Raw genomic sequence first — 72089 nt, 5'->3', positions numbered from 1 at the left:
AGATCTTGCTTTTGGATTCTATCCAGTGGTCAAAGTGGTCTACATCGAGTCTAAGGTTCTTCCTGGACCAGTACTTCCCTTGATTAGAGGATTTAGCTCTTGCTAAATCAAAATTGAAGGTGGAGAAATGCTTATTTCCCCATCTTGTGGTTTAACTATTTGGCTTTGCTTGAAGATGATTTTTGACCTTGATCTTCTTAAATCTCGGGTCTCAGCGAATCATTTGGTTTGCTCCAGCATATGGATTTTGTGGTATGGACACTTCTTGTCATCCTTTCTGGCTATCGACAATGACTACGGCGACTTGATCTTGATCATGGTTGATAGATTGATGGAACTAATGGACGAGAGCTTGGTCTCTTATGAGTAGTATCAGCTTTTCTAACCATCATCACGAACTTACTGTAGGTATTAACAAGTCACTTTGTCGGGGCAGTAGTCACAAGGTTTATGTTTCCTTGTGCTTTGGAAGTATAAGTCTTTGGAAATATCGCATCTTGATCTCAAAGGTATGAGCTCCCAAGAATAAATTGGCAGATATCCAAAGGAACTATTTTATAAGTTACCTCACTAATATATCTATCAGTGATGGCGAACTTGAAAGTATATTGTTTGGTGATCTTCAACTTCACATCCTTTTGAATCCAATTGAGAGGGTAATATGTGCTTGGTCTGCAACCTCAGCTTCTGAACCAGATTTTCATAGACGAGGTTTTTTTGGCTTTTGAGATCTAAAATAGTCTCAATGATATTTTGCTTCACTTGGATCTTCAAGCCATAAGAATTCCTCTCGTGCCTCTAAATATGTCTTAGTTGCTGTCTTCAATTTTCTTGCCATCAAGCTCAATTTGGAGTTTGCTTACTCAAATTCGGACAGTTCCTCAACCTCGATAGCATTAAGGACTATCTTTCGTTTCTTCTCGGAATCCTTGTCTTTTGGCTTCTTTCACTTCGGCTTTAATTCAGGTTGAAGTTTCCAACATTTCTTGATGTGTTTGTAAAGATTGCAGTGATTATAATAAAGTTTTTGAGTCACGTTGGCGTGCTTCTTGCCCTTCTTGTTTTCTCTAGATTGATTTTTTTCCTTGATCTCCATGGCCTTCACGCTAGCTTTGCTAGTGTCTTCAACTTTGAAGACTTTCAGCTTGTTTCGGATACTCTTTTGGAAACCTTCCATGTACTTCATGAAAATTGTATGATCGCTGATGAAGATTCCAAAGGAGATTGCTTACTTACGGAACTTGATGGTATAGTTTTGGATGGATTGATCATACTTCTACCATAGGTGCTGCCACTTGATCCATCGATCCTCATGGCTGATTGGATAAAATCGTTTCTTGATTAGGCTCTTGAATTTTCTCCATTTCAAATGAGAAATCTCGTTATTTCTTATGTACGAATTCCATCACATGAGAGTATGACTAGAAAGCTTGATGTGAGTAAAGCTATTTTCTGGATGTTAGAGTATCCCTAGATAGTAAAATAGGTCTCTAACTAGTCTAGTCAGTTATCTAATCTTTTTGCATCAATAGTCCTATCGTATACGGGGATCTTGATTCGAGCTTCAACTTTAAATGGTTGAAGAGATAGATTTTTTTTTAATACCTCTAAGGTGCTCATCCTCATAGGATAGAGGATCTTCATCTCCAAATATAAGAGATAGCTTCACAATAGGAGTTGTTAGTGCTTGTGCTTGCGTTGAAGGTACCGCCAATCTGGAGACGACCTTAGTGAGTTGGACAATCTTCTCCTCCAGTTGTGTTAGATTTTCGTTTATCTCATCATTTATCGAGAAAGAACTAGTAGCCATACTTGCCTTTGTTCTTTGATGTACTTGAAGCATGGATTCTTGCTCCTATTTGCTTGTATTGTTCACGTGTCTAGACTGTAAACTAAAGCCCCCTGCAGATATAGAGGATTAATACTCTAATACCAACTTGATCTGATCGTGGAGAAAGAAGATTTCCTTCAATTAGCTCAACTTGAATCTCTCAAAAGAAAATTGGAAGATGGAAGAATTGCGAAAATAGGGAATAATTCCCATTTTCTTTCATTGATTGATTCTCTACACACTACATAAACTCAGGTGCATAGCTCCTATTTATAATAGTGAGGTGCACTCTTATACAATTTAGGTCAAATTCTTCTTCTTATCTTCTAGAAGGACGTCCACCATTAAACACTTTGAGTTAGACTCTTCTTCCTAGTTTAAATAGATTAGATCTCTAAAAAATATGATAAATATTAAAAATTATGAAACAAATATTAAAATTCTATGGGAGAGATCTCGATTTCTATATCAACTTTGTCTTCTATTGCTCTATTTATATTCTTTGTAGATTGAAAGATAACCCTTCAAAATATTTTTTGAAAAAGAAAGTTTCGATTTGACCAACCATTTTGAGATCAAAATAATGGAATTTTGACCCGATTTAGCCCCCTCTAAGGGTTGGTCCAAAATTGTAGATCTCAAAAAGATATCCAATTTCAAAAAAAAAAAAGGATCATATTAATCGGATATCGTATGATTAAGTTATAGTTTTTTGATGTTTGGCACGTGATTTGGCTTCTTGATATGGTGGATATTGCTTATGGATCATATCTAGCTCTTACTCGTAGTGGCTAAAGTGGTCCATATTGAGTCTGAGAATCTTCGTAGATCACTCACCCTTTTGTACTACAATTTCTCTTCCACTACAATCACTTGTCTTCCTTCTCTTGTACTTTCACATTGTTATTACTAAAATTATCTGAATATTTATTATATGGACAGTTTTCATTCTTTCTGAACATATTTACATATCATTGAATGCTAAAATTAGGTTAATTGAAAGTATGGTTCATATTTTTGCTCCTACATTGAAAATTGAATATGTATCTGATTTTTTTTTTAAAGTAAATCATAAATATCCATTCTTTTGTCCTTTGTGCTTATGAAGGTTGATGCAAAACACTGTAATTTTTGTGTCATTTTTATTTTATCAATTATAGCCAACCATCTTATGTTAGATGTATTTATTCCCTTGCCTTAGTTGGGACCACCTGTGCATCTCATATACATCACATATGCCTAAGACTGGTTCTCATCTGAGTAATGAGACAGATAAAGGGGGAGGGAGCACATGCACACAATGAGAAGGAGAGATGATTCTCGGAGTACTCATGATATCTTTCAAGATGGTCAAATCCTTACATTGAGACTACAATGCTTAATCACACATAATTGGATCCTGTACACAACACATTAAAATTTTCCATATTAGTGGATTTCTGGCTAGGTTTTAGGTTTTGTAGCTAGACCTGCCACATTGATGCTATTTTTTCTTGTTTCATTGGTTTTTCTACTCTTCATTGGTTTTATTGCGTGATTTTTTTTCCGAGTTCTTTATGTGGCCATTAGTTTTTCTTTTAATCTGGTATAATCTTGTTGTCTAATGTAGTTACTCTTTTACAATCAAGGATCCACGATCTATCTTCAGTCTTAGATGTATGCTTGTTGGGATGATATAAATTTGCATGGCTGTTTTCTTTGGTTATATTAATGAAAGCCATGAGTTTTGTTATTCTATTCACAGGAAATATGAAGAGATTTGTGCTCCTCGTGTTGAAGAACTCTGTTTTATTACAGACAACACGTACACTAAGGCAGAGGTATGCTTTTACCTTTTCGTTTTTAATCTTAACAGCGTGTTGCAAAATTCAGTACTGTTAGTCGGAAAACAATTTCCTCAATGAGAGTCATAACACATCATGTGAATATTGGTGGCTTCTGACTTACAGGTGCTCAAAATGGAGAGTCAAGTATTGAACTATTTAGGCTTTCAACTATCTGTGCCCACCATAAAAACATTTCTCAGGTTTTTAGATCTATCAGATTAAACAATTTCATAACTCATCTCTAAGGGTTTATGTAATTCCACTTTATGAGAGGCAGTATGAGAATATCTTAAAATTTAAGGTTCTAATGCCTACTCTTTTATCACTATGTTTATTTGCAGGAGATTCCTTCGAGCAGCACAAGCAACATATAAGGTAAGGTAGATTTTGAGAAAGGATGTGTTTGTACTCCACCCACTAGGTGATAAATCTGCAGGCTTGGTAATTTCCATTTGTTCTGATCTGCAGGTTCCAAGTCTGGCATTGGGATACTTGGCTAATTATCTGGCAGAGCTGACACTGATTGAATATAGCTTCCTGAAATATTTTCCTTCAGCCATAGCTGCATCTGCAGTGTTTCTTGCTAGATGGACGCTGGATCAGTCTGACCATCCATGGGTCTGCAAACAATTTCTTCACTTTTCCTTCCATCTAATTAAGTTTCGTTGATTGTGATTTCCATTTTATTCTTCTCTGCAGAATCCTACTCTGGAACATTACACCTTGTATAAGGCTTCAGATCTTAAAGCAACAGTTCTTGCATTGCAAAAGTTACAGATGAACTCCAAAAACTGCCCCCTGAATGCTATTCATGAGAAGTATAGTCTGCAGAAGGTATTCAGTGTTCTAAAATGTTGTCAAACTATTGTATAGTTACACATGATTTTATTTACCCCTGTATATGTACAGTATTTATACATATATATAAAGCTGGACTTGGCTTGAGTAGATCTTCACTCGGGTTCAGTTAAGTCTAGATTCGACAATGGGAATCCCACATTGATGATCTGAGCTGTCAAATATAATATGCTATTTACAGGCTGTTTGCACACTAAATCATGTGATTTAGAGACTCCTAGCTTATACATCAAATAATCAAAAAAACATATATAATTTAATGTTATTTAGGTTGTCTAATTTTTTGACCCCTTGATACATATGCCAGGGATCACTAAATTACATGATTTTTAGTATATAAGCAGTTTAGCAATAGCTTGGATCATTGATGTGGGATTCCCATTGTCCAATTTGGATCAGAGCAGATCTGGGTAGAGATCCGCTCAAGCATAGCCAAATCTAGCATCATACACAGGTGCACACACATATGCATAGACACATGCTCACCTAGATTACAAGTATCTTAAAGTATGTCCACTATAGATTAATTGGCAATGGAGCAAATCTTTGCAGCATTTTTGATTTGTAGTATTCCTAGAAAATTGATATGGTGCCAAATATCTTAAAGGTTTGATGATAGGTCTGGCACATCAAGTTATCCTCCATGGATCCTTATCCCTAGACCCTGCAGTGTTGGGAACCTCGTGCATTGGGACATTCTTTCTTGGTATTATAGAAGTGGAGAAAAATGTCGCGACACTTAACAAGAATTGTTCAAAATCCTTTCAGTGTAGTTTTAGCATGTCAATTTTACTCTTGGGATCTGATTCATAGTTAGCTCATGCTTTCTGTCTTATGATCAATTTTTAAGCCTTAGTATATCTGTAGTTAAACAGTACCATGAATCTTCAATTATTTCCATTATATAGGCAATTAGTAACTGCTGAGCAATGTCTTTGATAGTTCGAAGGTGTAGCTGCTCTGATGTCCCCAACACTGCAGCAATCAATCTTTTGTTGATAATTTGTGATCTATGCCTCGATCTTCAGTGGGCTGCCATTGGAGAGTGATCGCACTGAAGTTTCATTCCTCTGTTTTCTGATTCTTAGCAAAGACTGTGGATCTGCTTGTTATCTATTTGTCTCTCTTTTCATCTTTGTTTATGGTGGTGGGTGGTGCCTACTTTTTCATTTTAAATATCCCGGCTCTGGTATTTCCAAGCCAGCCCGTGTAACGTAAAGTTTATAAGAGGGATGGGAGTGGCTGAAATATGCCAAAAAAAATGTTTACTTCATTTCATGATTTTATTTTCTCATGTAAAAAAAACAGCTTGTGCATGGATTCATGCTTGTTTGTCTGTCTGTAAGAGGAAATTGTAACTTTCTGAAAGATGAATTTAAACAGTTTGAAAGTGCAATAATCTTCACTTTGTCACTGTTTTCTTATTGTTTTTACAATGGTGCTCTGAAGAAAAAGTATGGTTGGAGTCCTGTGGGAAAAACGGCTATCATGTTGCATGGAATGTAGTTGGGATTGCATGGCTTCTCAGAATTTCTCCAAGAGTAGATCTAGTAAAACCTCTTTTTAATTATGCAGAACTCAAATAATGGCAGGTTTTGATATGCGAACTTGATACTTGTGCGCTAACCTATGGCTGTTCCGTTACGCTTTGCCTTCATCAATCCCGCAAGGGCTGTTGACAATCCCCCATCCTCATAAATCCATATTCCTCGTGATTCCTTATGGTCTGCACGTAAACCATATTCACTGCTGGAACCATTTCCAATGGAAGCCTTTCCTTCTATTCTTTAATGACCTGGGATTAAGATAGTTTTGAGTCCGTTATCAACATTTTATAAGATTGAGAAAAAATCAATTAGTTATCCAAAGTATCGGGAGTAAAATTTTTGGCATCATCCAAGATCTATCTGGATTCTTTCAAAATCCTATTTTGACCCCTTGAATCTTTCAGTTAGCAGATAATATCTAGGGTGATGTCGACGTTAAGGGAAACATTGAGGCCCTATTTGGATGCGAGAAGGTTTTATTGATCACACAATACATTCTTGGCAGGATTTCTTAGGCAAAAAAAAAAGAAAAAGAGAAGGTCCTTGTGGGGTTTTGATGGGTTCTGAATTCGTAATCATAATGAAAGGGACAGTGCTCAACAAGGATCGGCTTTTCTAGTTACAATTAATCCCTAGTTCTTGGAGATACTTAGAAAATGGATTAGTTGCCTCCAAAAGATAACAATGAATTATCTGGAGGTAGCTCTGATCCCTTTTAATGGCACTTCTTTGATTGGGTGACTTCAACCGGCTGTCAGACGCATCTTCCATTGATATCTTCCTCTCCTCCTGTTGGACTCAACTTCCTCCCCTTCTCTTCCTCTTTTTCTCCCTCCATGGCCTATATTAGCTTTTGGTACTATGGATGAGCAGATCTAGTCTTTGACCATCGACGAAACTTCCCTTCTCCCCCCATTTCTCTTCGCGATGGTAGCTGTCACAGGGTCGATTCTTGGGCCAAATTTTTTACAAGAATCTCAGCCTTATGCTATACTGTCGCCCTCTTCAGTCAGCCTTCTCACAATTCCCACCCCAAAAATTGTAGCAACAAGCCAAAGGCAATTATTCAAGACAGAGAGAAATTTTATATATCTCTTTTATTGTAATTCTCGTAGAGTCTGGACACGAGATTCACCCAAAATTTCTGAATCTCACTAAGATACACTCTCAAGGCTTACTGCCGACGGCCATTATATATAAAGATTATACAGAGATGGTGGATAACTCTTCCAACCACTGGGAACTTCCAAAAACCGCTGCCAACCACTGCCAACTGCTCCAGAAAGTTTGGACAACTCCTCCAAAGAGTTTGGAACTGCTGGAAACTATCTAATATTGGGACTCGAGTCCTGCCTCCTAAGTCTCACGTCCCATGGCTCTTCTGGCCATGCAACCAGCGGCACGCACTCGTGCATCCCACTGCATGTCGGGTTGCACATCCAACTGTGTGCACCCGTGCATCTTGCAGTGTGTACTTGGTGTCTTGTTGTACTCTTGGCCACACGTCCTTTTATGAGCCTGGCTGCATGCCCTGCAGTACACATCCATGTGTCCTGTGTATTCGGCCAAGTGTCTGTGCGCCTTGCACGTCCTGTGCACCTGCGTACCCTACGGCCAATGCACCCATGGCCTTGTGCCTATGGCCTGTGCGCCCCACGGCCTGCATACTCTGCAGCTTTGTGCCTGCAGCCTGTATGTCACGCAGTCTTGTGTCTGTGGTCTATGTGCCCTACAGCCCCATGGTCTTGTGCGCCTAGCATGGTCTGTGCCCAATCTATGGCCTGTGTGCCTCGCATGCCCTACGGCCTATGCACCTACGCATGCTCTATGCCCTAGCCTGTGCACCCTGTGCGCCCCATGGCCTGCACAGCCGTGCGCCCCATGGCCTGCGTGCCCGCGTGTCCCACAGCTTGGGTTCTTTGACCTCACTTGAGTACGCTTTGTCTGAGTCTAGCATGTGCACTTATTAGGCTGGGTATGCATTTACTCGTGCTCACTTTTTCATGCGCCTTTGTCAATGTCCACACATATTTTATCTCGTCTGGCCATCCGCACATCGGACCAATTGATGGTGCCTTGCTGTGGTGGAGTCCCAGTTATGCTCTTGCTCGTTCGAGGTTGGCATGGCAAAGGCACGAGCCCATGCCAACTCATGTAAGCCACTAGCGACAGTCTAACAAACCACACCCATTCGAAGAGCCTGATGTCCTCGAAGGAAGATGTGACAGATATTCTTGGATCTTCTCTTCAAACTGTCACAATGCTGTTTCCTCCTCCCAACTAGCCTCACCATCTGATTCTCTTTTTCTTTGAACCAGATATTCAATGTCATCCTCCATCTTTGGCCATAAGAATATACAGCACAAGAGAGTTATCATACAGTCTCTTCTTGGATGACCAGCCCATTAAAAGTCATGAGATGGCCTCATTAACTACCTCCTTTGTCCCGCACCCTTAGGGACATAAAGTTTGTTGCCTTTGGCTATTAGCAGACCATCTTCGATCCAATATCTTTGAGCTACAACATCTGGATAGCATCCCGAACTCCATCGGTGAAGTCTACTTTAACAGTGGAAATAGTAGTAACCATCTTCCAGATACCTTTTTGACTTAAGACATCAATAAGAATGATGTGCCCTACGACAAAGCAAAGCTTCTCCTCATTTTTGATTACCAAGCCGAATAGATGTGGCAATATAGTCACTTTGATAGCAACAAAGAAGTCGTTGCCAAGGATTATATTGAAGTCGCCCAATGAAACCACCATCACATTCATCTTGCCGTCCCACCCACTGATGGCTACTTGGACGCCAAAGGTCACACTACAAGAAAAGAGAATTTTTACGATGAATTTATTTGCGACGGATTGTATTTTTGTCACAAATAAGACTATTTATGACGAAAAATTATTTTCTCGCTAATAATTAAATATTTATGATATTTTTTCAAAGTAAATAAATTATATTAACGATAAAGAAATTCATCATAAATATAAATTATTTACGATAATTATTTTTATTATAAATAATAAAATATTTATTTTAATTTTAAATTTTTAAATATTAATGATGAAAATAGTTTCATCGTAAATAATATAAGTGTTTGCGACGAAAACCCACTTTTCATCGTAAATATTTGTTATTTACGATCAAAAGTTTTCATCACTAATATTTGAAGAAAAAATAAAAAAATTTAAAAATTTAAAAATTATAGATTATTTGCAACGAAAATTTTTCATCGTAAATATTGATTATTGTCGATGAAAAATAATTATCCATCATAAATACATGCTTATTTATGATGAATATTTTTTATCACTAATATTTAAAAAAATAAAAAATTTTAAAAATTTTAAAATTATAGAGTATTTACGATAAAAAATTTACGTTGTAAATACCAGAGTATTGGCAATGAAAATAAATTTTTCATCATAAATATAAATTATTGATGATAAAAATTTTTGTCGTTAATATTTAAAAAAATTAAAAAATAAAAACTTATAGATTATTTATGATGAAAATATTACATCGTAAGTAATCGAGTATTTACGATGAGATACTGATTTTCATCATAAAATATGAGATGATTTACGATGAAATTTTTTATCGCTAATACGTGAAATTTTTTTTAAAAATTTAAAAACCATAGATTATTAGTGATAAATTTTTTTTATTGTAAATAATTATGTATTTAGGATGAATATCAACTTTCCATCACCAATACTCTAATATTTATGGTGAAAAACTTTCATCACTAATATTTAAAAAAATAAAAAATTTAAAAATTATAGATTATTTATGATAAAAATATTATGTTATAAATTATCAAGTATTTGAGATGGAATACTAATTTTCATCACAAAATACGAGATGATTTATGATAAAAATTTTTCATCGCTAATACGTTAAAAAAATAAAAAATATTAAAAATTTAAAAACTACATATTATTAGCGATAAAAATTTTTCATCATAAATAATTATGTATTTATGATGAATATGAACTTTCTGTTGTCAATGCTCTAATATTTATGACAAAAAGTTTTCATTACTAATATTTAAAAAAATTTTAAAAATTTAAAAATTATAGATTAGTTACGATAAAAATATTATATCATAAATAATATATATTTATGATGAAAATTTACTTTTCATCATAAACACTCATCTATTTACAATGAAAATTTTTATCGCTAATATATTAAAAAAATAAAAAATTTTAAAAATTTTAGATTATTAGCGATGAAAATTTTTTTCCTTTGAAAATAGTCAATTATTTAAGATAAAAATATTTTTATCATCAATATTTTTAAAAAAAATTAAAAAATATAAAAATTATTTACGATAATACTTTTCGTCTTTAAATTTTTTTGAATCTATCTCATTGCTCAATTTTGCATAGGTTATTGGTTCTATGGGCTGACCAGAGGTTATAAAGTACCAAGACCTTGTATCTATCCAAGAACATAGAAAGGAGATGATACTGGATCTTTATATGTTGAAACAAGATCCACAAAAAGATTATCCATAGATTCTCGAATGAATACCAAACTAGTTCTCCTAAATTTTTTTAAATAAAAGCTCTTCTAAATTTTTTAGTAGTTGTATAAGTCATTTGCATGATGATGTAATTACGTCATACATAATAGGTGTAATGTTCATCAAGTTCAAAATTTATAATATTGATTGATCATGTACAAATAGCAAGATATCTTTTATGATAAATCATATTAATTATGGTGTCTCTATCTAAGTTACTCTAATAAAGAAAGAAAAAATGGAGCATAATTAATATCATAAAAATAATAATATTTATCATAATTTTTTATAATAAATTAATATTTTTTAAAATATTTAATTATCCATAAATTATTCTAAGTTTAATTAGAAGGCATGAAAAGTAATTTTGAGCATTTGGTTATCTCAAAGGACCAAAGTCAGTTCTCAACCTGAAGATCCAGATTCAAAAATACTTATAATGACTTGGATTGATAAGAACTGAAATGAGTTCTACTAAAGTAATCAAATACTCTTAACTCAAATTATAGTTGATACTACTAAAGCATACTTTTCATAGTATTAAATGGAACAAGTTTCAGTAACAAAAAAAATGAAACTAATAGAATATGACTGTATAGAGTGGATATGTGTTGCATAACTTAGTGAAAAAAAGCTTGAAACTTGGATTTAATATAAAAATAAATATGTAAAAATAAATTAATATCTTTTCTAGTTTATTCTTGCTCGAGGAAGAAAGAAAATTATATCCCATGAAATCACATATTTTTTTCAAATTACAAAAATAATACCCTTTGTGCATATGCCTAACTATAATAAATATTATTTATCATTACCATTTATTTTAAAAAGTTTTAAGAATAGATATTGGAGAAAACTTGATTGAGATCCAATATATTTATTAACTAATTTTGAGCCCCTACAATGTGTACGGGTTCTAGATCATATAATGGATTATTTTTTAAATATATATATATAAATAGTAAAATAATATCCATTCAATTTTTTTTCATAAAAATAATTAGCGACAAAAATTATTTTTTATTGCTAATAAGATAATTAATGATGAAATATTTTATTTTCGTCATAATTTTTTTGAAAAATTGGGGTAATTTTTTTTCATCAAGAATTATTAGCGATGAAAATCTTTTTCCATCGCTAATAACCTAATTAATGATGCAAAGTTTTTTATCGCAAATAAATATTTTTTGATGGAAAAACTTTTTAGTGAAAAAATGGGATAATTTTTTTTGGCAAAATTATTAGCGATGAAATTTATTTTCTGTCATTAATAGTGTTATTAATGATGAAATATTTTTTTCATCGTAAATAATTTTTTTGGTGTGAAATTTTTTTTATCAGAGAATTTTTTCTGAATTATTAGTAATGAAAATTGATTATTAGCAATAAAAATTTTTATCGCTAATAGTTTATGTCCCATCACGTCCCATCATGCGAAACCCTTCTTCTTCCCCCTCCCGTTTCACGCGAAATCATTTTTCTCCCCTCCCCCTCTCTACTCTTCCCCCTCTCCCCTTCATCGCTTCCTACCACCGCATTCACCGCCGTCTGCATCTGTCAGCCATCCGCCGTCGCCGTCTGCGATCCCGTCCATTGCCATCTATCGTCGGAGGTAACAATTTTTTTTCTTTTTTTTTGGTATTTTCTCAGGTCATCGGGGGCCAGTGGGGATGGGTCCGGAGATGGGTCAGCAGGGATGTGCTGGCGGCAACTGAGACCAGGCCGACGGGGATGGGGTCTGGGGCCGGAGATGGGGGTCAGGGAGGATTGGGGGTGGGCCAGGGAGGGGTTGGCCGGCGGCTCTATCTCCATCGCCAGGGAGGGTGTCGGCCGACGGAGATGGGGCCGGGGAGGGGGCGGGGGGAGGGAGGAAGGGAAGAGAGAAAGGAGGGGGAAAGAAAAAAAGAAAAGAAAAAAAGAAAAAAAAGGAGAAAAAAGAAAAAAAGAAAATAAATAGAAGATAGTGTTGGGGAGGGAGCGGCCGATGGTCGAAGGAGACAGGGCTGCTGGTGGCTGGGGGAGATGGGGCTGGGGAGGGTGTCGGCCGATGGAGATGGGGTCGGGGAGGGGGCGGCCGGGGGTGACGGGATTGGTGAGGGGGCCTACCGGTAGTCAAAGGAGATGGGGCCGGGGACAGGGCCACTGGCGGTCGGGGGAGACGGGGCCGGGGAGGGTGTCGGTCGATGGAGACTGGGTCGGAAAGAGGGCGACCGGCGAATGGGGGAGACGGGGCCGAGGAGGGGGCTTGCCGACGGTCGAAGGAGACGGGGTCAGGGATAGGGCCACTGGTGGTCGGGGAGATGGGGCCGGAGAGGGGGCGGTCAGGGGAGATAGGGTCGAGGAGGGTGTCGGTCGGCAGAGATGGGGCCAGGGAGGGGGCGGTCGAGGGAGACAGGATCGGAGAGGGTGTCAGCCAACGGAGACAGGGTCGAGAAAATTATTTGATTATTTATTTGATTAATTATTTGATTAATTATTTGATTAATTATATTTATTGCATAAATTTTTTAGTGTTACTGCTAAAATTTTTTAATTATTTGATTAATTATTTTTTATTCCACTACCACAATGCACATTACTGTTACTTATTATAATTTAATTATTTTATGTGCTATTTTATATATTTTTATTTATTATAACTAAATATAAAAAATATTTTTATTTTAAAAAAAATTATTAAAATTTTTGATGAAAAAATTTCAATACAGAGTTATTTTTTTTTTGATAAATTAAAAATCTATCTTTGAATGTATGTTTAGAGATGGTAGTTAAATTACATTGAGCCATAGATTCTCATTCAAGAGTCGATCTTCATCGAAATTGACTCTTAGATGTCCTGTATTCGAGCTTTTTGAAAAAATAATAATCTTATTATTGTTAATAGTTGATATTTTATTTTATTATGTGGTATTTAGTAGTTATCTATCCAGTATTCTTTGGATATATAGCGGATAAGTTGAGTAGGCACTATATTCACATTGTATACTTGGAGAACCATGGAGAGATGCTGTCAAAATTTTTATAATAATAAGATAGAATATTTACTAATAATAATAATAAGATTATTACTTTTCTGAAAGAGATAGGACTACACCTGTTAGTAATAATTTGAAATAGATAGGATCATGTATTTTTACTTCATTAAATTGATGGAAAGATATTTTCTATATTACTGTTCAGTTTATGTTTTTTAATATGTGTTATTTTGTATAAAGTGATCCATGTCTAGATCCGAATCGAGATTTTGATCGAAATTTGAATCTGATTTAATCTGAAATTCATATCGGGATCCAAAATATCACCGAACTTTTTTTTGTTGTTAATGATTTTCTGTTTGTTGTTTGATGGATATCAACAAAAATTAGATGAATGCTAGAGATATGTTTTTACCTGAATATTAAAAAAAAGTTTGACATTTTATTGAATTTGCACGGCATAAAGCTGACAGTGCTAGTCGGATAAAGTGTCAATGCAAGAGATGTGTCAATATGGTATATCGTCACATAATATTTGTTGAGGAGCATTTGCTACATTATGGTATGGATAAGAAGCATACTTATTGGATATGGCATGGGAAGGATGATCCGAATGAAGTGGTGCACGACGATGATGATACTGAAGATGATAGTGTTGCTGTTGACCTGTCGAACATAGTGATATTGGAAAATTATTAGATGATTTACATCAGGATGCTTGTTCAAATATACGCATGAGTACTACTGCATCTGAAAGTAATTCTAATCATGAACATAATATCTGGCTTGAGGTAGAAAAATTTTTTGAACAGTTTGCAAAGCTTGTAAGGGATGCATAAGAGCCACTTTATCCAAATTGAATAATTTTTTAAGTTAGAGTTTTTGATAAAATTGCTTCATATTAAAATCATGAACCGATGGAGTTAGAAGTCATTTGATCAAATTTTAACATTAATTAAAGTAGCTCTTTTCGATGGAGGAAGACTTTCGAAATCATATTTTGAAGCAAAAATATACATGTGAGAATTGGGACTTGACTATGTTCTTATACATGCTTGCAAAAATGACTGTATATTATTTTATTAGGATAATGAACAGATAACTGAATATCCAAAATACGATGAGCTTAGATAGAAAATCGATAATAGAAAAGCAAAGAAGATATCTCAAAAGATTTTAAAATATTTTCTATTGATTTCAAGACTTCAAAGGTTGTATATGTCCATAAAGAAGCTGAAGAAATGAGAGGACATTATGAGCAGCAGATTCCAGAGGAGAACATACTTAGCCATCCAGCTGACTCTTTAGTGTGCAAAGACTTCAATGTAAAGCATCCACACTTTGCGAGTGACCCACGCAATATCCGGCTTGGTCTGGTGATAGATGGATTTAATCTCTTTGGCAATCTGAGTACCTCTTTCAGCATATGGCCTGTGATGCTAGTTGTATATAATGTGTCACCTTGGAAGTGCATGAAAGAATCATTTATTTTTATGTCATTATTGATTCTAGATCTGAAAGTACCAGATAATGAAATTGATATATATCTACGATCTTTAATCGATGATTTGAAGAAGCTATGGAAAAATGGGGTGTAGACATATGATTCTGTGAGTCAAAGTAAATTTAAGTTGCATGCTTCGATTCTATAGACCATAAATAATTTTTCTACATATGAAAATTTATCTAGATGGAGCACCAAAGGATATCTTGCATATCCAATATGCAATAGGGATGCATCCTCCTTACATTTAAAGCACGGATGAAAAATATATTTCATAGGTCATTGATGGTTTCTCCCTGGTAATCATTCTTGGAAGATCCGTTATAACCAATATTTTGATGGTAAGTCAGACCGACGTCCGCCACCTAAGGAGTTAAATGGAGTAAAAATTTTAAAACAACTTAAAGTCATTGAAAACGTCCAATTTGAAAAAAATCGGATACTCGCAAGCGAAAGCGTCCTGAAGCTGAGCTGAATTGGACGAAGCGAAGCATCTTTTTCGAACTATCGCATTGGAAGTAGCTACTACTTCATCATAATCTAGATGTAATACACATTGAAAAAAATATTTGTGATAATATCATCGGTACTGTATTGAACATCTTAAAAAAAATAAAAAATGATACAAAAGCTCGTCTTGATTTACAGAAAATGAGAATCCAGTCAGAATTGTATTTAGTTCATCGAGGTGAGAGATTTTTTATGTCATCTGCATGTTATTCGCTGTTTGGTGAGGAAAAGAAGAATTTCTGTGGATGGTTCAAAATTATAAAGTTTCTTGATGCATACGCTTCAAACGTATCGTAGTGTGTTGGAAATAACGACGATAATATCTCTAACATAAAAAGTCATGACTCCCATATGATGTTGCAACATTTACTTCCTGTGGTCATGCATGGCTATTTGGATGGTGATGTTCAAATTGTGTTGATTGAGCTGGGAGTGTTCTTTCGAGAGCTGTGTTGTCGAAAATTAAAGATTAACTTACTTGAGAGATCTGAGAAGGATATCGTACTCATTCTTTGTAAGTTAGAAAATATTTTTTCACCATCATTTTTTGATGTTATGGTGCATTTGGTTGTTCATCTTCCAAAAAAAACTTTTTTGACCGGACCGATACATTATCGATAAATGTATCCTATTGAAAGGTAAAAAATTTATACGCACTTTGGCATATCAATTATAAAATATAAATATATTTTTAAAATTTAAATTTATTTTTATTTACAGATTCTTGTGTACTTTAAAAAAATATGTGCGCATAAAATAAGGTCTGAAGGATCTATAGTGGAAGCATATGTAGCTACGGAGTGTATCACATTCTGCTTGATGTATCTTGACGATATCAAAATAAAATTCAATCGTACAGATCGTAATGCAGATCGTAAATGGGATAACAATGAACCGACATTATCTATATTTAAATAAACGGTTCGACCTATTGATGCAAGGAGATATGAATTTATAAACGTGAACGAGCTATTTAAGACATACTTTTATTTTAAATAATTATGAAGAAATTGAAGATTTCATTGAGTAAGTACTATCTTAGCATACTATTTAATATTTTAAGTAATTTTTTCATATCGATGTAAAATTAAAAATTATAATTTGTTACAGTGAGCACAAGAGTATACTATGTAGAGAGAATAATACGGATACTGATGATCGACATAGAAAAAAATTTATAAAATAATTTGATGATCTTGTAAGTTACATTAGATAATTTATTATTTATTTAATTATAAATAATATTATTTGAACCAACATAATTTTTTATGTTATGGTATAGATGAAACATAAGTATTTTAATAAAGAAGTGGGTGCGATCGATAAGTTGTACGATTTAGCATATAGTCCCGATCGAAGGGTAATCACTACGCATCCAGTATCATTGGAGGAATGAGATTTCACACAAGGGAGCTTAAGATGCAATGATGGATCCAGAATAGTGGAATTACTACAATAGGATATAAAGGAGAAGAAGAGATTGAATATTATGGTGTACTGGTAGATATCATAAAACTAAAGTATGGGTCCAGTAATTCTATATTCTTATTTCAGTATGAATGGTGAAATATTAGTAATAAAAAGATCAGTATTCATATTGATTCACACTTTATCAGTATAAATTTTGCACGAACATGGTATCAGAATGAGCCATATATAATAGCAACTCAAGCGAAATAAATAATATATTTGAAGGATCTAAAGTATCGAGGTAATTGGCATATTGTACAAAAAATAATACTTAGAGAAGTATATGACATACCAACCTGATTAGAGATGGATGAAAATTCGAATTTACATAAAGAGAAAGCTTTTCTGCAAGAAGAACAAACATTAGCCGAGCTTTTTGTTGATAAAGAACTTGTAACGGCATATTTGAATAGGGCTGATCTGTCGTCTAACGAAGTTGAAACTGATTTTATATTTAAGCTTGATGAGTCGGAGGGCGACGATCAGTTGATAAATGATGATAAGATAGAAGACGACATATATATCGATTATTATGATTCGGAGGAGAATCTACACATCGAGGAAGATACGAATATTGATGAGTAGATCTATATTCTTCGTTCAATCTTCTCTTGCAATAATGGTATGCGATATAATTATATTCATTAGAATATAATTTATTTATTATTATTATTATTCAATATTATATTCATTTATATGTCAATTATTGCAGATATGATACTAGGAGACAGACAACGACGTTCGCGTTCACAATCTACCTTAGAGGTTGAGGTGCCTTCATCGATCTCCGTTGCCACACCGGCTCCATTGTCAGAGGATCCTGCACTGACAGGTCCCAGTGAGGCAGATCCCAGTGAGGCAGGTCCGAGTGAGATGGGTCCGAATGGTGTTATTATACTTTTTATATAATAAAATTTGATTCTTTTATTTAGATAGCTATTATACTAATGATTTATTTATTATTGTTTCAGGCCAATCTTTATCGGTAGTGAGGTGAGGATGAGGTCCATCAAAGAACCTCGCTTTAGAGCGTTGGAGATGCGAGCATCTAGGACAGCATTTCCATATCGAGATACCAACCGGCTACACTAGACCCATTAGGGGATGGTGCGAGCTATGGCAGACTGAGCTGGGCATCATATGTCGTAGTTATGCCCCCGTGACGCTCTTCGATTGGCGTCATATTCTACCGACTCAGAGAGAGATTTTATACACCTACTTACAGGTAAAATAAATTATATTATGAATATTTAATTTGCATAATATTTTTTTAATATTTATTATTGGCAGAGTGTATTCGACATCATTGATTTTGAGGAGGATCGTGTGAGGTAAGCCATGGACACTCATTTATCATTGCGTTTCAAAGATTATCGCCATCACATGCATCAGTATTGGTACCATGTGGTGCAGGATCATGGGGAGGAGGCAGGACGGCAGCAGCCCAATGATAGCATCACTATGGATGATTGGACTGTCATATACCGGCATTACGAGGATCCGACATATCAGGTTACATATCCAAACTTTTTTTTTAGAGTTTATTGATTGAATTATTTATTCTTAAATTAAATTTATTATCTAATAATTTGACTGGTAATTGTACAGAGAAGATGTGCCTAAAATACCGCGAATCGGACGAGACAGATCGTACCGCATTATGGAGATTCAAGGTCGTTCGCTCGTCACATGGAGCACATGATAGATAATTTTTAATTAGCATATAATTCTCTAGTTATTTAAAATTTTTTTAATTAATTCTCAAATTATAGAGAGATATTGAGAGTGACGAGTTTTCTGGTAGGATCGATATCTACCAGTAGATCCACCAGCGACGGTCAGGAGAGTGGATGACGAGGAGCTAGGAGCTCTTTGTAAGTTTTTTCACTTATTTTTTTATTCGCAGTCTGATTTTTATTCCAAAATTAAAATAGTTATAACTTATTTTTTATGAGATCCCAGCCTATCTTTGAGGACTCGACCGCACCCACAGATGATGAGATCTGTGATCAGATGTTTGGTACAAGATCCTGTTATGTTAAAAATCTAGGGTGTGGGATCACTGCTCCCTCATCCTTACGCTCATGTAGGGCTAATATCTATTCTGTGTGCGAGGCTCGACTGATGGAGGTGCAGAGGTAGGCTGTCAAGGATTGACAGCAGGCTGCCGTGGATCGACAGCAGGCTGAGCAGCGAGCTCAGGAGTTGGCTGCACGCGTCGACGAATATCAGTAGCTTCAGATCTAGATAATGAAGCAGATGGCGTAGATGGAGCAGACAATATAGCTGATGAGCCAGCAGCAGGCCGGTTTGAGCTCTTTCGAGTGCTCTCCTTCCTCAGTTCGTTCTCCAAATACCGACACTTGACAGCTTCTTCATGAATTTTTTTATAATTATTTCAAACTTTTTATAATTTAATTTAATATAATAAAATAATAAAATTTATTTATCAATTTATTATATAAATTTTTTATTTATTTTTTTAATTTATAAAAAATATTATAGTTATAAATTAAAAATATATATTCATAAATTATTTTTTTTAAAAAATATATTTAAATTATTGACGATGAAATTATTTCTGATGAAATATTGATTGCCAAAATATTTTAGTATGATAATTTAATTTTTAATAAATATAAAATTATTAAAATTTTATATATAATTAATAGTGATGAAAAATTATTCATCGTAAATAATTATTAGCGATGAAAATTTTTATCAAAAATTATCGCATTTACGATGTAAGTTTTTTATTGCTAATATTATTTAAATTTAATTTTTAAAAAAAATTATTATTAAATTAATAGTGATGAAAAATTTTTGTTGTAAAAAAAAATTATTTACGATGTAAATTTTTTATCGCTAAAAGTTTTTAAATATTTTATTTCAAAAGAAATTTTTATTAAATTAATAGCGATAAAAATTTTTTTGTCGCTATTAATTTTTTATTTATTAGCGACGTTATAATTCATCGTAAATATTTTTTTTAGGATTAAAATTTTTTATCAAAAAACTTTTAACGATGAAAATTATTCATCGTAAATAATTATTATTAGTGATGAAATATTTTTTTAGTCGTAAACTATTATCAACGATGTGATTATTTATTACAAAAAATTAGTAATGAAAATTTCGTCGCTAATTGTTTTCGTTGCTAATAACTATTAGCGATGAAAATAGATTTTAGTGCTGAAAATTTTTATCGTTAATAACCTGTTTTGTTGTAGTGTCATGCCCTGCACAGCTTGAGCTTGAGAATTGATAGTCTTGATCTAGCTTGAGTGTCCCATCATATTCAAGCCCAGGATGTTCACCATCTTTTCAGCTACAAAATTGTGAGTGGCATCCGTATCCATCATTGCTGAAATCTGATGTCTAGCTTGAGGGAACTGAATTTTTTGATATATTTTCTCATCGATCTGTTCTGCCTCAACCTTTTTAAGGAGTTTCTTGCAACCCAGATTGTCTTGCAAGGATGAAATAGCTCCTTCAACTATTGTTTCAGCACCACCCATGTCTCAATGGATAGCCTAGCAGCATCTTCAGTTTTGATCCTCCATCAGAGTTTTGCATCCTCAGAAAGATATATGCTAGTGATTGAGATCTTCTTTCCTTCAAGAATCTGAGTGGCCTTGAAGTATTGCTCTATATCCCATAAAAAATTTTTTAGATCTTTGGCGCTTTGAGTATCTTTGAACGGTTTTGGATTTGGAACTTTCATTTTGACATAAGCTTCCCCACAGAAATGTTCTGCATTCTAGATTTGATCAACCTGATGTCAAAAATTATTTCCTCCATCTGTTGTTGTGTTGATTTGTAGGAGTCTAGGAGCAAAGCCACTGTGGCCATTAGTTCTCAACCCGTATCCACAAGATCTCGTCGGGATCAACTTGAGGCACCTCTATCATTGCCTCCAATCGTGCCATCTTTTCTCCAAGGGCCTCCATATTGTTTTCAGCAGCTGGCATGAGCGTCGCCCCTTTGCTCAAAGAAAATGAGACAAAAATTTGATGAAAATTCATCAAAAAAGTACCCAAATGTGGCTCTGATACCAACTGTCATATGGTCGATTCTTGGGTCAAATTTTTTGAAAGAATCTTAGCCTTATGCGGCACTGGACGCCCCCTCCAGTCATCCTTCTCACAATCCCACCCCAAGGATTGTAGCGACAAGCCAAATAAAGGCAAATATTCAAGGCACATAGAGAAATCCCATATATCTCTTTTATTGTAATTTCTATAGAGTTTAGATGCAAGAAATCCATTCGAAGTCTTTGAATCTCACTAAGATACACTCCCAAGACTGCTGCCAAGGGCCAGTGTACATAAAGATTATATAGAGGTGGTGGACAATTCCCCAACCGCTAGCGACTTTTCAAAATCGTTGCTCCAGAAAGTTTGGACTTCTCCAAGGAGTTTGAAATTGCTGGAAACTGTCCAATACTGGGACTTGAGTCCCGCCTCCTGGATCCCTCATCCCATGACTCCTCTGGCACGCATCCTGCAGCATGTGCCCGTGCATCCCGCTGCATGTCCGGCAGCGCATCCAAGTGTCTGTGCATCTTGCAGCATGTGCCCAGTGTCCCATTGCACTCCTGACCACACGTCCCTTTGCAAAATTGGCTGCATGCCTTGTTGTGCGTATCTACGCATCCCATTGCTGGTGCTTGTGCTTGTGCATCCGGCCAAGTGCTTGTGTGCTCTGTGCACCTTTGCACCCTGTGGCCAATGCGCCCATAGCCTTGTGCCCACAGCCTGCGCATCCTATAGCTTTGCGGCTGTGATCTGCATGCTCTGTGGCTTTGTGCTCGCAGCCTGCATGTTTGACGGCTTTGTGCTTGTGGCCTGTATGCCCCACAGCCCCGCAGCCTTCTGTGCTTAGAGTGCTCTGTGCCCGTAGCCTATGCATCCCGTGCACTCTACGGCCTGTGCGCCTGTGCGTCCTATGGTTTGCGCGCCTCATGTGCTCTGCGCCCGTAGCCTGTGCGCCCTGCGGGCCTTGTGGCCTGTGCCCCCGCATTCTCCACGGCCTGTGCACTCATGCGCCTCATTGCCTAATTCCTTTAGTCTGACTTGAGTACACTTTATTTGAGCCTCACATATATACTTATTAGATTGGGCATGCATCTTCTCATGCCCACTCTTGCATCCGTCTTTGTCAACGTCTACATATACTTTATCTCGTCTGGCCACCTGCGCACCGGACCAATTGATGGTGCCTTGTTGCGGTGGAGCCTCCTGCCCATCCAAGGTTGGCACCACAAAAAATACTAGCCCATGCCAGCCTATGTAATAAGCCGCTAGCGAGGGTCTAACAGTAGCGGTCCTTTTAATTAGCTCTTTTTCTCTTGCATCTCTCCTCTTGGAGACAGTCTCATTCGACTTCTCTCTTCTCTCTGTTGCTACGAAGATAGCTACTGGATTCTAATCTTAATTATTTCTCTCGCTTTCCTACGAGATCGATGCCTCTCTTCCTTTCGGTCTTCTCTCGATTTGTCTGAGATGGCATTCCCCTCCTTCCTCTCTCTCCTTCTCACTTTTCTTATGTGAGGCCGGCTTTCCTCCCTGCTTAGCGTGGCATGATTATCGGCCTCCTTGTAAATCAGACCCTCTTTCTTTCTCTATCTCAATGTTTTTTAATGTGATTATCAAAATTTTTCCATTGATTTAACCCTCATCTTCCTCTCTCATCTCTCCCCCTCTCTTTCTAAGCAAACAATGCCCCCAAGTTTGGTTCTCCCCTCCTTTGGCTGATTGGCCGCTCCTTTCTTTCCTTGCTTTTCCTCTCTCTTCCTTTCTCTTTGTGAGTGCCTTTCTTCGATTAGTAGTTTGATATATAAATAAGAGAAGTTTGAAAGAAAGGCCTTGAAAATCTTGGAACTGTTTATGTTCTCCCAAAACCCAACCACTGAACTCCTTCGTTACCTTGTTGGAGAGTCTTACTACTAGTTGGCCTGCAAGTCGATCTCTTCGCCCTCTCCATTATTACTGAAAAAAAAAAAGTTGGAAATCTTGGTGTACCATTTCATTACGAGTTGTAGACGAGCAATGCAAGCGTATAACGAATCAAACTAATCCTTTATCAGACATTTGAAAACATAAAAGCATTGTTCTGGGGGGTTAAACCTCCCATTTACACTTTTTTTTTTTTTTTTTTTGTAAAAGGAAAAACATAAAAGCATTCCTCACTATGTGTATAGTATAAAGCACACACTAGCATCTACCGATCACCAGATAAAGAGGTATACAAATTTTCATGTTTTAATGGTTTCAACCTTTGGCACTTGAACTGGGAACTGATGTATCTCTTCCATCCAAGGATTCTTCTCCTTGGCAGGATTAATGGTTTTCAGTGCTCGCCACACTGCGCTGTTACACTTGAACCCTGAACCGAATGCAATCTGCCATGTCCGATCACCCTTCTTGATTCTTCCTTTAGCTTCAGTGTAAGCGAGCTCGTACCACAATGAACTACTCGATGTGTTTCCGAACCGATACAAAGTCATCCTTGAAGGCTCCATATGCCAATCACTCAGCTGCAAGTTCTTCTCCAACTCATCCAATACCGCTCTCCCCCCGGCATGAATGCAGAAATGCTCGAATGCCAGCTTGAAATCTGGAATGTAAGGCTTGACCTTCATCTTGAAGATCTTTTTTCCTACCAGTGTGAGGAGGAAAAGGAGTTGCTCCGACATCGGAAGGACTAATGGCCCGAGGGTGGTGATGTTGGTCTTTAGAGCTTCACCCGCCACGGCCATGAGGTCTTTCGAGAGGGCGACACCGGTGGTGCCATTGCTGTCTTCCTCTTGGAAGACGCAGCTGTAAGAGCGGTCATCCGCACCCTTATGAGTGCGAACGGTGTGGATGAGTTGGTACTTGGAGCGGTGGCGGTCGGAGTGGCGATTGGTGAGGAGGATGGCGGCACCGCCCATGCGGAAGAGGCAGTTGGAGAGGAGCATGGAGCGGTTGTTGCCGAGGTACCAGTTGAGGGTGATGTTCTCCATGCTCACAACCAAGGCATAGGAGTTGCGTTGCACCTGCAGTATCAGTCCACAAATCAAATTGTTTTGATCAGCTAAGGGCTCAGATGATGCGACATACATGTTCTTATTTGATATTTTTCATTGAAGGTGGCTTAGTTTTCCAAGATCAGTGGTGAATAGGATTTGTGGGATTAAAGGAGAAAACCAGAAACCATATTGCATGTTTGTCAATAATTTAAAAGGAAGAAAAGCACACAGGAATTCGATTTCAGCTGCAGTTTTTTAAGTTCAAATGATTTTGGAATATATAATTAGCTTCTGTCTTGAAATATTATTCTATTTAAATGCCATCATAAAGATACTACTGTTGTTAGGTGAAAGTTTGATGAGAGACCATAATGATACACTTCTCTGCAGAGCATATGGTCCATCCTACTTTAGGCTTTCCTTTCATACATGTGAAATGATATTGAACAGTGCTATTGATTTTAACTCTCATAGGAATATTGGAAAATTGCCAAAAGATTATGGGCTCCACTATTAGCTTGGTCATTTTCTGGTAAAAGTTGAGTCCAAGATGTCTTGCTATTGGAAGCATTGAGCTCGAGAATGTTAGAGAGAGAGCCATTTTGAACCATGATTCAAATGTTAGCTGGTGCTTCAATCTTTCTAAAGCCCGAGGGGCCATCTCTGTTGGCAGTTGCTAAGTAGCTCCAATCAAATCTTTTCTAGAGAATATGACCCTAGGAACAAATTAGAAGATTTGTTTCTGAGTTCTAGCTTAGAGTTGACCTTACAAATCTCAGACTCCAAAATTCCATCATTCATCTAGTTCACACGGATCTTAAAGCAACCAGTGGATGATCCAAGGTGGATTCCTAAGAAGGAAGGTGATCCTTTTTTTCACATGAAAGATACGACCTTAACCCCTCCAGATATAGGATAGGTTTTTTTTTTTTTTTCCTTTTTCTTTTTCTCAAAGATAAGATGGATACATACACATAGTTGCAATCATAACTTAGCCTGGTTGACAAATCAACCGGCGAAAGATCCAACGGTGGATTCCTGCAAAGGGAGATGAATCCTTCTTTCGTACCAAAAATACAATCCCGGCGTTGCCGGATAGGATATATATATTTTTTATTTTTTTAATTTTTAAAAATAGATAGGATATATGCACGGTTGCAACCATAACCTGCCCGCCCGAAAACCAATACGTTACCGCTCAACTACCCTGACCCACCCTTTGCATGAACCCACGTGGCTGAAAGAGACCTACCGCAGCCAGGAGACCCACGCCCCCAACATGATATCATGTTTTAAATACTAAAACGTATAATCATACAGTAATGTCATTGAGCACAAAGAATTTCTCTTTTCATGGTATGTGGCTTGAGAGATTGGTGCCCTTCGCAGGATTAGTGCCATTAATGGTGAGGTTATGCGAAGCACCAATCCTCACTTGACATGCATGTGATATTGGAGCTTCTATTTGGGACCATGATTGGAACTCAAAACTTTCTTTTTTTTCAAAAACAAAAATAATCATAAATAGACTCATATATACTTGGTCCTTGTTTTTTTTTTTTTTTGTTAAAATTGTTTTGTCCTTTTTTATTAGAAATAAGAGACAGAGAGTTCAACTATCATTACAAATAAAACTTTTGTCCTTGCTCCAACTATCATTAAAAATAGAAACAAAGTGCAATTCTATTAATTCTCATAAAAGATTTTACTGCTTTCTTACCAACAACAAAAAAAAAAAAAAAAAAAGAAAGAAAAAAAAGATAAAAAAAAGAGAAAGATTTTACTGCTTTGCTAACCTGGAGGAGTTGCTTGGCAAGGTCTATGGAGATAAGTCCTGCACTGCAGCCCATGCCACCAAGGTTGTAGCTGATGATGTTCCCTCTAAGCTTGTAGTGGTTCACCACCATGGCCGAGAGAGAGGGGGTTGGATTGAAAAGGCTGCAGTTCACCACCAGTATGCCTATGTCCTTCGCCTTCACCTTTGTCTTCTCCAGCAGCTCGTCGATGGCCCCAAACATCACCATCTCTGCCTCCTTCCTCGCCTCCGCCATGCATGGGTTTGGCGGCACGTTCAATACTGCGTCCGGGAAGTACGTGGACTGCCCAAGCCCCGATCGTTCCAGAATTTTCTTCTGAAACGCGAGGTTCTCCTCGGTGAAGACCCCTGCTTGCGCCGACCTCTCCATGAAGAGCTCGCGGGTGCACTTGCGAGCGTCGTCCGGCTTGTAGCATGCGAAGTCGAGGAGGTAGATCGGCCGAGGCCGTGTCATGAAGTAGAGGGTGGCGAGAGAGGCGGTGAGGGTGAGACCGAGGAGAGTGGCGACCAGGTTGAAGCGTAGGTGATTCCAGAGCAGTTGTAGGTCGCCGACGGTGAGCTGGGAGAGGTGCGTCGAGGCGATGGCCAAGAGGGGGATTAGGAGAAGGTACATGGCATTGGAGATCAGGTAGTGATATCCCAGCTTCACATACTTGAGCTTTACGGATTGGAGAAAGTTAGGAAGTTTATGCTTCCTATCTGGACTAGTTATTTGGAGTACTGAATTTGTGTTACCTTCTGAATTATCCATCCTTGATGACATGATGGATGAGGATGGAGGGTTAATTAATTAACTATAGACAACTCAACTCGATTTGTTATAACTAAAAGAAGACGGGATGAAATCCTTGAATTAATTAAGCAAAAGAAATGGGAGCAAAATCAATATTTCTTATATATGTATATATATATATATATGCTAGCTCGTCCAAAAAGAGAAGTACTTGTCATTTAAGAAGCCTGTTATGGCTAAGCTTTCAAAGGTTGAGAACAAGGAGGAAAAGAGAGCTAGCTTCTAAAAAATGGTTAAGATCTATGCAGACAACTAGAATTATTAAGGTATGAGATGAGGAAAGAAGGTTAAAGAAACAGGAAAAGAATCCCAAGACTTGGAGGCTGAGATAGGAGAAATGGATTGGAATAGTTTTGCCGAAGGATGGAGTGCCGGGAAGGTTTTAATAGGCATGAGAGAGAGAGAGAGAGAGAGAGGATGCAACCAACCAACCACCCCAGCGAACTTTGGCATTGAAGGAAGGCTGCTGAAGACATTGAATTTGCCAGCCGGCGAAGCAGCAGAATCCAAGGACCTTCCTACTGGTGCTTTAATTTCTGACAAGGGGACTCGCATCCGATCATATCCCTCGAAAAACCAAAATGACCATGTTGCTCTTCACGTGATCAGAATAGCTTGGTGGCATCTGCTTACCCAATTCATCAGGCGGCGTAGTTGGTGCAGTTTCTCTCTCTGTTGCAACTTGGGCCCCTCACATCAGTCATTTTGTCCATAAATCCTGGTGGTGTCGTGTCGAGCCACGTTGTTACCACTTGAATTTGGGTCAACTACAAAAGTTAATCTCATGATAGATATATATGTCAACTGCACCTTCAAAACTAATATTTTATATATTATATATAATCATTAGAAGGGCTCTCAAAAGATTTTTATTTATCTTGGTATAGTTCTAAGAAATGTCGAATAAACAGATGACAGAAAAAAGAGTTTACACATTATAAAATTTGAAGGTAGGAATTGCAGATCAAGAGAACAAAACAGCTGGAAAAAAAAAAAAAAAAAAAACGTATGATTGGAGATATTTATGCATCATGGTTTTCTCAAAATATAAATTTAATATCGTGCATTAGAACTATTAATTTGGAAGGACTAGATGTAAAGGCCTTTTAGTTTCTTAAAAATATATAGGTAATATAGACCTTGTAGATTATATTTAATATTTTTTAAGGGAGAAGGAAGGAAAGCCATCCACTCTATAATTAGCTATAGGTCCCGTTACTTTTATAACCCTTGGTTCATTAGGTTATATCCAATGATAAATTCCCTTTTCAATTTCATGTTTGATCTGATAGTGCTTGTATAATCCTTTAAAATTCTATCCTCGATCTCAAAATATATGATGGTGTACAATTATAATAGTATGCTATGATATATAGCCACTGGAATTATATGAATGGTTATACGGATTGACATATATTTTTGTCAAATACAAACGATCTCATAGTGCATTTTCTTTTGACTAGCCTAACTAATTAGCATTGTACTTCAAATACAAAATATTGGTGCTGCAATCTTTTTGTTGATATAACCTGTTAAAGTTGCTAATGTGTGTATTGATATAATGAATAAGATTTTTTTTTTTTAAAATTCTTTTGGAGCTAGAGATTGGGCAAAGAGCCCAACCAACTTCATCAATATAACAACGACTCATACCAGTTGATAGTGAGGGGAAAGCGGGCAAACAATCAGTCTAACCTAGCAAAACTTGACCTTAGAAAACATAATTGATAGTGGACATCATCAAAAGAAGAGAAGCAATCTCATTTCATGTGTTGAAAGAGAATGGCAAAATATTAATGGAAGTAGTTGAAAAAAACTACAGCTTTTTTATCCATGAATACTTTCCTGTTCCTTTCAAGCTTATTATTATTATTATTATTTTTCAAAGAAACATTTATCAACCTAAATATTTCAATGATATTAGATAACCACCAATTTGTGTGCTCTTTAAAATCCAATTCTCCTTTCAAAAGGTGAATTGGGGCTTGCTCTAATGGTAATAGTACACTGCTTAATTAGCAACCATGAAAGGTTGAAGGCTTCTAATTAAATGCATTTTTTGAGAGAATCTATGCATATATTTAATCTTATATTGGCTATACATGGATAGATCTTGGGTATGTATATACAAGACCAAGAATTCTAAATAATGTCTTTCAGCCTGTATATTTTTGATAAAATTCTGGTTTATGACAATGGTATCATAGCATATCTGGCTTATAGTTAATGTGAACTAAAAGTATAGCAACACGATCATATTTGGGCTTACCATGAGTTAAACTTGGTTTTTGTAAAAATTAGATTTATGGTGCTTGCGATTTGATTTGAAAGGATTCGGATATTTAGTCTAATGAGGATGCCAGAGCTTAAACAAGAAAAGCGTACAAGGATCTAGTGGGCATGTGTTTAGTCCCATCTCGAGCTATACATCGGATAGATTTTGAGTACTTATACAAGTCCAAGGGACCCAAATAACATTTTATGGTTATTATTTTTGGATGAGTTCTTGGGTTGTGATACCCTCACTATTTGGATCTAGAAAATTATAATGCCTCCTACCCTTCTATTTTTTTTTAAAAAAGGGCTATATAACTTTTATGCCAAATCAAGGTCAACTTGCTAACCAAGAAAGAAAGTTAAAAATTTCAAACCAAAGTAAGATTCTTTTACCGACCAGGAAAGCCAGAAAGTGAAAAACCTTAATTTACAATACTCCTTAAAAACAAATAATAGAAGGATTTGACTGTACTCATGTAATTGACTTAAATACTCTCAAATATTCTATACTTAAATTTTTATAAAATCATATATTTCTTATTATAAATATAATAAATACAGTAGATGAATGCTGCTATTGGTTCTGAAATACATAACTACTTTAGTGTGGTGTTTTGATAGCATTAGATCGATGCTAAAAAATATACAACTATATGTGGATGGATTGAATATAACAGGTCTCTCTATCTTAAATTTTGATTCAGCTAACACTATCATCATGCAGTCATGTGCATAAATTTGGAGCTCTCCACGGCCATGTCAAAAAAAAAAAAAAAAGAATGGTTCATGCACTTTGAGTTGCACACATGTTTTATAAACCTAAAAGCTGAGTATGGACTGCTGGTTTATTTCTCGAATAAATGCACATAACAAACAATATATCTAGTCGATGCCAACAGCCAAAGTTCCGCATAATTCTATCAGTTACATTGAGTTATAACTAAATAGTTAGATTCCATGAAATTATAACAAAATGATAGGAGCATATAAGGTAGGTAATTGCATGGGAAAAAATGATTGAAAAATTGAATGTCAATAGGATTTTGAAATGCTTAAGTTCATTTATTGTTATTGGTTATCCTTAATTATTGCACCATGCATGCTTCACTAGAATGATAATATAAGGAATAAGCTTAAAATATGTGAGTCTGCATGAGAAATAGCTCCAACGAAAATTTAAAATCAAGTTTAAAGATACTTTACTTTGATATCTAGAGCATGGCAAATGTCTTTAAAAACTTCAGTGACAAATAGCTTGGCCGAAAGGATATCACATTTCATGTCTTACAATCCAGTTAAATGAACATGTGAACTATATATGATATTATATCTTGGAATCAAATTCATCCTTTTACTTATACCTTGTCATAACACTTTAACATGATAAAATATATAGCCTATGCATTTTTAAAAAAATATTTTTTTATTTATCTCGAGTTAAATATTGAAAGGAGGTGCAAGCTATCTTCTTGTAAAATGCCATTATGCAAATCTAGGATAGGAGAGGTATAGGAAAAGTCCACTAAGTTGTGTAGATTGTCTAGAAGAAAAAAAAAGGCAAATCTACTCCATCCATTCTTTTATATATATATATATATATATATATATTATATATATATATATATATATATATAAGATTTATTAGAAATTTTATTTGATTATTGATGTAAATATATATTACAATCTAATTATTTATCTTATAATTTAAATATCGATCACTGGGTTCCTACATGCATGGCACATACACATTACTAGTTATTTTTGAAAAAATCAATATGATAATTATGGTAGAACCGATGGTACATAGTAGCCAAGGAGGCAATGGAGGCAGCGGTAGTACTGCTAGTAACAAGATGGTTATAGTAAGATAGAGATAGAGATTATGATGGTTGTTATATAGCAGAAGCGAAGGAAATAGTAATGGTAATGATGATGGAAGCATCAGCAATATGATGAAGACAACAATGATAGCGGCCATGGCAATATAGTAGTGGTAATAAGTAGCTGTGGAGGCGACGAGGATAGTGTTGGTGGCAGTGGTAAACTCGATGGTGTGATAATTAAGATAGCGACATCAGTTATAGTGGTGTGGCAAAGGTGGCTACAACGATGCTAGCAAAGATGAGGGTGATATGACGGCAAAGACAGAGGTGGTGTTGGTAGTGATAACAAAATATAATTTTTTATTTTAAATATTAAATGTAAGATATTTTTATTTTTATAGATAATAAAAATAAATTTTTAGAAATAGAAAAAACAAACAATAGCATTAAACTGATTTTTGTCTAGTTGCTATGATTTTTTAATAAAAAATCAGAAATAAAAGCCATTCCAAACAGATCGATCCTACAGTTTTAAAATATTTTGATTAAACAATGATTTTTTGTATAAATCATAAAAATTTGGAATAGTTTTGCAGATGATAATGTTATTTAAGTGTGGCTAAAGTTGCCAAGTTTTGAAATGAAGATTGTGATTAACAAGAAATGATACATCGTCCCCACTAGTGTTAGGTCCAATTATTAGAGCGATACCTGAAAGACTTTATTAAAGTAGGTGCCTCATCAATGTTCAAAAAGACAAAAAAGCGATGGTGGTGTTGGATGCGTAGTCGTTTGTTGGTAGAGTTGTTGAATGGATATTAATGCTTTCTTTAGGATCAGTTTCGCACCATTTCAGCGACACAAGTGCCATGGACAACAAAACACCCACGGGCTAGCGAGTGCACAAAACAATTAAATACTGAATTTTATTTCTTTAATGCTATTTTTATGTTCGTTTTCACACTCTTTTCAGCAACGCAAAGGCCAAATGCACAATACGATACCCATGTATTAGTGAGCATGCGGAATAATTATATACTGAGGTTTACTATGGGGTATATTTCTTTCATAATATCTTTTAGAGAAATTAAATCTCGGGCGACATTTGTGACTAATCATATCGGATTTATTTTATGGATGTCTTTGATAGAAATTTCTACTGAATTTTTCAATATTTTATTTGTAGATTCTTACGGTTGTATCTATTCCAGATTGGTTTAATAAATTCGTTTTACCAAAAAAAGGTAAATAGGTTTTAACACTATATATGTTTTCTTTGCTGCGATCGATGTATTGCTCTCTCCTTCTCTTGTTTTCTCTTTCCCCAGCCTCGTGATGTTGTGTGGTTCCTAAGCTTCCAGCATTTAGATGCCTATAAATGGGTGCAAGTGAATTCCAGTTGCAAAAAGTGTATAAGTTGACCAAAATCTATAACTTAAACTGTATTTAAAGACCCTTCTATAGTATTTTGTTTTACAACCAAATTGGCAGTAGCTGGAAAACAGTTGGCAACATTTTTGTTACATATAGGTCGGAGTCTCAATAAAGAAAGTTGTTGGTGGAGATATAATTAATACTATTTAAGTGGTAGGACTAGATATATTTATAGTTCTCAATTGCGAGCTAACAAGCATGAGATTTTATTAGTACGACTTAAGAGAGATAAAGAGGTAGATAAGAAGGAAAAAAAAAAAGCTCGATCTACTTAAACTAATCACGCTTCCCCCTTGTTTTGATGAGATAGTTTCAAGGAATTTGTTTCTATTTCCATCTATCTCATAGAATCAGAACACCCTAATGCTCATTAAAAAAATATTCAAAAGAGATATTGTGAGAACCAATCATTATACCAATCCAAATATATGACTGGTCCAACTACACCGGCCCATCCTTCCACAAATTAAGAGAGTTAGTAGCCATTCAAGTGATTTTGGGCCTTCAAGCACTGCCATCCAGCCGACCTTGTCTCTCTCGTCAATCATAATTTTCTCATATTTTTTATTTATTTCCCTCTATACTTTTCTCTAATCACTCATCTTAATTTGTGTAAGGGTTTACTCATCTAGACAAGGAAATATTTAGAAGTGTGTTTTACATTCTAATTCTTTAATTAAGATAAAATACTGACCTTCTCATTTATTTATATTTTGATAATTAATTTGGATCAATGTAAGTTGAGGAAATCATGGGATTAGGGTAGTTTTTAACATCAAATTTTGAAAATTAGAATATGGAAAAAAAAAAAATGAACTGGTGGATAAGAAAATAGTTCTGCCCTATGATTTTAGAGTATACTATTTATCTTATTTCTGATAGTTCTACCCAATGGTATCAGAAATAAGATAAATAGCTTTATCCGTATGTTACAATTAACAACATGTTTTGAGAGTTAACTACATAAACGTTATCTTACATATGGTACGCTAGTCTCATACTTTTTCTGGTTTAGATTGTGTCTCATAGTCATATCTTGATCTATTTATTAAATGTATTGAAAATTCCAACCAAGCCTGGTCCACATGATTTTTGTTTGAATTGGAATGAGTTATTTTTAGGACAGAACTATTTATCTTATTTCTGATACCACTGGATAGAACTATTTATCTTTTTCTAAAATTGATAATTTATTTCAAAATTTTATTCATCCAGAAAGCCTTATATATTTCATAAGGTTATATCTTATGGAATATACAGTCATATCACATACCAGCCCAAGCGGTGGGTTTGGGGCTTGACAACCATATACGTACCCTTTGCCGACTTCTTAAGATATGACTGATTGTATCCTAAATAGCACATTAATATGGGACTTTAGGATGCAATAGAGTGAATGGTTCTAAGAAAAATAATGTACGAAAGCAAACTCTTGAATACTAACTTTTTAATAAATAACTTGAACGTGGCTTGGGAGCTAACTAGTGAGTAAATATGTTCAAATTGGCTAGTATCAGAATTGAACCAATTGAGTGGATAGGTTGAGTATGGCTTTGCTCACCACAACAACAATGATTCGTTAACGTTTAGAGTAATTGTTTGGTGATAATAATGGTGGGTTTGAACTTGAAATCTTACTGGTGTGTGCTCCTATAAATTTTCTATTTTCTATCTTTAAATTATTTGTATTGATGTATGCTTTTAGAAATTTTTATTGAGTTGTTAGCTCATGTTATTTCTTATTTTTTTTTCAAAGCCATAGGATACTTAGCATAGAAATTTAGGGCTTGCCAGAGAGAGAGAGAGAAGAAAAATAAATATTTCTAATGCCACTGGACAGAACTTTTTATCTTATTTTGAAAATAATGGTTTATTTAGAAATCATCTAAATGGCCTTCAATATTCCATAGGGTTATACCCTATGGAATATATAGCTGTATCACTTGCAAGCCTGAGTGGCAGGTTAAGTTGGGGCTTGACAATCATATACCCTTTGCCAGCTTCTTGAGGTATGACCGGTCATTTCCTAGGTATCATATATATTAATATGGGCCTTTCAATGCAGCAAAATGAATGATTCTAAGAAAAATAATGTACGGAAGCAAAACTATTGAATACTAACATTTTAATAAATAACTTGAACATGACTTGAGCTAAATACTGAGTAAATGAACCGAGCGGATAGATTGAGTTTGACTTTACTTGCCACAACAAAATGACTCATTAATATTTAGAGTAGTTGTTTGGTGACAATAATGGTGGGAGTGCCATCTTTTTGAATTGAACTTGAAACTTACTGGTGTGTGCTCCTGGAAATTTGCTATTTTCTATCTTTAAATTATTTGTATTGGTGTGTGTTCCTGAAAATTCTTTTCAAGCTATTAGCTCATGCCATTGCTTCTTTTCTTTCCAGAGCCATAGCATACTTAGTATAGAGGTTTATCCTATGTTTGGTTGGTTTGAGAGGAAGGATGGATGGGATTGATTGAAAAGATTTTCATCCATCATTTGGTTCAAAAAATTTTAGAGAGGATGAATGAAAAAAAAAATTATTCTTTTATCTGAATCCACTATTTTGTATCCTCCCAAATTAGAGCAATGCAAGGAAGGATGAATAGAGCATAGGAAGATGGATTTCTATATTGATAAAATTATTTTTTATTAATTTTTTGCAAGATCATAACACTTCTTCACTAGCTTATTTATTATATACATATATATATTACATATACTATTTATCTTATACTATTAATTTTATTACTAATTATTTTAATTTCAGCATATAATTTTCATAATTATAAGTAAATAATTGAAATTGTCTTCTATTTTTTTTTATTTATGTTCACTATTTTTTAGTTAACTATTTACATAAAATTAATTAACTATTTAAATTAAATTTTAAATTAGTTATTTATTTATATAATAAATAAATAATTTTATTCATGTATAATTAATTTATAAAATTATTTATTAAATTAAACTAAATATATATATATATATATATAATTATAAATTATATAGATTATAACTTATATATTGCTCTATTTTTTGTTATAAACAAGTGTTATAAATTAATATGATACTTTTATTAAAGAATAGTTTAGTAAAAGTGTATACAAATATCATCCATTCTTTTTTATATTTCTTCTATAATAAATAAAGGAGAAAATTATTTCCATCTATTCTTTCATATTTTATCAAATATATGAGAGAAATTTTTCATCTATCCTCTCTTTTATTCATCTTTCCTTGTATATTCATTTTTTCTTCAATATATCCTTCATACCAAACAGGGGATTAGAGTTTGTTAGAGAGAGATAGAAGGAAAAAAATATTTTTCATATCATTGGATAGAACTACTTATCTTATTTTGAAATGATAATTTATTTAAAAATTTTTTTCATCTACAAGACCTTGCATATTTCATAAGATCATTCTCTACGGAATATGTGGTTGTATGATGTGCTAGTTTGAGTGGCCGATCTGGGGCTCGACGATGATGTACCCTTTTCTGACTACTTGAGTTATATTCGGTGATATCTCAGGGAGCATATTAATATACATAGGCCTTTATATGTATAGTAAAATGAATGATTCTAAAAAAAATATTGTATGGAAGCAATGCTCTTAAATATTAACTTTTTAATAAATAACTTGAACATGACTCAAGATAACTAGTGAGTAAATAGGTTCAAATTAGTTAGTCTCAGAATTGAACTAATTGAGTGGATAGGTCGAGTTTGAATTTACTTGCCACTACAAAAAATGACTCATTAATATTCAGAGTAGTTGTTTAGTGATAATAACAGTGCGAGCGCCATCTTTTCAAGTGGAACTCGAAACCTTACTGATGTGTGCTCATGAAATTTTGATATTTTGTATCTTTAAATTATTTGTATTGATGTGTGCTCATGTAATTTCTTATTTTTCATTTTAAAGTCATAGGATAGCACTGTTTGCTTGAGAAAGGCAGAAGGAAAAAATATTTCTGATACCACTTTTGAAAATAATGATTTTTTTGAAAATTTTATTCATCTAGAAAGTTCTGTATATTCCATAGGATTATATCCTATGGAATATGTGGTCGTATTATGTGCCAGCCGAAGTAACATGTGTAGGGCTTGACAATCATATACTTTTTCTTGCTTCTTGAGGTAGCACGTTAATAGCGGCCTTTCGATGCATTCGATGCAGTAGAATGAATGGTTCTAAGAAAAATAATGTATGGAACAAAAAATCTTAAATACTAACTTTTTAATGAATAACTTGAACATGACTCCAGCTAAATAGTGAGTAAGTTCAAATTGGCTAGTCCCATACTTGAGCCAATTGAGTGGATAGGTTGAGTTTGGCTTCAATCGCCACAACAATGACAGTGACCTTGAGTAATAATAGTCCGGGTGAACCTCCCCTCTCTTCCTCCCAAACAACAATATTTTCTCCTCTAACATGGTTTAATTTCATATCTAATTGCTAGTTCTAACAAATTTAACCATGTATCTTTAATCTTTTAACCCATTGTTGACTCAGCTTTTTGGTTCATATGCTTCTTATAAACTGACATTGCATGTAAAAAGTGACAATATGAATTAGCATGTCCTCAATTACAGGTGGCGGAGCCTGACATCAAATGTTGAGAGGACAAAATAATAATTTATTAATAATTTTTAAATAAAATATTTTATAATAAATAATAAAATAAAAAAATATATATATATATATCCAAAAATATTATAAAAATATTAATAAATATTTAATTTTATATATAAATAAAGATAAATAAAAAATATTATCTTATGCAATCTGCAAAATAATTTTGATTGTATAAAAATCTCAATAATCTCTTTCATATTAAAATTGGAAAACAAATAAAAGATTAAAGAATGAATAAATAAATATTATTTTTTTGAAAAATTTATTATTTTCAATAAAAAATTAATACATAAACTAATTATATGATTTTTTTCCAAACTGATGGACTTGTAACACGTGTAAGACTAAAATATTGGCGGGAGGGTGGCCACCATGTATATAAATATATAATAATAAGTATTTCAAAATTTTTTGGGGAGCAGTGGCCCCCTTGGTCCCTCTGACACTCCGCCACTATCAATTACCATGCAGCAGGATCTTCTAGTGGGAGTAGATAATAAAAAATCCAATTTGTATATGTACATGTTTAAAATAAATTTTAATATCCAATAATATCTGCAACCTTATTTTATATTTATTGAATAAAAGCACTGACAGGATATTCCATAATTTGATGTGTATCGATTCAAAGCTATACCAACATATCTTTAAAGCCATACCAGCATAACTGAACTGATTGCATGCAAAAAAACTTAAGACGCTGAGTGCGGATTGGGTTCTAAAATCTACCCTGGAATCTTGTGGGATCATTAATAAGTTTAGAAAATCATTTATGGAATTAATTGGCAAAGAAGTTATTAGGTTGTGGTGCATGAAAATAAATGTTTACGATCATCTTTCTGGGCAAGCATGCACAGCACCAATTTGTTGACACATAGGAACACGAGGGATGTTTGTGGATTCTAAGTAATGCAGCGGATTAATTATTTTGTATTGATTTTACTCAATTTCTCCTTTGTTTTTCTCAGTAGTGCATACAATTCATGTAAGACAAAGTGCAGATGAAGCCACCTTAGCAATGTCTACTATCAACTTTTCAAAAAGAGCTATTCCCATTGCCAAAGCCGCCACTTTTAGGATTATAATATATTCCAATTAACTAATCCAAAGAAATAATGTAATAGTTCCAACTCGATTTGGTGAACAACCGGAGCGTCTTGTCGTATAAAAAGCCGGCCAAACGGCATATTTGGGGGAGCAAAAGAGAACTAGTTAGTCAAAGAGTTGCTCGTAATAGCTGGACCTACTTGTGCTCCCACAGCCTTTTATTAAATTCCTGGACAGGTTTGATCCAATCCACACCTTTGTAGGCCATTTTAAAACTCCGTAAGGATGGAACTCCTTTAACTTTCGGCTTAAACAACCAAGCGTGTGTCACTTGGTCGGGGAGCGTTGGAGGCTGCTAGGAATTTAGTTGCACAAGCCACCTCAGTGGAAGAACTCTTATTCTCTTAGGTTTGGGTTGTTGCTCTCCAACCAACCGTTTTCTCCACTCGGGTAAGTTGTTTCTTCCAACCCTTACTGGGGTACGTGTCGCAAGAAGAAGCAAGAAAGCGGCCTGTGGGAGAGGGTCTGGAGGTAGGTAATCTTCTCAAAAATAAGAAGCTAGGGAATATTAACACGTTTGCTCCTGCTTAAGATGCGAGGATGCTTGTTGGAGACAGAAAAGAGAGGCTTCTGGTGCACGTACCTTGCATGGCACACAATTAGTCCGATTTTGTCTGGGCCCACCTGTTATTTCTCGCAGTTTAGGAGTGATTATTGGTTGGACCGACCAGATTGTCCGATAACCGTGGAGCCGCACGCACAAAAAAAAAAAAAAAAAAAAAAAGGGAAAACCATGCAATATTAGTGGTGGACCAATCCAACCGATCGAAGCACGCGCAAAGTCGGATAAAATGGAGGAAAGCCATGCAAGACATGCATGTTTGTGTGTGTTCCTTCATGGTTGAACAGACATGATCCAACCAATGATTAAGAGTTTAGGTGTGCGTCATCTACATGCAAGTAGTTATTGCTTACATCACACGCCCCAGATGTTTTGAATGTAGTTGTTAAGCGGTATTGTTTTTGGGTCAAGCTAACTTAATTAAGGATAAGGTTGGAAACGGGCAGCTGGGCCCATGCCTCATTTTTCAAGCTTTAGTTCAGGTTTAGGTTTGAAAATTTTTAAGATAATCTAGTCCTAGACCGAACCCAAAATCCAATCGGAGCGACCTGAATGAGCCCATTTGGACCAAAGACTGGACTGTACCTTTATTTGGCCTAGTCGAGATTAAGCATCTATTAGTAAAAGAAAGCTTAGGAAAATTATGTTTTAACTATAATCAACTTTGATTTGGTCACCCATCTTCTCTCTCTCTCTCTCTCTCTCTCTCTCTCTCTCTAGCTCTCTCTTTGTGAAGAAAATTTGCCCACAATATTTTGGTATCAGGTGATCAATATAAAAATTTGTCGGAATATTTTGAGGACCCCAAGATTGAGGTGCTGTTTCAAACATTCTTCTTCATTATCTTTCATTATTGTCTTTTATGGTACTCTCAGCACATTGTGAGCTAACGAGAACTCCATTCCATCCGACCAAGATAGCAAAAATTAAGAACAGCTTAGCCACGTGAGGTGAGGACAAGGCAGTGGAAGCAAAAATGCAAGAGTGAGCTCAGTCGGTGCTCCAGAGTTCCCCGAGCCTCAGCAACCAAAGCAAGCAAACATCCCCCTGTTGCAAACGTCTGCTTAGGGATTGCAAGCCTTTGGTAAAGATGTCGATAATTTGATCAACTGAGGTACACTACAGTAAAAAAAAAATTAACCATTATTTTTTATCGATATTTTTTGAAAGTGTCGGCAGATTGTGCTGACCTGCCGACGTTTTTAAAAAATATCGTTTATCAACGACACTTAAAAGCATCGTAAATTTTCAGTATTGTCAACACCGATCTTTTAGCAAAAGTATCGTTAAATAAAGAAAATGCCGATGCTTTTTTACACCATTATTTAACGACGCTAAAAAGCATCGTTAGATTTGCTTAATACCCCCATTCTCCCATGTCCTAATCTATCTGATCTGCCGCCATCCCCTCCCGGCCCCATCTCCGTCGATTCTCCGCCACCGGCGTCGCACCCGCCGTCCACGCCGCACCGCCGTCCGCCACTCCCCTCTACTGCCGCACTGACGCCGTCCACGCCGACCGCATCCGTCCCCATCTTTTACATGAGTCCATTATCTTGTTCTTCTAAAATTTATCTACATGATTCTCCATTTCTGATGAGCTGATGGTACATAATTTATTGCTTTCCTTTTTTCGTAGAGGAAATAAATCCTAGCAACCATAACCAATAAATTTTGAGACCGTAGGTTGATAATAACCATAACCTTAAGGGTTTCCCAACCATCAACACATTCTGTCGATAAGAGGACTCCCATCTCTCGTAATTAGTCTCTTGTCAAAGTTACAATTATTTGAAGAAAACATCCCATGTATACTGATATTGTTCGTGTGAGAAGGGATAAAACTGTTGTGTTTGATCATATTAAAAGTTGTTAAATAATGTTTAAGCGATCAGGGAATGTGTTAATGATATATGTCTGGCATAACATCTCTCTCATGTGTGGTTGGGACCATGCATATGGAGTTCCAAAGGAGCAAGATAACAAACACACCAGGTTAACTACATAAAAAATCGGTATAGAAGGTGTTTTAATTCATGATCTTTGGTGACCTGAGCTTTGATACCATCATAGCAATTAACTAGTCATCCCCAAAAGCTAAAATTACTAAAGAATTAGCCAACAGCATATTATAGGCCAAACATAAATTGATTGCAAGTCTGCCTCCTAAAGTTGCCCCTCTTTTGATGTTTCTTTTGCTTCAAGGACACTTGTGCATGCGTTTAGCTTTTAGAAAACAACATAAAAGCTCCAGACTTCTGGGGCATGGTAGTGTCTTTCAGGGTAAAATAGTTTTGTGCCAAGGGAAATGATGAGGGCGGCATATCTTTGAAAGCTCTGTGGCACCAATTTCATCGAGTGGACAAATATAGAAGCATAGCACTGGCCTGTCCGAGGGCTTGTGTAGTCATCTGGTTTCCTGTCTACATGCAGCTTTAAAATGATTTCAGCAACTTTGAATGAAGGTGCTTAATGTTTTGCATCATAGATATCTTGAGGATTAAATGAATTCAAGCTGGCAGCTAGTGTATTGATAAAGTCTCTTAGTTGGTGAACAAGGGACTTGGGATATAATTTTGCCTTTGTGAGGGTTTGGGAGGTTTGAGATACTGAGAGGATTAGACCAAACTACTATAGAGAATTTTTTTGTGTACCGCGGGCAGTGTAGAAAATCTGACGTGGAGCACATCATCTTGTCCAGTTAGTTCATGTAGTCATCGCTGTCTAATGCACATTTAATACCTGCAGGTCGATTTTTTTATTTTAAAATTTTGTATAATGAAAATATCCCCATCCATTGATTTTTGAGTCTTCAAGTTATATAATGATATGATATGCACCATATCATATCTAGATGTATTTTTGAGTGTTCAAGTTATATAATGAACTACAATAGCTGTTATTTTTTTGGATTTTATGAAATGACTGATTTTTTTACTCATTGCATTAATATAGATTGTATAATTTTTCTTATTTTTAGATAAGTTGCAAGTTCGATCATTTTTATCCTACAATGGACAAAAATTGGATAAATAAATCAAAAAATAGTAAAGAATATTTAGATGGAGTTCATGACTTCATTAAATTTGGTATGGAGAAAAGTAGTTTGAATGGAAAGATTTTATGTCCATATCGGAAATGTATAAATAGTTCTTCTTTAGATCCACAAATTATTGAAGAATATTTGGTATGGAATAATTTTTTAAGATGTTATACCGACTAGATTTTTCATGGGAATCTATATTGCCATCATCATGTAACCAACCCTGACTCATTTTGGATCCACTAGCCTACAAGACAATTCTGCAAGAGATGATGATATAAGGGGTTTGATCACAGATGCTTTTGGACTTGGTGTTTAAAATTTAGGAGAATCCAGTAGTATACAAGAAACAGTTGGGATGTTTGATGGATGTACGCATACAGAACATATGCATGTTGAGGAGCCTATACATACATCTAATGATGAGACAGCTCGTTATCACACCTTAATGAAAGATGCAGATGAAGAATTATATCTGGATTATACAAAATTTTTTAAGATTTCTTTTCTTGTACATTTATTCCATTTAAAATATTTGAATGGATGGTCTGGGAAGAGTTTTACCATGCTGCTCAAGTTATTAAAGGATGTATTTCAGAAAGTACTTGTTTACCACCATCGTATTATGAAGCCAAGAAAGTAGTAAAAGAATTGGATCTTGGATACGAAAAGATTCATAGTTGTCCGAATGATTGTATGTTATATCGGGGTAAAAATGCTAATCAAGAGTCATACAATATATGTAGATCTTCAAGATGGATAATACAAAAAGAAGATCGAGATGATGTACTGAATGAATTGGATGCAATACGGAGTAAAAAGAAACCGACGAAGGTATTGCGTTACTTTCTCTTATACCTAGATTGAAAAGGATTTATGCATCATCAAAAATAGCTTCATCAATGAGATGACATGATGAAGGACGTATAAAGGATGGAATTTGAGACATCCAGCTGATAGTCTTCAATGGAAAGCATTTGATGATAGGCATCCTGATTTTGCCTCTGATGTTCGCAGTGTTAGGTTTGGCTTAGCTTCTGATGGCTTCAATCCATTTCAGACTTGAGTTCTATCTACAGCACTTGGCAGTCGTTTTGATATCTTACAATTTGCCACCGTGGATATGTATGAAACAATCATCACTTATCTTGTTAATGGTTATTCCAGGAGATAAGGGTCTAGACAATGATATTGATATTTTCTACAGCCTTTAATAGAGGAATTGAAATAGTTGTGGAAGGTATTGATGCATTTGATGCTTCCAACGGTCAAAATTTAAACTACGGACAGCTTTATTATGGACTATTAATGATTTTCCAGCATATGCCAATTTATCTGCTGGAGTACAAAGGGACGGGTTGCATGTCCTTGTTGTGGAGATTCAACACATTCAATTTGGTTAAAACATGGAGGTAAATTTTATTATCACAAGCACATCGTTATGTGTTACTTCATAGTGACATAATATCTGAGCATCGCAGGTTAGTATATTTAAGGCATGACATCAAGATTTAAATTTTATATTAGATATAATGTTCTAAATGATATATTTATATTTTATACAGTGAATTTTTAATTTATCAAGACGAGCCAATCATAACATTCATCCTAATGCAAGGATTGAACAGCGATGGTTGATCGAGTTATTCCCTATGTGACTTTCGAATCAGGTGTGATTTATATTTAATTGTGGGATACATTAATTTTTGATACATATTTAATATCAGATAACTCAACAGCACTTCATATTATTTTTTTTAGGTATCAAAGATGATGGAGAGAAATAATTCAGATGAACTAATAGCTCTTGCTCGAGGACCTAACAAGATTGTGAATAGATATAACGGTTTCATAATTAATGACTTTAAATTTCATACTAGAGAACGGAAGAAATTTAAAAAAATATAGAATAACGGTGTTATAGTGGAAGTGGATGAAAAATCCTATTATGATGCACTTAAAGATATCTATGAGTTAGATTATTATGAAAATTTAAAGTAGTATTGTTTAGATGTGATTGGATAGACATAAACTCACCAAGAGGTTTGAAACAAGATGCAAATGGATTTACACTTGTAAATTTTTTAAGGTTGATATACACTGGTGTGTTATTGAAGTATGACCCATTCATTTTTTCATCTCAAGCTCGTCAAGTATTTTATGTACAAGACGCAAAAGATAAAGATTGATTTACTATTATCAAAATAAAACCTAGAGACTTATATGATATGGAAACCAAGTGGAGGATGATGACGATGACACTTATACACAATGTATGCCCTATAATTTTGTGCCAGTTGATGATTTAAATGCTACGACGATGTTGGTTAGGACAGAATTTGAAGGAAACACTACTACTTGATTGTTACTGATAATAATTATTTATGATATATATAATTTATATTAATTATTGTGTTATTTTACTCCATATATTAACTGATTCTACCTTTTATTTATATAAATGCTAGGTGACATAATGCGTCGTAGGAGACGATATGCTGGTGTGCAGTTCCAGTTTTCACAAATAAAGGCCGGTACGTCTTCTTCAGCACAGCAGCCTGAGGCCAGTTCAGCTGCACAGCATTGCGAGCCCTGTCCTTCTTCATCATCAGCACAGCACGATCCTCTTGTTCATCAGCCAGATGATGAGATACACGTGCAGGATATATATTGTCTATCATATAATTTTATTTTTATTTTATTTTATATATATTTATGATATCGTTACTTTTATGTATTTTTTGCAGACGGATCCGGAAAAGTACATCCCAGATGCGATCCATAGTAGTACGAGATGTGTGGCAGATGCGTGAGGGTGAGAGAATTGTTGTGGAGTGCAATCAGCTAGGTCAGCCAATTAAGAAAGCTGCCTGCTTATTGACTCATTTTTGGGGATTGTTGCTCAGAGGCCTTAGCTATGTCCTTGGGCTATGCAAAATGGAATGACATGCTTCCAACGTACAAAGTTGAGCTCCTCTGAGTTATAGAGGTAATGAATTGATGTTCATACTGTATATTAATTGTTAATCACTTATATAATTTATTTCATTTAACTTTTTTTTTATAGAGCAAGTTTGTTCTCCCTCCATCCACTCATGATTTTGTAATGAAGTCTCTCAACCATAAATGGAAAGAATATAGAGCAAATTGAAGAGGACTATATGAGACAGGGTATGACAGAGGAGGAGGTTGCTAGGAATTGTCCTCCTGATGTACCCCCTCATCAGTGGATGGAGTTGGTTCATTATTGGTTCTCCGAGAGGGCACAGGTATATTATCTGCTCATTATCTTTTCTTTTAAATATTTTATAAAAGTATTGATTTATATTGTATATTATATATTATACATATAATAAGTTCTTTACTTTATTTTACAGACTTATTCTGCTATTGGTAGAGCTACACGAGCAGCTCAGTCTGTTCCTCATACATCGGGATCGAAGAGTTATGCACGACTCCGACAGGAGTTTGTATGTTCCTTAAACTTTCATAATTAACTTCTAATTTTTATGTTGAAATATTTATATAACTAATATCATTATATATCGTGGACCATGTCTGTATCATGATACTCATATATTTTTTTAAATTGTTATAACTGTTTGCTTAAAATTGAAATTATTTGTGTAGGTGGATAAGCATAGGAGGGAATCCAGTAAAGTGGAGTTTTACCGGATGACTCATACTCATCAGGATGATACTTTTGTTTGAGATAAGTCGAGAGATTTATATGTACGGCATTATTAATATTCTATTTTTTACAATGATTTTAATTTAATTTTGTTAGCTATTAATGTATAACTCTTGTTTTCAAAATAAATACAGGAGAGGGCTACATCTCTCATTGCGGAGCATGACGACGAGTCTGCAGCATCTACGCAGTAGAGTCGTATCGAGGTCGAGTGTTCACAGAGTTGATGGGACCAAAGCGCTACGGCCGAGTGAGGGGTTATGGAGTAGGAGTCACCCCCACTCACTTATCTGAGGTTAGTAGATATACGCAGTATGCTGCAGTAGATGCTCAGGATTCATGCATCCGCAGACTCGAGACGGAGATACAGGAGATTAGATAGAGTCGTGCCGCTGAGATGGAGGAGATGCGACAGAGCCGTACCGAGATGCAGGCCATGAGGGGACAGATTGATTGGCTTACATCTTTATTAGAGATGTATGACCATCTCAGGTAAACACATATTATTAAATATATATTTTTATATTAATTTAATAATCTATATATTTTTATTTATAGATATGCAAATCAAATTTTTCATATGTTTCTTGTAGGCTCCTGGCATATCAGGCACCCGTCGAGACGGCGGCACGTCACGTGGAGACAGCGACGACCATCCGCCTGTAGATTGATATCATTTTATTTTTATTGTAGTCTTATATTTTCGTATGCTTTTAGTTAGGTTGAACTCTTGATTGTAATGGATGATTAGTACTTTATTTTTATTTATATAAAACAATGTCTTTTGGTTTGGTTAAATTTGCTATTGAAGTTTGCTTTTGGTGTGAATGGTGGTGATTGTACAGGTTTATATTTTAATAATTGATATAATTTTATATAAAAATATATATATTTTTTTGTATATAAAATCTGTATATTTTTTTTCTGTTAAAAAAATTAACGATACTTATAAGCTTGTTAATAGATGATTAACGAGCTTATAAGCGTCGCTAGTGACTTAACTGCCGACGCTTCGAAAAGCATCTTGTAGAGTGGAGGACGCGTTTCATTAACGATACTAAAAAGTGTCGGTATAATTTAATTTTACGATGCTTTAAAGCATCATTAGAAAATATTGCGATACTTTTAAAAAACGTCAACGCTTTTCGTCTCCATTCTTACATAGGCGACGCTTTCGCGATATTTTTGAAGGTCGTAAAGCTTATTTCCGACGCTAATTAGCATCGTAAAATATTTTTTATAACGTCGTCTTTTACTATTTTCACTGTAGTGATATAAACCGTATGTTCACCTCATTATCAACAACTTTCCATCAGATGTAATTGTAGTTGATTTTAATGACCACTGATACACACACACATACACATACATATAATATAGCCATATGTGGGGTCAAGAAAGCTCAATAGCTATTATGGCTATAGCTTCAACAGAAGATCTGGCAGCTGTAGGTTGTATCTTTTCACTCCATTAAAGAGGGTTGGAACGTAAAAAATATAGTGCCTCTTATTTTATTTTTTTGATAAAAAAAAAAATTAGAGGAGGCGATCCGACACAGCTACCTTTCGGCACAGCTATTTTCTCTGGATGTGACCATTGGGCCTCAATTTCTACTGGAGAATATTCAATTCGAAAAGTAATTTTAGGGAGGGACTCCTCTCTCCATCATATGGACTGATCTATGCCAAGTCCAATGGGTGAGTACGTCACCTTAGCACTATCACAGACTAGAAAACCAAAAGTACAATATCTTTTATTGAGGGATGATGGTTGTATCCTTCAAGTAAAGAAGGATTCACCTTCCTTACTCAATGTTAAATATGTGATTTCATTTCTCTTCTTTCTCAAAGTGAGTAGTGGATGATCCAACCGATGGATTTACATGGAAGAATATGAATCTTTCTTTCATACGAAGGATACAACTATGATTCTTCATTGAGTGTTAATCATCAGTGTTCAGCACAATTGGCACAATTGGCATCACAAGATGCATGATAGGATATTGGATCTAATTGACTGGAACGCCATAGATGATTGTCCTTTTTAGATAAAAAATTATATCGGCATATCTCATATGGCCGTGCCTGACACCAATCACAGCTGCTCTTACCTATAGATTTCATTTATCAAGCACTTATCTCAGTATACTATTATAAAAAAAAAGCAACTATAATTGATAGTGTTGGGATATACCGACCGACGATCCCGACGGACGACTCAGACCGACCCCGACGGACGACTGCCGACAATATCCGATCGAAGGTGTGTCGGTCGAATCGACCCATGTTGTTTCCGACCGACCTAGCGGCCGAATCTATATTAAGCAAGACATCAGACTAGCTGACGGTGCCTCCGGGTCATCACCCGACGTCCCGACAGTCGAATACCGACGTATGGTCGGCCAGCCCTCCCAAATACCGTACGACGGCTATGGGCTGCTGTCCTGTCAAGGACGTGCTGCGTGACCGCCCTGGAGCATTGTCCTGCCAAGGATATGGGTTGATTCTGACAACCCGGGTGATTTAACAGCCCACGGCGATTTGACAGCTCCCGGTGATTTGACAACTCCCCCAATTGTCTGCGCATTAATGACGACGCCATGCCGCGCCCTACTATAAAACGGGAAAGGCAACAGTACTGGAGGAGGTTCTTCGAGATCCCTCTCTCTCTCTCGTTGAGCTCCTTGATTCTTTTCTACTGTTGTCTAGTCTTTCTCTGACTAGACCGTCGGAGGGTTCCGTCGAGTCACCTCCGGTCAGTGCGGACTTCTTTTGCAGGCGCTCGTTTCCGACGATCAGACGGGAGGGATTGGCCGCAACAGGTAGTATGCACAGTCACGTAGTGCATGCCATGTAGGATATAATATCTCTTGGATGGTAAAGAATGCACTTGGTTGTAAATTGTAATCGTGTGGATCTCAGAAGAATTGTGCATGTACTGAGATACTGGGTTGGTTGCAAAAGTAACATCGAATGGTGTAAAAGTGACATATCGGAGCGTGAAAAATCCTAGGCTATTTTATGAACCTCGATCCCCAGAGAATAATTAAGATCTGTTGAAGCGTTTGAAGCGATAGGGCTCTGTACCATCTCGCTTTCTCCCTTCACAACGAGAGAGAACAGAGAGCGAGAGGGAGAAGACGTAAAGAAGGGAACAGGAGGTGTTGGCTTTGTCGACGCGAGAGAGGAAGGGAGCGTGAGAGGCGGTAGGGGCTGGGGTCTCTTCATGATCATGAGAAACAGGGTATTTTGTCCCCTAGTTTTTATCTCAGTTAAGGGGAAGAGGACCACCTTTAGTATGCAGGCCGATGGTTATTTGGGCCAAGGCCTAGGTATTTTGACTCGGCCTTAAAGACCTTGGATTCTTAGGACTCCCCATTTACTCATTCAGCAACTAGTAGGGTATTCATCTTATGAGAGCCTCCACCCTTGAGGTATTTCAAGATCAATTTTGATGGCACTACGAGGAGCAAGGTTTGTCATCTTGGGCTGGATTCAAGGTTGGTGGCCATGGGTGGTAGGGATCTCCTTCGTTCCATAGTACCGAATACTGAGTTACCGACGACATAGATAGATATCACTTATGCAAGGTAATCTTGGATGCGACCTATCTCATCGTTGAGGATGATTCAACCATAATAGTAAGATAGATTCAAGCTATTGCTAGTCACCCACTTCTGTATTACACTGAAGGATGTTGCGGGATTGCATTTCATTGGTCAACGTGCATATTTTTCGTGAGGCGAATAATCCAGCTGATTGGGTCTCTTCTTTGTTGTCGAGCACTTTGGAGAGATGATATGGACAAGCATGAGAATGCTCCATCGTCGTTCGGTCGTTCTGTGATATTTTGTTTTCTGATTTTTTTGATTGTATTCATAAAAAAGCTTGTATGAGTGCTTCATTTTATCAAAAAAAAAAAAAAAAAAGCAAGAAACAACAACAAAAAAATTTTCTACATGGAAAGGTAGCAATTGCCTGATAAAATGGGCAAACTGCCGTAACAATCTTGCACAGCAACAAACCACTAAATTTCTTAATGTTTTTCAAGGAGGCTAGCTAGGCTGCTAACCTCATAGTTGATGTAGTAGTAATATAGCTTAAGCTCGACCCACAGTTTCCCACGATGAATGACAACAAAAATAGCAAGTATATACTGCAAATGTTTCAAACATGCTTCAGCAAATGAACTTCATAGTTCACTAACCAATGGGATCTCTCCATATTCACTGTAACCTATTCTTAATTGGTTTTATTTTCTTAATTTCTAATCAATGTTAAGATCAATAAGAAGCTCGCATATTGATGAGCAGCCCAATCTTCAGCTTGTGTAATTTATCATAACAACAAAAAACAACCATCCCAGTACATGGGGCTAGCTCTTGATACTGCGATGTATATGGAGGGTCAAAAAAACACAAGCCTTACCGGAGATTCTTTCTATGTTTTAAACTTATGATCCCATCACAATGAAGCAACTTTATCGTTGCACTAAAACCTACCCAGCAATTTATCAAAAAAGCATTATACAAATTTAGATTCTATAATATTGTGCACACGTGTCAAGCAGATCGTCGGAGTCAACCATGCTCGGCCCCACAAAGTATTGCCACTTTGGCTAGATCCAGACGGAGAGCTGTGCCCCGTGGTCTCCACCGAGGATTGTCCCTGAGGCCCCTGATCAAGCTCCACCGGAGATTGTACCTTTCCGACCCAGCATCACGCAAACGGCCTCACGATTTTGTCCTTTACCCTATGGTAAAAGGCGCCTCGTGAGAGAAGGTGTGGCACATGCAGACACCAAAATTGCCCGATGTGAGACTATCAAGGAAGGTCCCCCCACAGCCTGCCCACAACATGCCCCCCACTGTGGAGGGTGCATGTGCGGACAGGGGACGGATGCCTCCTTCCTGGCGCGCCACTGTTGTGCGCACGTGTCAAGCAGGTTGTCGGAGTCAACCACGCTCCGCCTCACGAAGTATTGCCCGCTTTGACTAGGTCCGGACGGAGAGCTGTGCCCCGTGGTCCCCACCGGGGGTTGTTCCTGGAGCCTCTGATCGAGCCCCACCGGAGATTGTACCTCCCCGACCCAGCATCACGCAGACGGCCTCACGGTTTTGTCCTTCGCCCTATGGGCAAAAGGCGCCTCGTGAGGAAAGGTGTGCTCGTATCCCTCTTAAGCACATGCACACACCAGAGTTGTCCGATGTGGGACTATTAAAGAAGGTTCCCCCACAGCCTGCCCACAACACATAACATTCTATAACATTTGCTATACCTATTGATTCACCCCAATAATATTCAACCAGAACATTCACCATGCACGCGCAAATGAGAAGCAATGACATATTCAGTACAGTGATCAAACCTGAAACGAATCCCCTGCTAATGGAGCATGGACAACTAATATAGAAACAATAGGCAGAAATATATAGTACCAGAGATAGATGGAGAGAAGTGCGGTTGATTATATTAGGACATCCCAACAAGCACTAGCATTTGATCATTATAATGTGTTATCCAACAAAATAATTTCATGCAACTGCAGGACAGGTCCAAAAAAATATGGCTTGAACTAAGACTAACTTACAAGTATGAAATCGACAACATGATATTTACACAAGAGAAATGGGTATAGTTTTAATTTTAATAATCAATCTAGTATACAAAAATGATTACCATTTTACCAAGTAAAGGCTTATGTATCCTCCTAGATAAGCGGCATAGAGCAAGATTTTGAATGGCGCTCGATCTCCGCCAGGACTCTAGCAGCCAGCCTGCCTAGATCTCCATTCTCACTGCTTCGTGTGGACAGACTGATAAGTGGGATCCTTGCAACTGTGCAGTAATAATCAGAGACCTCCCTGGCCTGAAATACCTTCTCCAAGATGATAAGAGCAGCCTCTTTCAAAGCAACTGAACCCCAGCTCAATACATCCAGTACCAAATCAATGGCACCGGCTTGGTGCAAAATCTTGGCTCCTCTATGAGACAATCCATCTTGAACCAGGGTCCCCAACGCTTGAAGGGTCTCATAAGTTGTATCATCTTGACGCTCCCGCAACAAATTTACCAGCCATGGCAAAGCGTTTGCCTTTAGTAGGCAAAACGTAGATGTCACATTACATATACCTCCATGCACTTCACATACAGCAGGAGGTGATGCCCAGAAACACCAGCAGCCAGAGACCGGTGCTGCAGCAAGTCTACTGCTGTTTGAAGAAAGGTTACCAATCAGGGCTGCTGCTCTTGCCTTGGCTGTTGTGGTTCCAGACATCAGGATGCTCACAAGCAATGGATAAGCTCCCAAATTTACCACCAGTTGTTGCATCTTGATGTTAGAAGGATCTGTAAACCGGAAGAGGGCCCCAAGCACGGTTTCCTTTGCTTCAGCTGTTCCTATCCTCAGCATGTTCAAAAGAATAGGGATCACATTTAGCTCACTCAAACTATTAGTAAGAGCAACTTCCGACTTTGGAAGATAGGCTATTAACCCTGCTGCTGCCACCTGCACATCACTGCAGGTGTCACCCTCGAGAAAGCCAACAAAGGCCTCCAGTCTGCTGTCCAGGAGGAAATCTGCTATACCGTCCGGTTCATGCTGAGAGAAGTGATAGATGAGCTTAAGTGCAAGCCCTCGGATCTCCTGATCAGGGTCATCAAGCAAGGGCAGCACCAAAAATACACCATTGGTCGCAGCAACTGTCTTCTCTGCAAGCATTTCTTCAGACTTGCAGATGCTCAGGAGTGAGCGTAAAACTGGTTTCCTAATGGTAGGAGAGGAATTTGATTTCTGAAGGATGGCCATCAAGTTGGTTATGATAGGGCCTAACTCAAGACGTGTCCCATTAGCATCTAGAAGAAATTCTATGCCATCATCTGAAGAGAGTCTCTCAAGAATTTCAGAGCACTTTGCAGCTATAATTGTGGGAGCAGGGGAAGAGAAGATGTGTTCTATGACAAGAGGAACCCCTCCTGCAGCAGCAACTAGCCTTTTGTTGTCCCGACAACTCAACAACTTAGCCAGAGCAGAGAAAGCCCAAACTTTCGATTCTAGATTTCCTGATGCCATATCCACTAAGGGAGGTATTGCTCCTTCTTCACCAAGAACTTTTATATTCTGATCAATCAATTCCATGTCCACAAGAGATCTTGCCATAGACATTCTTGATGGTTCTGGACCTAAATGGCAATTCACAAAAGGGCATACAATTATTGATATGCAATAAGAATGCTTACCAACTTTGCATCGAATAATTTGATTATGCATTTGCCACAACCAAAAACCAGCAATCATACTGACTTGCACTTACACAAATATGAAGGTTACTTATTGCATTAAATGGATGGCTGGTTAGAGAAACATGTACCATAGTTGAAAAGAATATGTCTTGCAACTTGAGATGTTGAGACATCGAGATGGAAAAAAATGATGGAACTACAGGAATAAACCAATTGAAAGCAGGAAACATCCCTAAAGATTGATAAAGGCTACAAACTTACCGTCCGGAAAAATTTCACAGCAATGAAGTTAAGCTTCTCGAGGACAAAGCGACTAACACAACCAAAAATTGTAAACCAATAGCAAGCATGCAACATAAGTAGGATCGGACGAAAACAATGAGATGCAATTTTGCATGGGATGCACAGTTTAATGTATGCAATTCCTGAGCTAAAAAAGAGAGGAAAAGGATTTGATAGGTCATGACCTCAACAGAGTGATAGATGATATCAAACAATGCATCATACTAATGATGTTGGAGATAGGAATCCATCATATCAATAGTTGATTTCATAGCGATCCTGAATTTTACAAAGAGAGGTAAGCATTTAATTACTTCCAGATACTGAAAAAATGTATTACCAATAGATTGCTTAGTCCTTTCAAAAGAAAGCAAGATTAACATGGAAGGATTGACAAGTGGTTCTAAAAGGAAGTTTGAATAAGTAGTAACAGCAAGATGTTATGGATGTATATGTGCTGGTATAAAATAGGAAAATCATAAGATGCCCAAGAAAGGTGATGGAATCTAGGTCAAAACATAAAATGAATGATGGAAATGAACTATTAAAGGATATGATGTGTGATTTAATGGAAAATTGTTTTAAAACCGCAGGTACAGATGTTCTCATAGAATTGTAGTTAGGTGACATATATACAAGAATTTCATTATTGAATCTGAGGTCCAGACCATTATCAAGAAAAGGATGCCAATCTTTAAGCAAGCAATTTAGATGATCAATACAATAGGTTAGGCCTAGAAAGACACCATTTTTTGGGACAAGCTAAGATGGAAAATGGAAAATAGATCAAGCTAGCTGCATTAAGAGTAAGGAAATACAGTTGAAAGCCTATAAGATTGGATCACGTCCCGGCATGATGCAGGCATGATTCATATTTAAATCCAGTTAAAAACTTGAACCAAACCTGATTCATGTTTATTTGGGTCAAATCGGATCAGGTTTGATAATTATTTTATTGATTGTCAGGTTTTTAGCACTAAACCATGTTAAAAACACAACACTCACATAAACCATAGATGGGATTTACCTAATCGCATCCTCAGAAAATAATGCATGTATTAAGCCTGATATACATTATTGGCCGTTCCCTAAAAACTTAAGCTTTAGGGATCAATTGGTTAGTTAACCAGGTATCAGAGCCCACATTTGCTGGAGATCATGAGTTTGAATTCTTTTTATGCTAATTATTTATTTAATTAGCCCAGTTATTATCTTGACTCATTTAAATCATTGTGGTCACTTGACATGCATGGTTTGGGCCATGGAATGGGCAGGAGGGGGCTGGCTGGGGACTAATATACATTGTTGGTCCTCCCATCAGCTTAACCTTATGGGATCAAGAAGTTAGTTAGCAATATGAATACAGCAAAATATATCAATATTTATGCGCTGTCAGTATCTCATTGTGCATAAGACTAATTAACAACTGCATCTAAGTTACAGTTAACAACTTGATTTGACAGTTAACTACATAAATTTTATCTTATAGTACACTAGTTTCAGATTTGTTCTGGTTTAGATTGTCTCATAACCATGTCCTGATCTGTTTATTAAATGTATCAAAAATTCCAACCAAGCCTGGTCCACATGATCTTTGTTTGAACTTGACTGGGTTATTTTCAGGTTGGAAACAGGTTAATCTGATCCACTTGCAGTGCTAGATAAGAGGAGTTAGGGAAAGTGATGCGGGACAATCCTAAAAAGAAAATCAATCCTAATAATCAAGCTCTCTTCTGTTCATCAACAACAAATCACGTCCGGCCAGGGGCTCATTATTCCCAGGACAGACAGTATAGTTGCCTATACTCTGCTCAGGAGGCGTGATTGATTGATACGAGACTAAAGCGAGATCAATCTAAATGATACAGACGAATGCCATTCGAGAGATCAGTAAACAATTAGTAATAGAAAATTTCATAAACAGATAGCAGAAATTAAACATGCTCACGAGTAGATGCAAAAAAAAGAAATAAGAATGGAACGAGAGAAAATAAAACATTAAACCCGTGAGAAAAATCCAAGAAGATGATAAGAATCCGGATCGTGGTAGTTAAGAAACTACTCTGATTAGGGCTCTTAATCTTTTAACCAAACAGATCCATCGATAAAGAACTAGGTCTTTACCAACATCGGATTAAAAAAAAAAAATCAAAGATCAACTGTTAAGGAACGAAGGTCCTTGACAGCATATGATCTGTAGAATAAGAAATCACTCCTTCTCTCAGCACGACAGATGAAAATTCTGGAGGAGACAGATCTTCTCTTGACGGAATAGGCTTGCGTGGGTAGATGGTGGAGTCGATCAGAGTCGCAGGAACACTGAATCTTAAGTAGAAGGAATAGGATAGAAAGTGGGCCTCACACCCTCCCTTGTGGGGCGATTTTGGGTCTCACACCCTCTCCCTCTCGGAGCGATTGACACAAGTATTTGTGGAGTTTGTAAAATCATTCATTGTTTTTTTTCATGAAAGATACAAGGATTTATATAGGACTCTAAGGGTCCTATTTGTTTTAGGAATCTCTTATTTTTACAAGGAAGAAATCAACCCTCCACAAAAAAGTAAAGCATTATAATCTACCATAGGAAAGAAATCAGCCTTCAACAAAATAAGTAAGTAGCCAAGAACTCTTAAGGAATTCTAAGGAAGAAATGGAATTTCATGTGGGTGCTTGATGCTTGACACAACTTGGCATGAGCACGGCATATGCTGGCATGCATATTCTTCTCTTGGCATGTGGAGAGTGGTGGCTCCAAAGGTGACGTGGACAAATCCAAGTTGGCCCTATGGACCCAAAGCCAAATGCATTAAAATTTATTGACTGAAAATAAATAACTGAGGTAGAATCAATTTAATGAGGCTTCTTCGATCCAAATCGAACTTAAATTATGTTGCCGATTTTTGATGGCTTTGGTGTCCGCACCAATTCTCGCGAGGTGGGAAAAACTCGACCCTGTCGAGTGTGGGTCGATTTCGCTCTGGTGACGCTCAAGTAGATCGGGATCAATGCGTTGCAGCTCTTCTCGAGTGATCCAGGTATCTTCAGACTCCGGTCGACCTCGCCATCTGACCAGATACCGCTGATAGCCTCGACTCCGGGTGGAAAGGATCTGCTCATCCAAAATTCTCTCAATCTGATCGTGTTTTGCTGACATTTTGGCTGGTGGACACTCAGGGATAGGTTCGCTCTCAAAGGTTGGTTCAGGCTCAAATGGCTCACTAGGTATCCGAGTTGGTTTTTTATAGGCGACAAGATCTGTAATGTTAAAAGTAGAGCTAATTCCAAAATCAGAAGGTAGGTCCACAACATACGCATTTGATCCGATTTTCTTTATGATCTTAAATGGACCTGCTCCTCGGGCATGTAACTTCTTCACGGTTCCGGGAGGAAACCGTTCAGGCCTCAATCGAACCATCACATAGTCTCCCTCTGCAAACTCTTGAACACGTCGATGAGAATCTGCATTCTGTTTATAAACTTTATTACTCATACTAATTTTTTTACTGATCTCTTTATGCAGACTCTTGACATGCTGTGCAAATGACTCTGCAGATTCGGAAATCCTAGCATGCATGGGTAGTGGGATGAGGTCTATTGGTTTTCTAGGTTGATATCCATGAACTACTTCAAAAGGACTCATGCCAATGGACCTATTAACAGAGCTATTATATGCAAATTCGGCTCGGGGCAGCAAAAGATCCCAGTTACCCATATGTTCCCCAATCAAGCAACGCAAAAGATTTCCAAGACTCCTATTAACCACTTCGGTCTGACCGTCTGTTTGCGGATGATAGGCAGAAGAAAACTTTAGTTTTGTGCCTAAAAGATGCCATAGGGTTTTCCAAAAGTAGCTCATAAATCTAACATCCCTATCAGAAACAATGGTTTTAGGCAATCCATGTAGTCTAACAATCTCATCAAAGTATATCCTTGCAACTTTCGACGCATCAGACGTTTGGCAACAGGGCAAGAAATGGGCCATTTTTGAAAATCTATCTACAACCACTAGAATGGAATCATGCTTCCTGGCTGTCCTAGGTAATCCCAAAACAAAATCCATACTAACATCTTGCCAAGGACAGTCTGGTATAGGTAAGGATGTATATAAGCCGGTATTTTGTTTTCTCTGCTTGGCCACGGCACATGTTCTACATTGGGCAACAATTCGGGCGACATCTCTTTTCAAGCTTGGCCAAAAGAACTGGGCTTCTACCAACTCTATAGTTTTATTCCTACCAAAGTGTCCAGCTAATCCTCCAGCATGTAATTCCCAAACTAAAAAATCTCTCAAAGATGTACGGGGGATACACAGCCTAGTTTCTCTAAATAGGTAACCATCCTGAAGGGTATATTCACTACGTTCTCTAGATGGCCCCTTACGTAAAGCGGTAAGTATGTCACCAAAATCTGGACACTCCTCATAATTTTCTTTAATCTTATCAAAACCAACAACTTCTATACTAACGGTGGACAGCAAAGTATGACGACGACTCAGGGCATCAGCAGCACGATTCTCTACACCTGCACGGTGTTTCAAAACAAAAGTATAGGCTTGCAAAAACTCGACCCACCTACCGTGTCTATGATTCAATTTCTTTTGAGAATTCAGGAATCTAAGGGCCTCATGGTCAGAGTACAAAACAAATTCTTGCGGTAGCAGGTAATGCCTCCAATATCTTAAAGCTTGAATTACCGCATAAAACTCCTTATCATAGGTAGAATACTTGAGTTTAGAATCGTTAAGTTTCTCGCTAAAGTATGCTACCGGATGACCTTCTTGACTAAGGACACCACCAATCCCAACTCCTGACGCATCGCACGCTACTTCAAAAATCTTAGAAAAATCAGGGAGACGTAAGATTGGGGCATGAGTCATCTTGTCCTTAATGTCTAGAAAGGCTCTATTGGCAGCCCTAGTCCATTCAAAATTTTCCTTTCTAATGCAGTCAGTGATGGGAGCGACTATGGTGCTAAACCCTTTTATGAACCTACGATAAAAAGTTGCTAATCCATGAAAACTCCGCACGTCATGCACACTCTTGGGCACCGGCCACTCAACTATTGCTCTAATCTTTTCAGGATCAGCAGATACACCATTGGGGGTAACAACAAAACCTAAAAAGATGATATGGTCTGTCATAAAAGTGCACTTCTTAGGATTAGCATACAAGCTTTCTGTTTTAAGAACTTGACACACTCTTTGGAGGTGATCTAAATGGTCTTCCCTAGTTCGACTATAGATCAAAATGTCATCAAAATATACGACTACAAATACTCCTATAAATGGTCGTAGTACTTGGGTCATCAACCTCATGAAGGTACTAGGGGCATTAGATAATCCAAATGGCATCACCATCCACTCATATAAACCATTTTTTGTCTTGAAAGCAGTTTTCCACTCATCTCCCGGTCTAATCCTTACTTGATGGTAACCACTCTTAAGATCGATCTTAGAAAAGATAGTGGATCCGGCCATCATATCTAACATGTCATCTAACCTAGGGATGGGAAAGCGGTACTTAATGGTGATCTTATTAATGGCACGGCTATCTATGCACATCCTCCATGTACCATCCTTCTTTGGAGTCAGTAGTGCAGGAACCGCGCAAGGACTCAAACTCTCCCTCACAAATCCTTTTTTTATCAGCTCTCCAACTTGTCTTTGTAGCTCAGCATGCTCATTAGGGTTCAACCTATAGTGGGGCAAGTTGGGTAGGGTAGATCCAGGAACTAAATCAATGGCATGTTGAATGTTTCTCATAGGCGGTAAGTAATCTGGAAGATCCTCAGGAAAGACATCATGAAACTCAGCAAGAAGGCTAGCTACTTCCTTAGGATAATCCACCTTAGAATCCTCACGAACTTCTCTAGCAACAAGCATCCAAACTGGTGATCCTTCACTCATGACCGTCTCTAATTCTTTAGCACCTATCAGATTGAGGCTTTTCTTCTTAAGATTTTCTTTTGGTCCATCGCCTATCTTTCTATTAGTAGCCTTAGGTGGGGAAGGATTAATCGTGATCTTCTTACCCTGATGAGTAAAGCTGCAGGAGTTGGTACGGCCATAAATCGTAACATCATTGTCGAATAGCCAAGGCCGACCTAATATGATACTTCCGACTTCCATGGGTAAGACATCGCACCACACATGATCCTGATAGGAATGAAGCTGGATGGGCACACGACATCTAAATTTGATGGGAATAGAGGAGGAATCAATCCAAGACACACGGTATGGACTAGGATGATCTACAGGAGTTAATCCTAATCGCTTAACCGTGTCGGTGGAGATGGCGTTGATACAGCTACCGCTATCAATGATCACCTTACAAATTTTATCGCCAAATTTTATGAAGGTATGGAAAATAGAGGTCCTACGCCAGTCTTCACTTTCCTTAGTTTGGGCTAGGACATACCTAACGACTCCAAGCCTAAGGTCTGACTCAGGTGTGGCATAACCTAGGATGTCCTCAGTACTCTCAAATTGCTCGGCTAAATCTGGATCAGCTTCATAAACTTCCTCCTCAATATTTTCTAGAGTTTCTCCTTCTAATTCTTCTACGAATAATGATCGGTTGGGGCATTGTGCAGCAAAGTGACCGTAACCATGGCACTTGAAGCAATGAGATCGAGAACTACTTCCTTTTGATAACTCTCCTATAGCTCCTTTTCCTTTATCTTCTTTTCTCCCAATAGGATTTGTAAGTGGAGGTCTGTTACTAGGAGTTTGATTAATATTAGGTCTCGATCCAGAAGGGGTTACTCGGTTGGGTTCAGGACGACGGGGAGTCGAATATCTAGAAAATCTTTCAAAATCTAAGGCAAGTTGATAAGCTTGTTCCAACGTGGTTACCTCTCGCAGAAAGAGCTCACGCTGAATATCCTCTCGTAATCCAGCTCTAAATCTAGATAAGGTAACAACTCTATCTTCAGCTACTCCACATCTCATGAGGTATTCATCAAATCTTGTGATATACTCGGTGACTGATCTATTCCCTTGAGTAAGCCTCTGCCATTGATCTAAAAGTCTTTGTTGGTAAGAGGTGGGGAGGTACTTCTCTCTGAGTTTTTCTTTCATCTCATCCCAAGTTTCTATCGGATCTTGTCTTCTCTGATTGAGAAGACGATCAGAGAAGACGCTCAACACTTTCCCAATAAAGTCGGGCTTGCCTCACCAATTTCATCCTAGCAAACCTAACTCTTCTTGCTTCAGACATTTCGTACCATCCAAAATAGTGGTCCATACTTGATTCCCAATCTAGGTACTCTCTCGGATCTAGACAACCATCAAAACTTGGGGCTTCGACTTTCACATTCCTAAGAATATGCTCATCTTGATCGAACTGGTTATGGTGCGAACGTGCCCCTATAGGTCGATCAAGTTCTAGATTCCTACCTCTTTGTCCTATAGGTAGTCGGAGAGACTCAGGTTCAGATTGTTTCTGCCTAGCTTCTTCTAATACCACTATTCTCTCATCCATGGCTTTCATAAAATTTTTCATGTCATCAAACTTTTCAGTCAGAGCATTAATGATGGCTGCTATATTGGGATCCATATTGGTGTTGGGTGGGGAAGTAGGATGTTGGTACCAGGTACCTGATCTAGTGGTCATGCAACTCTAAGATGCAGAAATAAGGTGCAATAAAAATTAAAATGCTTGAAAGTAAAGTACGAAATTTAGAGTGCGAAAATTTAACTTGCGAAAATTTAAATTGCTGAATTTAAACTAAAGCCCTAATCAACCTGCTCTGATACCAAATTGATGCGGGACAATCCTAAAAAGAAAATCAATCCTAATAATCAAGCTCTCTTCTGTTCATCAACAACAAATCACGTCCGGCCAGGGGCTCATTATTCCCAGGACAGACAGTATAGTTGCCTATACTCTGCTCAGGAGGCGTGATTGATTGATACGAGACTAAAGCGAGATCAATCTAAATGATACAGACGAATGCCATTCGAGAGATCAGTAAACAATTAGTAATAGAAAATTTCATAAACAGATAGCAGAAATTAAACATGCTCACGAGTAGATGCAAAAAAAAGAAATAAGAATGGAACGAGAGAAAATAAAACATTAAACCCGTGAGAAAAATCCAAGAAGATGATAAGAATCCGGATCGTGGTAGTTAAGAAACTACTCTGATTATGGCTCTTAATCTTTTAACCAAACAGATCCATCGATAAAGAACTAGGTCTTTACCAACATCGGATTAAAAAAAAAATCAAAGATCAACTGTTAAGGAACGAAGGTCCTTGACAGCATATGATCTGTAGAATAAGAAATCACTCCTTCTCTCAGCACGACAGATGAAAATTCTGGAGGAGACAGATCTTCTCTTGACGGAATAGGCTTGCGTGGGTAGATGGTGGAGTCGATCAGAGTCGCAGGAACACTGAATCTTAAGTAGAAGGAATAGGATAGAAAGTGGGCCTCACACCCTCCCCTTGTGGGGCGATTTTGGGTCTCACACCCTCTCCCTCTCGGAGCGATTGACACAAGTATTTGTGGAGTTTGTAAAATCATTCATTGTTTTTTTTCATGAAAGATACAAGGATTTATATAGGACTCTAAGGGTCCTATTTGTTTTAGGAATCTCTTATTTTTACAAGGAAGAAATCAACCCTCCACAAAAAAGTAAAGCATTATAATCTACCATAGGAAAGAAATCAGCCTTCAACAAAATAAGTAAGTAGCCAAGAACTCTTAAGGAATTCTAAGGAAGAAATGGAATTTCATGTGGGTGCTTGATGCTTGACACAACTTGGCATGAGCACGGCATATGCTGGCATGCATATTCTTCTCTTGGCATGTGGAGAGTGGTGGCTCCAAAGGTGACGTGGACAAATCCAAGTTGGCCCTATGGACCCAAAGCCAAATGCATTAAAATTTATTGACTGAAAATAAATAACTGAGGTAGAATCAATTTAATGAGGCTTCTTCGATCCAAATCGAACTTAAATTATGTTGCCGATTTTTGATGGCTTTGGTGTCCGCACCAGAAAGACTGTCAGACTAAGGCAAGACAGAAACGCCATTCCCAAATATTACTAAAACAGTACAAGAGAAATATGTTTAGATACATAACAGTAGATGGCACGTCTTATTAATGCAACTACAATAATTGAAGACGTCATAACCCTAAAAAGCATGGTATGATGACAATATCCACCATATTCTTGGAAAATTCTTGCACCATTCATGGTATTTTCATTGACCAAATGATTCTCCGAATATTCTCAGGTTCTAAGTTGAGAAGAATTGTTTGAAGATATGTGAATTTTATGATTTAGTGAAAGATTTTTCACTAGTTATTCATGGAACATTGATGGTTTAAAAATTGATGTACCCTGGTCTAGGCAAAGCATAATTGTTTTAGTATTTTTAGTTAATTTTTTATTCTTTTTTCCTTTTTTGTTTTGGAAGGGCCTGCATGCATGCCAACACAGCAGTACCATACCACCATCAATGGCTTTTAGAACCTAAAGGTTTACAAAAGAAACATATGAAAATAAATAATGGAAAGACTTGGCTTAGAATGACTAACCATGACAGAGACGATCAATTAGTGGTTTATACCAATTGCAGCCAGCTGCACGTGAAATGGCATTGTCATCGTCATCACAAAGCTTTGATAAGATAATTTCAGCTTTTTCTGCTGATTCTATATCAGTACTGTCCAGAAGCATTACAAGAAAAAAAATAGCAGTGTCTTGTTGCTTAAGCTTCCGACATGTAGACTCCTTCCACTTTGAACCATCTTGCAATAATTCAAAGAGCAACTTAATTGCAGCTTTTGATATCTCAGAGCCACGTCCAAGGCAGACAACTATGTGATCAACTCCCCCAGCTTCAACCACTCTATTCTGTTAGATTAAATTTGTAAATTTACAAAATAAATGAGAATCCATAATATTGTTGCTATCTGTAGAAAGAGAAAGCTACCTGAAAGCATATGAAAACTATGGAAAGGTTCTCATGGAGAAGGTTAAATTTCCCTAACCAATAAATAGATTGGGAAAAAAGCTGCCTAGACTAAAATATAGGCCAAGAAGCATAGTGTCGAGCTGCAGATATGTCCACACAAGTCTCATGAGTACGTGCACACATTTATATCTTGAATCTTTACCACTATAGTCGTGATGAACTCTTCTTAGATCAACATTGACCACTAAAGCTTCAGAAAGCCATATGCAAGCGGATAAATAATAAGCATGAAAAACCAAGAACATATGAAAAATAGCTCCCTAGCAGGATAAAAAGTTGAGTGTTAAGGAATGCCATCAGGCATATGGGTTGGACAACAATGGAAGATTATCATAATGAACTGATTGGAACTCTATCTTGGTGGAAGCAGGAGCCTGACGAGATCTTATTGTGAACAATAAAAGACTAGAAATAACAGAACATGAAAAAAAGTAAGTAGAGCCATTGAAATTTCTTAAGATAAATCAGAAGAGGCAAAGGAGGATGCTATAAAAAAATTATTGAAAATTTTTTGCTAGAGGAAATAATGAGTTCGAGAATTGTTCCTGTGCTTGCTAACTGCACTATAAGAAAGCACAAAGTATTGAAGAATTTTGCAAGAGGACATAATGAGTTAAAGAATTGTTCCTATGTTTGCTAACTTCTGGGAAGATAAATATTATGAAGTATCTTCTTTAAAAAAATGCTTAAAGGCAAGAAGTAGGTATAACATTAAAATTAGTGGTACAATTTTCAAGAATAGAATAACATTTGTAAAGATTGTCAGAGAGACATACATTGCATATGACTTATATACATTCTTCTAACTTGCATATGTAATTTAACTCCGATCTGGAAAAGAGGATCATCACTTATTTTAATTGTGAATCAAGATTTGTTACCTTCATAGTGAATTATTATAGGTTCTTTAGCAGAAGTTAATTAGCTATTCAAGTTTCATGGCATCAGAGGCTGGAGACATGTTGAGATCCATCTTCTAAACTTAGAAGATTCTAGTTATTATCATAGGCTTTTTCTAAATAGAATGCCTAATTGGTAATATTTATGAAGTACAACTTTAAAAAGAGATATTTGTAAGGTAGTCAGTTTGCAGTGTAGTACATGGAGATCATTTCAATATAGTCTATGGGTGTAAGGTTAGCCCGGTGCACAAGATGGCATCCATCTGCACCATTACAGGTTTATATGTAACTTGTGTTACCCACAATATTCAATAACAAATCACCACCATTATTTTATCCAGTTATTTATATTCCATTCTTTTTCCCTGATGTAAAATCCTGATGATCTTAGTGAAGGTGGAATACCTTCATTTCAGACCCAGTTCCATAACATGATATATTTGAAAAGCTTATGCTTAAAAGCAATAACTAAAAGATCATAGGCATCAGATACTTAAACAACTTCTATGAATTAATGTAATAATTAACCATGAGATGTGAAATGCCTAAAGAATACCTGAAGTCTTGTTTTTCATAACTAAAAGTTCCGAGATGTGAAATGCTGATGGTAGAGCTTTTTACCTTGTTTCTAGAATGACCTCCAATTATTGCAGTTAATGTTACTAATGCCTGCCTTTTCAAATCTTTGTTGTGAGAGCTTCTTACCATCAGCACAATGGTATCAATTAGCCCCTCTATAGCAATCCAATCCTTACTAATAGGATTTTCATGGATAACCTCCTGTAGCAGGTCAAAAGCATCTGCAAACAATGAATAGTTACCAGACTGCAATTTGCCCTTTGCTGACCTAATCTTAAGGCAATAGTTGAGTTCTCTCCACTCTTCAATTGACTGCCTCAAACCAATATTGCTTCTTAGGGTAACATCCTCAAGAACATGGCCTGTGTCAGGATCTGTGGTCTGTCCACTTTCAAGCCAGTCTTTGATGGCTGTTCTTTCACATGCAGTTCCAGTGCAAAGACTGACGGGGTCAACCATCACCTTTCCCGTTATAGGGCACACGAATGGTTTCAGTGGTGGAATGTGCACATCCTGTGTTGCATAGTTCTCTATACTTTGCACCCTGCGCCGATAGTGCTGCTCAATTTCTTCTTGGTCAATAGCAGCGTCAGCACGAGACAGTAGTTCAATGACCTGTTCCAGAAAGATCTCTTCTGCTCTTTCTTTACGGGCAGCAGCAACTTCCTTTTCCTTTTTTAAACTGGCAAGTTCTTCATGTATTTCGGATGGCTCAACAGGCACACCTACAGCTCTAGCTATTTCTTCTAGCATGTTATTTGCAAAGCTCTGGTCACTCTTCCTCTCACAAAGACCTTGATCCAACTTCTCTACAATTCTGAGCTGCGCTTGAGAAGCTTCAAACTCAGCTTTTTGCATCTCACCATGAAGCCTATTCACCCTTTCTGATATATCAGAGAGTACTTCAGTGCTTGCAAGAGATAAAGCAGCAAGAGACCTACCAATATCCCTAGTGACATCCTGTATTTCTGCCACTATGTTTCTACACCTAACCAACAAGTAAAAGCGTGCACGGTTTTTATACTTATCCACTATGTCCTTGGCCTTCTTAACATCATCCTTGAGAAATTCCAAAGCTTTCCTTGCAGCTTGTGTGTCATTCAGTTCCCGAAGCTGCAACTGTTTCAAGACTGGGTCAATGTCATAGAGATACTTTGACAGAGCCTTGAAGCTCTCCTTCTCTATAAGAACATCCCTTGCAGCTGCAGCTGTTTCTAAGACCTGATCTGTCAGCAGTGCCAAAATCGTTCCAATCGGTATTAGTTCAAGTAGTGTCATCCTGAGATCCTCTAGGTGAAATCTCTGTTTAATATTTTATGCGTATGGTATTTCTGAGACGCAAATCGTCACTAAACAAGACATAAAAAGTCAATTTCTATCCACAGGTAATGTAGCTCAGAAGATTTTATGATCTTAAGTGTATCAGCATTCCAACCTTCAAGTGATGGTATTTGCACAATAATAACACCAAAATAAACCATGGGCTAGAAATCAAGTGCCTGTAAGTACAGCAAAATTTCATCACTCTGATTAGTCTTTTAATCTCAAACCTTGGTAGACAAAGCTTCTTTCTCTGCCACTAATCAATCAAGATCAAGAATTTAAAAATTTACTCAGTGAAAGCTTCTTGCATCTATTGAATTTTGGTAAAAATAAATGCTTGGGAATAGTGCAAACTATCAAAAATTGATAAGCTATTACAAAGATCAGACAAATCTATGATAATTTGTTATCATCTATCCGTGATAGTCTGTCCTAAAATTTGAAAATCCAAAAGTTCATTGGGAAAAGAATAAACCTTTAATGGGTGTACATTGCTAATCAGTTCAGTATTTCACCTTGAAAAGAATAACAATCACAGAAATTTTTCATAAGAGAAACATCAGGGTGTGCTTATCTGAGAAATAAACTTCTCCAGTGATGCCGTTCATGTAGATATAGGTTTCAAATTTATCTGCACTAAAGTCAAATATTAAAGGAGAAAAAATTTCCATTGTATTCAATTCTATGACATGGATTCTGTTCTCAAAAAACAACAAGGAAATCTTAAGCTTAACCTACATCAATAAGCCTCATAAGTTCCATACAAAGGCCCCTTATCCGTATCAGGTGGGTCAGCTTTATGGATTAGGATGTGTTGCAGCAAAGTCCAAGAAGACTCTCAAACCAATGTCAATCCTTGAGAGTCTGGAATAAGTCAAAGAAGACAAAAGGAAATTGTAGTTATAAGAAAAGGCACAGAAATGAAATTAGTATATAATAATAGTATGTGTGGTGTGATTTCAAAAATATGGTTGAAAAAAACTATGCAAACTGATACTCCCCCCATTCTTAATGAGTCTTTAAATGATATCAGAAAGGGCGATACCTTTTTAAAAGCCCTTTCAACCAGCTTCAAACAGAACTGATTCAGTTTCAATCAGAACACAAGCTTTCATACGAAACAATTTGTATCTCTCCAAAGCATGTAAAACCAGACCAAAGATACATAAAACAAGAATTATAGATTGCCCTGTGTTTTTATGAAATATTCCATAGTTTTGGGTCCCTAGAGTAATAAGTTGAAGGCTCAAAACTTTTATGTGAACATTCATGAAGGTTCATGAACATATTATCATTTTTATCTTATGAAATTTTGGTTACCAACTTTCATCAACAGTGTATCATAAACCATCTACATGCTGCAATTTTTTTTTTTTTTTTTTACTTTTGAAAATAGATATAGTTAATTATATTGATGATATTTTTTCTGAGATTCCAAATTTAATAAAATCTTTGCAGCATTGGCCCATTATGACTTTCAAAATCAAAATAACAGTTAAAAAACATCTTGCCAACTTCTGGCTAAAACATGCTTTGAAGCAAACATAACTCGTAAATGTTCTGTTGGCAGGTTAAGGCACATTGAACACCATATCAATAGATGCCTCACATTCCTGCATTTACTCTTCCGAAAGGTTGAAGTCATCTCTTCAAATATATTAGAATCAGGACAAATGAAGCCTATCTAAATAACCAACGATCACAAGAGCATCAAAGGAAGAAAAGACATGCTACAAAAGAAAAACCAACTCAATCAATTCAACCATCATAGGCTCACATCACCTCCATTGTAACAACATAGGACCACACTCAAAGAGGGCTAGCTAGAAGGTTATAATTTTGGGGGTCCTTGGCCCTGCTCCAGTACTTAAGACCTCCCCAACACACACACGATGTGAGGCTAGACACGCACTCGAATTGTTCCTTACATCCATACAATCAAAAAACAATAATGATGGATTATGCAAAAAATTTCCCAAATTAAACAAATATTTATATACAATGAATCAAAATAAAACCAAAAAAGATTATGCCAGAAAAACAGGATAATCAAATATCCAGACTCACATAAATAAAAGCAAAATTCCATAAAAGACTACCAGCTTGTGCAAATGTTGGAGGGTGGGGAAGGGGAAGAACATTTGTGAGATGAAAGAGAACTCAAAAGATCATTCTTCCAACAATACCCATCAAAGGAAACAAAAAAACCACGTTCCATAGAGAGGGCAAGCTTTAACTCAATCGAGAAAGTCGTTTTCCTGCCCAGTCTCTTGCAACTCTCATGGCTGTTGTAAAACGAGAGTTTTTTTTTTTTTTTGAGAGAGAGAGAGAGAGATAGTCTCTCTACGTTCAGTTCATTGAGCAATTGAAATGACATACAATCAACGAAGCGAGAGATACAAGCAACAATCTGCACAGATCCTTGATCAAAAATCAAACCTCTGATAAGGAAAATGCAAATTCCTACTATAAAATACAATAAACTACCGATACAAAAGATGGCAGAAGCAAAAGAAGAAACGATACACCAGTAACAATTAGACTAAAATACCGCAAACTAAAGCAGGACACTGTGACAATCCCAGCTCCATAAAACATATAAAGAACATCCATGTAAAGGGGGAGGATAAAATCCAAACTTTATATCAATTCCACATACAATTTCCGGAAAATGGTAGTCCCAAATCGAGGGCGAAAGCATTACCGATTCCACTCTGTCCACCCACTCCGTTATAAACCCATCCACAGAGCCCCAAGCCCAAGTGTAGAGACGCCCAGTAGAGCTCATTAGAGATTGCTTTGGAACTAAAAGAAGTATCTCCGAGAGAGAGATGAGATTTTGGAAGGCAGGGAGAAGAGAAGAGCAGAGCTGGGAGAGGCTTCAGGAGAGAATTTTCGCGGAAAAAGGGAGGAACTTGTGTCTCTTTCTTGGAGGAGTTCCGAAGAAAATGGCTGTGAAGAGCAGTCACGGGAGAGAGAAGAGGGGACCTCTGAGTCAAGTCTTCCTCTGGCCTTCCGGTCGTTGCCGTCGGGTCAACTCTTTTTCTGGCCTTCAAATTTATACGTGAAATATACATATGTTGAATGAAAAAATACACACACGCACGCATATACATATACATACATATATACATATATATGTTGAATGAAAATACACACACATATACATACACATATATATATATACATATATATATATATATCTATGTATGTATGTATATATACACACATATACATACATATGTTTGCTTGTAATATTGCTTGCTAACAGAGATTATGCATTGGTTCTCTGGATTTTGCCAAAAGAGATTATGCATTGGTACTTTAATTATGATTAATCTCATTATTTATATTCTAGTCTATCATAAGATATAAGTATGGTCATAATTAAAGACTGTTCAGTTATATATTATTTATTTTCGAATCAGATTATTTATACATATAAATATTTAAAAATATTTGATTTATATAAATTAGTATGGAATATGTCCTTTTGTTTATTCACGGTATTTATTTTTGAATGTTATATCTTATGATAATATCTGAAATATTTAGTTGAGATATTCATTACTTGCTAAGCTATTGAGCTTATTATCTCTTATTTCTTTGCAAATTTAGATTTTTAGTTGTGAAGGTGGGTATTACTTTAGAGTGAGATTAGAAACAAAATTTGATAGTGTTAGTATAGCTGGATTAGATCTATTATTATTTTTTTTTTTTGAATTTTTAGCTGAGATTGATTTAATGTAAGATTTTTAAATTTGGTTACTAGTTGGATTGGCTAATTACTTAAATTTTGACGTTGAGTTATTTAAATTAATTGTGCTGTGATGCATTGATATCGTGTTTAGAATATCTTGTTGAGAGAGTTTTCTATAAATGTGTGGTGATTGCTATGACCTTTTGGCTCATGATCTCGGATCGAAGATATGATAAGTTTATTCTCTTAATTTCATTGAGATGATTGGTGCTGCTGCCTCAATTATTTTCAAAAGTATCATTAGAGTGGTTAACAAGGAGAGATCATGGGTTGCTTTAGCTTTCTCTCGATGCTTACATCAATAAAAATGGATGGAAACTTCCAATATATAAGCATCACATTATGCTTTGCACTCTTCATCGTTTAGTTCCAGGCTTTCAGTATCCTCAGGTTTAAAGAGGGTCTACCTTTTCTCCCACTTAGGTATAGGTTGACTGGAGCGACCAGTTATACAAGGTTTATATGCCAAGTATAGAGTGTTCTGAAGAGTAATCTAAAGAACACATAAAAATGGTGATAAGAAACATCCATTGCAATTACTCTACCTACTCCACGGCAAGAACTCAATTGCAAAGTAGATACCATTATTGCAAATGACAATGATTAGTTCCTAGCAATGAGATGTGTAGATGCTGGATGATGATATTTGGGAAACATTGCACATATTAATTGGCAAGATATAAATAGCATAGTTGTTGAGTTATGATTTAGAACCTCAAACCCCGTCAAAATACAGGACCATGATTAACTTTAAGAGTGATTATGGCATCTCTGGATATATGCTGGGTTTAGCTATATCCCTTGCACTTCTTCCCCCCCGATCTCCAACGGCAGTTACTTGAGGAAGGGCTTAGAAGGATCAAACTGCTTTGATCTTTCTATTACAAGATCTTCGGATGCCGCAAACCATCTCTGTGTGTTGTCTTAGCTTGTATTTGGATAATTGGATATTGGTTGGAGACTTAAAAAACCAAATTAATATCCATAACCATTTTTAAGTGCACATCTAGCCATGCATACGATAACTCAGGGATATCATAGCTTAATGAATGTGCCAATTAGCTGGCTGATAAATCTCTCTTGGCATTTATACCAAAGAGCGAGATCAAAACTTACTGGTCCTTGGGAAGTAAGGATTAAGAGTGTTTGAGGCTGTAGCCAGAAGTAGGTTTTCTACCAACAGTCCTGGACTATCATCTGAAATAATACCGGCCAACATATTCCCTCCTTTATAATTTGATATGTGAGCCTCATTACAGCCTAAAAACTGTGACAGCGTCGTAGTTTTAGGGTAGCTATAGAAATGGAAGTTCATATAATCTATAGCCTTTAAATACCTCTTCCACAAGGCTTTGTAATAGGTCTGGACTGGTTTATATATGCTCATGGAAGCCTATTGAAACAAATTTTAACACCCTGTTGTTCTTCAGTGTTGTGACTAGCCGTCTCGATAGCCCTAGCCACCACCTCCTTTCCTTAATAAAGTGAACTGAGCAAGCTAGTCACCGAACTAGGTGGGCCATGGGCTACTAGGTTCGGCCAGGCCGATGTAAACCGAGCCCAGCCCGTTTAATAGACGGACTCAAAATTCAGGCCCAGTCTGTTCCAGCCCACCGAGCTCAAATTCTAAAATCAGACCCATCCAAAGTGCTTTGGGCTCGGGTGGGTTGGGCAGGCCATCTAACATTCGAATAGATCTAGGGTTTGTTTGGCCAAACTTTTGGAGAGGAAGAAGCTGCTTATGTTTTAAAAAAGTATTTATGTTGAAAAAATAGGGTGTTTGATCAAGTTTATTTTAAAAAATAATATGTTCTGAGTGGTAGCAAAAGTAGTTTTTCTGCTGCGGGAAGGAAGCTGAAAATTAAAGCTTCTCCTTAGAAGCAAGCAGAAGTAAAAGCAGAAAGTTAATTTTTTCAAGATAAAAATATTTTATTCAAAATCATTATTTACCATAACTATCCTATTTATTTTCACCTCACTCCTATTTATGTTCCATTTGACAATAAATCTATACATGCTCTTTTTTGTAATTTGACAGTCCAAAGCATTTTTTTGAAAGATTTGCCCAATACAAACTGCATCTCAAATACTGATAAAAATGCTTATCAAATAATTTTATCAAATACAAATTGCTTCTCTTTTGTAGCACTTCTTCTGAAGTTTCATTTGAAAAAAAATTATTTCAAAATAAACTGATTTTCACCGCTTAGCCAAACAGGCCCCAATTATTATGCCTTTATTGTATGAAGGTAACATCAATGGGAGAGCGATTTGTAGTGCTCCAAAAGATGGTGATTTGGCCAGGGGAGGGGGAGGATTGGAGGTGGTCTAGTCTACGGCGAAGTCAAGGATGAAATGGAATCCAACATTACGGTTGATCGAAATATTGACGGGTTTGATGCTGTTGAACAAGTCTCTGATATATTCCGTTAAGAGTTTGGAGCAACAAGATGGGGCCATTGGAAAGAGATGAGCGATGATCTGTTGGCTGGTAATTGTTACTCTCTCTGTATAAAGCAATGATATTAGTTGACAAGTAAATCATTAGTTTGATCAGCTTTTTCTTAAAACTTAAATTGATGCAAATGAATTGAAGGTTCCAAGATTTAGATGTGTCTCGTGCAATGGATCATTTGAGCTTCCATGTAAGCTAAAGTGGTAGTACTTGGCACAAGTTGCCTCTATCTATATTAGGAGCATTATCATATATGATATCTTAATAAACTTGTTAGCTTGAAAATATCC

The 72089-nt window shown here is 36.6% G+C and overlaps 3 protein-coding genes across 7 annotated transcripts in view; 1 reads left to right on the top strand and 2 right to left on the bottom strand.

Moving 5' to 3' along the window:
* The window catches only part of LOC105053415 (cyclin-A2-1), a 15185-nt gene extending 9246 nt beyond the window's left edge, over positions 1–5939 (top strand). Inside the window, exons 7-12 of the mRNA XM_010934548.4 lie at positions 3576–3651; positions 3781–3857; positions 3999–4032; positions 4126–4275; positions 4357–4491; positions 5458–5939. Coding sequence (XP_010932850.1) covers positions 3576–3651; positions 3781–3857; positions 3999–4032; positions 4126–4275; positions 4357–4491; positions 5458–5514 — 529 coding nt within the window. The 3' untranslated portion in view covers positions 5515–5939. The remainder of the gene's footprint in view (positions 1–3575; positions 3652–3780; positions 3858–3998; positions 4033–4125; positions 4276–4356; positions 4492–5457) is intronic.
* Positions 5940–23116: 17177 nt separating this feature from the next.
* Positions 23117–27197, bottom strand: LOC105053416 (3-ketoacyl-CoA synthase 11). The gene is made up of 2 exons (XM_010934549.4): positions 25866–27197; positions 23117–24096 (listed from the first exon to the last, which is right to left on the bottom strand). Exons 1-2 carry the CDS (start codon positions 26646–26648, stop codon positions 23314–23316), a joined length of 1566 nt encoding a protein of 521 aa, XP_010932851.1. The 5' UTR covers positions 26649–27197; the 3' UTR covers positions 23117–23313.
* Positions 27198–50819: 23622 nt separating this feature from the next.
* LOC105053417 (U-box domain-containing protein 44) lies at positions 50820–68592 on the bottom strand. Of its 5 annotated transcripts, XM_073244336.1 has the most exons (6): positions 68289–68592; positions 66100–66448; positions 65697–65760; positions 64304–65487; positions 62341–62659; positions 50820–52449 (listed from the first exon to the last, which is right to left on the bottom strand). In XM_073244336.1, the coding sequence occupies exons 3-6, from the start codon at positions 65740–65742 to the stop codon at positions 50978–50980; spliced, it is 3021 nt and encodes a 1006-aa protein (XP_073100437.1). In that variant the 5' UTR covers positions 65743–65760; positions 66100–66448; positions 68289–68592; the 3' UTR covers positions 50820–50977. The 5 variants fall into 5 exon arrangements, with proteins under 5 accessions (XP_073100437.1, XP_073100439.1, XP_073100438.1 ...); XM_073244338.1 differs by lacking the exon at positions 66100–66448 and having other exon boundaries at positions 65697–65840; XM_073244337.1 differs by lacking the exon at positions 66100–66448.
* Positions 68593–72089: the final 3497 nt, after the last annotated feature.

Source organism: Elaeis guineensis, chromosome 10 (genome assembly GCF_000442705.2).
Source record: "Elaeis guineensis isolate ETL-2024a chromosome 10, EG11, whole genome shotgun sequence".
Taxonomy (NCBI): Eukaryota; Viridiplantae; Streptophyta; class Magnoliopsida; order Arecales; family Arecaceae; genus Elaeis; species Elaeis guineensis.
Note: the sequence above shows the minus strand (reverse complement) of the source record. Positions and strands in the feature narration are given on the sequence as shown.

Bases quoted from the DNA above. Each gene is read 5' to 3' on its own strand.
- LOC105053416 (XM_010934549.4), bottom strand. From the start codon at position 26,648: ATGTCATCAAGGATGGATAATTCAGAAGGTAACACAAATTCAGTACTC. The intron at 24,097-25,865 runs GTTAGCAAAGCA...CTGATACTGCAG, and splicing joins TTGCCAAGCAACTCCTCCAG to GTGCAACGCAACTCCTATGC.
- LOC105053417 (XM_029267103.2), bottom strand. From the start codon at position 65,539: ATGACACTACTTGAACTAATACCGATTGGAACGATTTTGGCACTGCTG. The intron at 62,660-64,303 runs GTAAAAAGCTCT...TTAATCTAACAG, and splicing joins GAGGTCATTCTAGAAACAAG to AATAGAGTGGTTGAAGCTGG. The intron at 52,450-62,340 runs GTTAGTCATTCT...ATTGCCATTTAG, and splicing joins AATTGATCGTCTCTGTCATG to GTCCAGAACCATCAAGAATG.